At 43.5% G+C, this 60,948-nt stretch overlaps 1 protein-coding gene across 1 annotated transcript; it reads left to right on the top strand.

Annotated features, from left to right (window-relative positions):
- Positions 1-17,283: 17,283 nt before the first annotated feature.
- On the top strand, positions 17,284-53,491 carry LOC122740657 (plasmanylethanolamine desaturase-like). The gene is made up of 6 exons (XM_043983140.1): positions 17,284-17,640; positions 28,841-28,960; positions 47,972-48,063; positions 48,915-49,059; positions 51,163-51,375; positions 52,273-53,491. The coding sequence occupies exons 1-6, from the start codon at positions 17,418-17,420 to the stop codon at positions 52,392-52,394; spliced, it is 915 nt and encodes a 304-aa protein (XP_043839075.1). The 5' UTR covers positions 17,284-17,417; the 3' UTR covers positions 52,395-53,491.
- Positions 53,492-60,948: the final 7,457 nt, after the last annotated feature.

Genomic DNA, 60,948 nt, shown 5'->3' on the forward strand with positions numbered 1-60,948 from the left:
ATCTTTTTCACTTCTTTGCAGAGGTAGGGGACTAAGGGTATAGTGGTTTCCATGTCAAACATGGTTCATGTATTTGATTAGTCTTTATGAATTGCTTGTTTTTCCTTTAAAAAAAAAATCGGGGGGCAGCTAGGTGGCGCAGTGGATAAAGCACCGGCCTTGGATTCAGGAGTACCTGAGTTCAAATCCAGCCTCAGACACTTGACACTTACTAGCTGTGTGACCCTGGGCAAGTCACTTAACCCCCATTGCCCAGGGGGGCGGGGAAAAAAATCTTTGTTCCAATGCATGGCTTCTTATGGAAAGGAAGTGATCTAGTCAGAAATGAATGTGATATTCATTAAAATGGTTCCACAATCTAAATTAATTAATTAATTAATTATATACTGATGCCTCTTAAAGAAATTGTGTTTTCAACTGATAGCATATACTAGAAAATATTTTATTTTGCACCAAAAGGTGTTTTTGTTTGTTTGTTTTTGTTTTTGCGGGGCTATGGGGGTTAAGTGACTTGTCCAGGGTCACACAGCTAGTAAGGGTCAAGTGTTCAAGGCCGGATTTGAACTCAGGTCCTCCTGAATCCAGGGCCTGTGCTTTATCCACTGACTTTTATTTTTGTTTTTGTTTTTTTTTAATATAGAAACTTGTCTTCCCTTTATAGGAATTTTAAAAGTGAAAATACAGGGATTATAGAAACAGAATAAATTAAGTCTCTAAAGTTGAAGAATCTATGGATTCAATCATTCCAAGACATTTTATAATTTTTCATGCTGTTTCTGCTCTCAATTTATATTATTTATGCTGTTTTTCCTCTTGTGTTATTGACTTAAAGCCAATAGACATTTTCAATTCCAAATCCAATTTTTTTTTAGAAAGGATGGTTTCATTCCTCATTTTCATTCTCATCTTCTCTCTCCCCACCCTCTACCAAACTGAAATTGTTCCTCATAAGACATGTTTTTGGGGACAGCTAGGTGGCACAGTGGATAAAGCATCATCCCTGGATTCAAAAGGTTCTGAATTCAAATCTGGCCTCAGACACTTGACACTAGCTGTGTGACCCTGGGCAAGTCACTTAACCCTCATTGCCCCCCCCCAAAAAAAAGAACGAAAGAGAAAAGAAAAAGAAAAAAGAAATGACACATTTTAAAGAAATCCCAGGGAAATGGTAGATTATTAAAATCTCAGGATAAACTGGGGGAAAAAAAGAAATGAATATGACATAAAAAATATATACAAATAAATTTTTAAAAATCAAAATTGATCAATGAGTTCCCTGCATATCTGCATTTACTTCTTTAGGCAACTCCTCCTCCTTCTCTTTGGGATGATTTCCCCTTGTGACTTCACAATTTCAATCTTGAGAGCTTCTTATCACCCGTCCCCGGGTTGACTCCTCTGCTAGAATTTTAGGCCATCCCATCCTACATCCTTTCTTGGAACATTTGAAAACCCACTCTAACAAAATATAGATTGTGGTCAGCTTTTCTTTCCCTCTATTTCACAAAGTTTAGAATAAAACAGTCTCTTCCCTACAGTGTTTTCACCACTTCTGTTTTAATAACCATTTCTTTCTTGTTGGTGACAATCATAGAGGTTCCTCTCACTGATTTCTCTACCTATAGAAAGACGAAATTAGCATAAAGGTAAATCACAAAATTATTAACCACTCTACTTCTAGTAGAGAGAGCCCTAGCATTTGTCTAGATAATTAAGGTGCCCCATCATGACTGTCATGCTTCTGTGTCAGGCTTCTTCTCTGTTTGCCAGATTTCTCATCTGTTTCCTCTTTTGGTCCAAATAAGCTGGAGTGTATTACAATAATAATAATATCCCTTCTCTATCTCTATAAATCTGCACATAAATGTTCTCTACCATACTTTCTCCCTCTGAATCTTGGATTTCCTGATAATATCTTTACAATATTTAGTGCTATTCTGCCTCTAGTCCTTCCTGTTCTCTTCACTTCCCTCCCACATGCTACATTTTTATTTTCTTTTGTATAATTCCAGATCCATATAACAGTAAGGGGTCCTCCTATTCCACCATGTCTCAAAACCTGTGAGGTTAAATAAGCCCAATTCAGTTAGGGCTACTAGTTTACCTTGCTTATCACTCATGCTTAGTGAGTTCATCTGAGGCCAAGCTTCTGGTCCTTCCTTTCTTGGATTTTGTCTTCTATTAATTTCTTGATTACTATTAATGTCTTGACTACTCTTTTTCCTACATCATATTTAATCTCAGTGCTACTTAGCTTGGTAGATCTATGTAAGCAGTTTTCTCTCTTTCTTTTAATTTCCCACATCAAGTTCTTTTGATTAACTCTGGAAGACCCCAGGTAGATACATTTCTTAAGTGTTCATTAAGTACACTTCGTTTAAGAGGACCAGGTCCTGTCATTTCTATATTTTCTTTTGGGCCAGAAATACAAATCCTATTTATCAGACACTATCTCCATAGCTAGCCATTCACTTCCTAAATCTACCTCTTTTTTTTTGGGGGGGGCAGGGTAATAAGAGTTAAGTGACTTGCCCAGGGTCACACAGCTAGTAAGTGTCAAGTGTCTGAGGCTAGATTTTGTAAAGAATTAATTGTTATTTGAGGTTTTTATGACCCCATCTTTTGGCTAGAATTTTTTTAAAAACCTCAGCATGTTCACTGGCCTGGAGCTCTGCAAACTGCACGGTGCTCCACCCACTGGTTGTAGCCATCGCCATGGTGCTGGCATCTCACGTCATCACTACTCACCGACGCCTACATGGGCCTGGCAAAGTTATAATGATTGGAAGCCCAGTGAGGGCAGTCATGTGACTGTCAGAGCGGCCAGCCAATCAGTTGGGGGCTGTGTGTGGTCATCCTGGGGTCTGCTGGGAAGAAGGGAGGTTTTTTGCCATTCTAGCTGGTAGCTGGAAGGCGACAGGACGCTGCTGTGTGCTCTCAGCTGATTCCTGGGCGGTGGTATTGTTCAGGTTATATAATTTCTCTTTCCCCATTTTATTTCCTTTCCCTACTGATCCTGTTTGTGCTTTTTTAAGTTCGTTCTTGTCAAATAAATCCTGCTCTGTTTTGAGGGAGGCTGTTGGTCTCCTTCCTTGCCCCAGTATTGCAGCAAGCCGCCTAGCTAACACTCCCCAATTAAAAATTGGTCCCTACAATTTGAACTCAGGTCCTCTTGAATCCAAGGCCCATGGTTTATCCACTGTGCCACCTAGCTGCCCCCTAAATCTATCTTTTTTCCCCAATGCCTTTGTCTGTCATTAACAATATATCACAATTTTTTTGAATGCTTCTAGATTCCTTCTGGCAGAATCAGTTATAGTTACATGAATTAACAGAAGTAGGCAGTAATTATTAGTCTTGGGATGCTGTCCACTACACCTTTGCTTAATTGTGTTTTGGTTTTTTGGGTTTTGTTTTGGTTTTTTGCAGGGAAATGGGGGTTAAGTGACTTGCCAAGGATCACACAGCTAGTAAGTATCAAGTGTCTGAGGCCAGATTTGAACTCAGGTCCTCCTGAATCCAGGGCCGGTGCTTTATCCACTGCACCACCTAGCTGCCCCGCTTAATTGTGTTTTGGAAAGGAATGATGCCAAAAATCATACTAGTAAGTGGCAGAGCTGGCACTTAGATGCAGGTCCTCTGAGAATACCAGGTTATCCTTATTGGCTGTTTCTATACACCCACCAAAGTGATATTCCTGAAGCACAGATCTGACCATGTTACTTTACTCCCCTCATCAAAAGACCCAGTAGCTCCCTATTGCTTCCAAGATCAAATACAAACTCCTCTGTTTGGCTTCTAGACTTACCCCCACATTACTTTCCATCTCCAATCTAGATTCTAGCCAAACTGGGTTATTTGCTGTGCTTCAAACACAACTTTTCATTTTCTTTCACTAAACCTTTGCATAGGCAGTCCTGTATACCTAAGATGTATTTCCTCCTCTCCTTAAATTAATAGAATTCCTAGATTCCTTCAAAGCTATGATCAAGGACTTTCTTTTTTTATGAGGTCTTTCCTCATCTCTCCATCTGCTGAGATGCCCTATACCCCAGTTACCTCGGAATTACTTTGTAAGTAAATTGCACTATTGTTTGGCCCATGTAAGTAACACATATTCGCATGGGTCTGGCTAGATATGATTCTCTGGGTGGCAAGAATGGCTCTCTCTAGAATATCATTCCCCCTACCTTCTCCAAAGGAGACTTTAATTCCTACCAGGAGGGGGAGCAGGACGTTGGGACCAGAGGCTGCCTGTTGCTACTCTCCTCAGAGAGATGAAGTACTAGGATAGAATTATTCTATCGACTCCTTTAAATATTATTAGTCTATAGGAGACTGCTTTTAGGTTCAAGCTTCTGATTGTTGTTCCATAATGGAAAAGGAAGGTCCAAGCTTTATATCCAAGATTTAATGCCTTTGCCACCAGATGCCAGTTCCTCTATGAACACACATAGCAAATTGTAAATAAACCTATTTATTTAAGTTGATAGCAAACAGAAATCAGAGAAAACAAACATAGAAGAATATATACCAAATAATAGAGAGCGAATGAGCTGTCTCATTGGGAGCAAGATAGCTTAACTGAATTAGGAGGTGAGGGTGGGAGAGAGAGAGAGAGAGAATCTCACCTAAGTGGAAATTTCCTGAAGTCTCTAGAGTAATAAGCTGGGGATAGAGACATGACAGAGATTACTACTTCCCCTTATGGCTTCTTCCTGGAGTTTTTCCCTCCTTTCAGTGAACTGAAGAGGATGAAATCATGGGTCTTCTCTCTTGAATCTCAAAGCTAGCAGAGCCTGAAGAAACTATATCTCTCTTCCCTCTCACTCTCATCAGCTCTGCCCTGCTCCTCACACAGGTATGGGCCATTGAATAGTCAATCTTCACCATGGAGGAGAGAGTCTCATGCAATTGGCCCTTTGAGCCAAAGGTTACATTCTTCCCTTGGGCCAAAATTATTTGCAGTCCCCAGCAAAGATGAGCTGGCACATGCTCAAAACTGTAACTATGCAATATAAACATGTATGTCAGCACTTTAAAACAAAAAATGACTTTCCCAATATCTTCAGTAACCAACAATGATGCCATTGAAAGTAAAAGAAAATAGGGGCAGCTAGGTGGCACAGTGGATAGAGCACCAGCCCTGGATTCAGGAGGACCTGAGTTCAAATCTGACCTCAGACACTTAACACTTACTAGCTGTGTGACCCTGGGCAAGTCACTTAACCCCAAATGCCTCACCAAAAAAAAAAAAAAAGAAAGAAAGAAAGTAAAAGAAAAGAAGTGCACATTAACAGACAAGCAGTAGACCAGGCATTATACAGAACATAACCTGAGAGGATACTACAGTGACAACATGCCTAACTCTATAGTGGGCATAGCACATGAATATTTCTAAAGTATATGCACATCTGTAGTATATAGCAATCGATCAAAAGCAACAGGCACAGCCAACAAAACAAAGTCAGCTAGCTGCAACAATAACAATATCAATAGGTCTCTATATAAAATACAACTTAACCATAAATATTAGCATATACACAAAACAATTAAAAGACATCGCTATAGTATGAACATAAGGCAAAATATAGTCAAATGAACATAATAGCAAAATAAGAAACAACCGTAGTCAAACATTATACCACATTTCAGTAGGAAATTTCTAGTAGTGTCACTTAGATACATATGTAATGATATCTTCAGGTTTACCTTAACATGATTTAGTCTAGTAACTGGTCTAATAGGCCTATACAGTTGTTTCAGTTGTTTCTGACTCTTCATGACCCCATTTGGAATTTTTTTGGCAAAGATGTTAGAGGGACAGGTAGGGAGTATAGTAGATAGAGTGGCTGGCCCTGGAGTCAGGAGGACCTGAGTTCAAATTCAGCCTCAGACACTTGACACCAGCTATATCACCCTGGGTAAGTCACAACCCCAATTGCCTCTACCCCACACACAGATTAGTATCTGTGGTTTTCCATTTCCTTCTCCAATTCACTTTACAGATGAGGAAACTGAGGCAAAGAGGGGTAAGTGACTTACCTAGAGTCACACATCTAGTAAGTATGAGGCCAGATTTGAACTCAGGAAGATGAATCTTCCTGACTTCAGGCCCAGCACTAGTTCTTTTATCATTAACTGATCTTTCTGCTCCTATGGCTGATCTAGTAGTTGGTATTAGCTGACCATCAGGATCATTATAGACTTGTTTATCTACACAAGGGCAGGCAGCTATGTCAGGTTGGCTATCAGAATGTTCCTGCTCTCTAGGTTGAATCTGTAATCTAGAAGTCTCTGCAGCAGTTTTGGGCAGGAAAGGAGTTACCTCTGCATTCAGTGCTCCTGCCCTATTTTTTTTTTTTGCGGGGCAATTGGGGTTAAGTGACTTGCCCAGGGTCACACAGCTAGTAAGTGTCAGGTGTCTGAGGCCAGATTTGAACTCAGGACCTCCTGAATCCAGGGCCAGTGCTATATCCACTGCACCACCTAGCCGCCCACTCCTGCCCTGTATTAATATACACAATCTCCTTCCCTGTATGCATCACTTTCAATTACCATATCTGGGACAAAAAGTCTTTGTACAATCAGTGAGAGTCTATTTTTCTCAACCTTTGCCTAGGTGACTGTCCAACAATTTACTCCACCTGCTCATTAGAGCACTATTCATACCTCCCCCAAGCTTTGTCTGTCTAGGCTGAGCAAACTTATTACTATCGAGTCTGTCTTCCTTCTAGCTCAAATCAAATCAACAAAGTTATGAAGCATTTCATAACTGTACACGATTCTCAATCCGGTCTCTCTGAAACTACCTAGCTTTGGGGCAGCTAGGTGGCACAGTGGATAGAGCACTGCCCCTGGATTCAGGAGGTCCTGAGTTCAAATCCGACCTCAGACACTTGACACTTACTAGCTGTGTGACCCTGGGCAAGTCACTTAACCCCAATTGTCTCACCAAAAAAAGAAAAGAAAAGAAAAAAAAAGAAACTACCTAGCTTTGTTCAAAGCTCCACTCAACTGCTACCTCCTATTGGAAGTCTATCCCAATGTACTTCCCTCCTAGTGGCTCCCCTGACAGTATCTTGTATTTACTTTGTATTTACTTTGTATAACCTTAGCTGTCTGTGTTGTTTCCTCTGATAGAACATAACCTCCTAAAGGCAGAGACTTGTTCATTTTTGACTTTGTATCTCCAGTGCCTAGCCAATTTCCTAAAGTGTCTGATACATAGTAGGCACTTGATAAATGTTTATTGATTGCTGAAGATGTAAAGATAAGCAACAAGCCAATCCCTGCCTTCAAGAAGTGAATAATCTACTGGTGGGGGAAAATAATATTTTACACAAGAAAGTGGGATCCAAAGTGGGGGGGGGGGGAGAGGGTTGTGGGAAGAGAGAAGGAAAAGCCCTGGGATAGTGCTCTAGGACAATCTAAGAGAGAAAAGATCATCTCCATGTGGAAGGGCTCAGAGAAGACTACATGAAAGAGATGGCATCGAAGCTGGGTCATGAAAGATTTTAAGGGATGGAGAGGCAGAGAGATCATGGGATTGAAAGTGAAGAAGGTCCTTAGAGATCCAACCATCTTATTTTGAGATCCAGAATGTTTAAATGACTTGCCCAGGATCAATTAGTAATTAGCAGAGCTGGAAATCAAATTCAGCTCTCTTGGACCATAAGAGAGTGTCCTTTAACAGTAGGCATGGATTGGAGGAAAGGAGGGTTGCATAAATGAAGGGAGACAAAAGAAGGCAGTGTCAACAAGATCATGCAACAGAGTGTAGTCCAATTTGGTTGGAACATAGAGTACATGATGGAAAGAGATATGAAATCAGTCTAGTTTGGAGGCAGACAGTCTTGAACCTCAGAATAAAGAGTTGATATTTTCACCAATGAGGTATACCTCATCTAGGATCTTAGATTTAGAGCTTGATGGGACCTCAGAAGCCATTGAGTCCAATCCTCTCATTTTACAGATTGGGAAACTGGGATCCAGGGAAGTGACTTGTCCAAAGTCAGAAAGGTAGAAGTGTTAGGACAAAATTCAAACCTAGAGCCTCTAACTCCAAATCCAGAGCTCCTTTTTTTATTCTACTTCCCTTGAGAGGGACATCCCTCCTATCCGCCTTTGTTGTTGTTCAGTCATTTCAGTTGGGCCCAGTGCTCCATGAGCCCATTTGGGGTTTATCTTGGCAAAGATACTGGAACAGTTTGCTATTTCCTTCTTCAGCTCATTTTATAGATGAGCAACTGAAGCAAACAAGATTGTCACTTGCTAAATCTTGTGGATTAAGGGTCACATAGCTAATAAGTGTCAGAGGGCAGATTTGAACTCAGGAAGATTAGTTCAGGTTAGGCACTCTATCCACAGTGCTACCTAGCCCCCTACTCATTTTAAAGGCCTTCCCTAGAATTTCCATCTCCACTATTCTCTTTCATTGAGTTTGGTGGCCTAAAAAGCTGTCAAAACAAATGAGAGATATTGTTGTCTCCCTTAGGAGAGGTCAAGCAGTCAGTTCCTTAAAAGCACTTAGTCACAGTATACCATGTCTATAAAATTTTGATCCCTGGACTAAGGGCTAAGGAGATCTTACAATTAGGGCAGCTAGGTGGCACAGTGAATAGAGAACTGGCCCTGGAGTCAGGAGTACCTGAGTTCAAATCCAGCCTCATACCCTTGACACTTACTAGCTGTGTGACCCTGGGCAAGTCACTTGACCCCAATTGCCTCACCAAAAAAAAAAAGAAAGAAAAGAAAAGAAAAAAGAAAGAAAGGAGATCTTGCAATTAAAAAACAAAACAAAAAACCTAGCAAAGATCGCCCTTCTCTTGAGAAATTCGATTTAGAATGAGCTGGTCCTTGGGGTAAAGATCCTCTGGAAAGAGAAATAAACTGCCTGATTTACAAGTTCTCCCCACAAAAGGTTTTAGTCACTCCCTTTGTCTTCTATAAGCTTCCCATCATCTGCAGGATCAAATATAAAATCTTCTGTTTGTATTTCAAAGTCCTTCATAACCTCACCTCTTCCTACCTTTCCAGGCTTCTTCTACCTTTCTTTCCCTTCCCATGCTCTACTTTGCAATGACACTGGACTCCTTGCTGTTCTGCCTCCATACACCTCCCCCTCCAAGTGTTTTCACTGTATGCCCACCTGCCCTGGAATTGAATTTCTCCTCATCTCTGCCTTGGGGCTTCTCTGGCTTCCTTCAAGCCTCAGCTAAAGGCTTACCTTCTGCAAGAAGCCTTTCCTGGTACTCCTTAGTGACCTCCCTCTGAGACTACCTACAATAGATTCATATATGTATATATATATATATATATATATATCTTTATTTGTACACAATTGTTTGCATGTTGTCTCCCCCATTAAATTGTGAGGTCCTTGAGGGTAGGGGCTATTTTTTCCTATATTTCTATTTTTTCTATATTTCTATGTTTTTATCTTTCTTTACATTCTATATCTTTATATTTGTATTCCTTTCTTTGTATCTCTTTATATTTATCAGACACTGTGCTTGCCTGGCACATAGTACCCACTTAATAAATGATAATTGAATGACAGGCTAACTTAAGATGGTATATACAATAAGCTGAAAAGTGAAAAATAAAATTAGCTTTTTTTTGTCTACATTTGATTTTTTTTTAAATGTGTGATTCCCCCCCCCCCAACACTGGTTTCACCAGTTATTCTGACCAAGGAAAGAATAAGATTGTCTGAAATGCAATCTGAAGCAAAGGGCCCCTTGGAATCCTTTGGATCATTGAAGCCTTTATTGAGCTCCTACCATGTGCAAGGAAAGGCCTGTGCTGAGGCTAAGAGAGCCAAGGAGATTTAGCTTTATAAAGCATGAAATTTGGCATCAGAAGATCTGAGTTGGAATCTCAGTTCTACTCCCTGTGTGGCTTTTGAGCAGATTCCTATCTGAGCCTGTTTTCTTATCTGTAAAATGAGGAAGCTGGACTAGATGATCTTTAAGGTTCTATGAAGATATAAATGCTATCAACTTAAGTCCCTTTGTTCTTATGCAAAGGATTAGTTGGAGATTCTACTTGACACACTTCAGCCAACACTGATTAAGGACCAACTACTCAGAGTGTTGGGACTAAGGGAAAAACCACTCTGATTACTGCCCACAAGTTGTTTACAATCTAGCAGGGAGAATGAGGTATGTTTACTTCACTTTAATGCAATATGGGATTTAAATGCATAGAAAAGGTTCAGGCAAACGTCTTTAAAATTATAGGATCAAGGGTAGCTAGGTGGCACAGTGGATAGAGCACTGGCCCTGGAGTCAGGAGGACCTGAGTTCAAATCCAGCCTCAGACATTTAACACTTACTAGCTGTGTGATCCTGGGCAAGTCACTTAATCCCAATTGCCTCATCAAAAAAAAAAAAAAATTAAGGGGCAGCTAGATGGCACAATGGTTAAAGCACCAGCCCTGGATTCAGGAGTCCCTGAGTTTGGATCCGGCCTCAGACACTTGACACTTACTAGCTGTGTGACCCTGGGCAAGTCACTTAACCCCCATTACCTGCAAAAAAAAAAAAAATTTTTTTTTTAATTAAGATGTAAAATTATGGGATCATACCTTTAGAGTTGAAAAATAAATTTAGAGCCCATATAGATCAGGGGTTCTTAATCTGTTTTGTATCATGGGCCCCTTCTGGTGAGCCTATGGGCCCCTTCTCAGAATAATGCTTTTAAATGATCAAAGGAAATGCCAACTTTCAGTTAGAGGTTAGGGAAAATAAAGAATTCCGTCCTCTCCCCCCCCCACCCCCGCCATCCTATCAATTGATTTAAAACCTACCTCGTGTCTCCTCTCAGCTTTGTCTTTCTAAGTTGAATACTATTATTTTTGTTTTGTTTTGTTTTGTTTTTGTGGGGCAATAGCTAGTAAGTGTCAAGTGTCTGAGGCTGGATTTGAACTCAGGTCCTCCTGAATCCAAGGCCAGTGCTTTATCCACTGCACCACCTAGCTGTCCCTGAATACTATTATTATTTTTTTTTAAGTGAGGCAATTGGGGTTAAGTGACTTGCCCAGGGTCACACAGCCAGTGTTAAGTGTCTGAGGCCGGATTTGAACTCAGGTACTCCTGACTCCAGGGCCGGTGCTCTATCCACTGCGCCACCTAGCTGCCCCTTATTATTTTAAAATAGTATTTTATTTTTTCCAATTACATGTAAAGACAATTTTAACATTCCTTTTTAAAAAAATTTGAGTTACAAATTTTCTCCCTCCCTCTTTCCCTTCTTCCTAAAATGGTAAGCAATTTAATATAGATTATATATGTGCAGTCATGTAAAACATATTTCCATACTAGTCATGTTGTGAAAGAAGAAACAGACCAAAAGAAAAAAGCCACAAAAAAAAAAAAAGTGAAAATGCTTCAATATGAATTCAGGCTCCACCAGTTCTTTCTCTGGGTGTGGATAGCAATTTCCATTATGAATCCTTTGGAATTGTCTTGGATCATTGTATGGGAGGAAAATGACTCCTCAATAACTTTTTTTGATGGGGGGTGCTTCTCTATAATCTAAACCTGGCCTTCAGATTTGAATTGACTGGCCCCAGCCGGAGTTTTACCTAGAACCCCAGCTTTCTTAACCACCCAGCCTACAGACTTGAACTGCTTTATCCCCACCAGGGTTTTGCCTCGATACTCCCCCCCCAACCCCCCCCCCCACCCCGGCTTTCTTAACCACCCAGGAAGTACTCAACAGCCCTATCTCCCCACTAGGATCCATGCACACAGACTTATGTGGCTTGAAATTCTCCCCCATCCAATAAATTCTTACTCCTTGAGCATGCTTAATCCTTCCACGTTTATGACATCTCCACCCACTGAAGTTCCTTTTTGGGGCTTCCGGGGGTCCATTCCACTTGACCACCGATAATAGTTCAGCAAGACGTCCTGTTGAAAGAGCTGAACCCAGAAGCCAGAAGTTCGTTTCAAATCATAATAAATCTTGGCAGGACCTCCAAATTGTGTGGAAAATGACTCCTTAATAATGTTCTGGAACTCAGCAGTGGTGATGTGTAAAAGGCTCTTTAATTGTCATTCTCATGAGAATGGGCCACCCTGTGTGCAGCTGGTGGGTGACCAAAAAATGGAGGCTCACAGGACTATTTTATCTCCTAATCTCTAATGCAAATGGACTCTCCCCCTTTTCATCATCGGTCCAATTACTCAAGGGTTATAATTTACACGCAAAAACTAGCTAATCAGAGGTGATACAGGGACAATTCTTCAATTCCTCCATTATATGGATACAGCTTAGGAGCAGACCTAATCTGGACCAACTCAAGGTTTCCCTGAATGATGTGATTTGTTTGCCAGAGGTGGGGGACAGAGAAGGAGACCTTTTCCCTAAACAGGTCTGAATTGAGAGGTGACCAGTCCCCATTTCCTCACATTGTATTGCTGAGAAGAGCTAAGTCATTCACAGTTGATCATCATACAATATTGCTGTTATTGTGTACAATGTCCTCCTGCTCACTTCACTTTGCATCAGTTTATTGAACACTTATTTTTAAGTTTGTCTTCCTAGCTCAAGTCAATTGGACGTTAGCTGCACTCTCTTTGAAACTAGCTAGCTTTCTTCAAAGCTCAGCTCATGTGCCACATCCTACATAAAGTCTACCCTGCCATCTGTGAAGGTAACTCTAAGATACCAGGTGAAGAACCCCTGATGTAGACCAATATCTTGATTTTACAGATGAGGAAGCTGAAACTTGATGAGGTTAAGTGACTTGTCCAACATTACACAACTAATAATTAGTGGTATGGTTTGAACCTAGGACTCCCAGAATTCAAGTCCATTATGCCATGCTGCCTCTATAGGGAAGAGACAGACAGAGTTCACTTCCAACTGGGGAAAATCAAGGAAGGCTTTTAGCATTTGACTTGAGATGAGTAGACCCCATCTCCATTCCTGCTAGCCATTGTCCCATATCTCATCTCTCCTTTGTGGCTAAACTCCTTAAGAAAACCATCTACAGGAGGTACTTCCAATGCCTCTCTTCTCACTTTCTTCTAAACCCTCTGCAATTTGGCTTTCAACCTCATCATTCAACAGACATTGACCTCTCCAAACTTACCAGTGATCTCTCTTTTTTTTGGGGGGGGGGGGGGCAATGAGGGTTAAGTGACTTGCCCAGGGTCACACAGCTAGTAAGGATTTTAACTCAGGTTCTCCTGAATCCAGGGCTGGTGCTTTACCCACTGCACCAGCTAGCTGCTCCACCAATGATCTCTTAATTAACAGATCTAATGAACTTTTCTCAATTCTCATCCTTCTTGACATCTCAGTAACATGTGATACTGTTAATCACCTTCTTCTCTTAGATTTGTTTAATTTCTGGATTTTTGTGACACTGCTCTTTCTTAGTTCCCTTCCCATCCTTCTGGCTGTGCCTCATCAGTCTCCTTTGTTGCTTCTTCATTCATGCTGCGACCAATAATCATGAGTATTTCCCAAGGCTCTGTACTGGATTCTCGTCTCCCTCTATACTGTCTACAATTGGTAAATTTATCAGCCCCATGAATTCAATTATCATCTTTATGAAGATGTTTCTTATCACAAAAGAAACTTTCTATGGTCTGCATGTTTCTTTCTCTGCTCATTTTGCCCACCTACTTCTTGACTTTTAACTCCTTCTTAAATTGGAGCACCACTTCCAAAATGCACTGTCCCAAGCTTCAGGGAGTTCAAGGTGGTATGATTTAAGGAGGGGCAGGTTCTTCACTCACCTGGCCTGTGCTCTTGTCTGTAAATAACCCCAAGCCTACTTGCTATCCAACCAGGCAACAAAATTTTGTTTGCTGTGATTGAAAGCTCAGGTGAGCCCACACCCCTCCCCAACCTGGGCCACCACTCAAGATTGCTTCCTGGTTCTCAGCTGGGGTAGAACAACTGAATTCTGCTTCAGGTCCAGCACAGACCCCTGTAATCTCCCCCCTGGCCAACCTCTCGACCCTCTCACCAGACTATGAGCTTAGTTCCAGAAGACTCCAGTGCTGCAGCTGATTCAGAGGCTCCAGTGGTCTCTTTCTCTGGCATGGCCTGCCTGGGGCTAGATCTGTGTCTGAAGATGTCTATTAGGTCTATATATCCATAGTCTCTCTCCTGAGCTAATGCCTAGCATCTCCAACTGCCTGTTGGGACATATCTACTGGATGTCCCCTAGGCTCATTATGTTTCTCCCCAAACTCTCTCTGCTTCTTGTTATACTGTCTCATTACTCCCTATTAATATTTGGGGCACTAGTATTCTCTCAGTCACCCAGGCTTACAACATTGGTATCGTTATCAACTCTTCATTCTCATATATCCCACATATTCAATCCATTGCCGAGTCTTGTTTCTACTGTCACATCTCTCATATACTTTCCCTTCTCGCTATTCATATAGCCACAGTTCTTATTCAGGCCCTAGTCACCTCTCACCCAGACCATTACAATAGCCTTCTAACTGGTCTTCCTGCTTCAAATCTCTCTTCACTTCAACTCATTCTCTGCTCAGCTGCCAAGGTGATTTTTCTGCAGTGTCGATCTGATCATGTTATCCCTGGCTGAGTGAGCTCCATTGGCTCCCTATTTCTCCTGGACAAAATATAAATACCTTTTTGTTATATTAGGTCAGCCTACCCATAAGCAATTAATATTTTTCCAATGGTTTAGATCTGATTTTATTTGTGTGAAAAGTGCTTTGTAAATGTGTTCATATAGTTCCTGGGTTTGTCTTGGCAGGTAGACTCCCAAATATTTTATATCTACAGTTATTTTAAATGGAATTTCTCTTTCTATCTCTTGCTGCTGGATCTTGTTGGTCATATATAGAAATGCTGATGATTTATGTGGGTTTATTTTATATCCTGAAACTTTGACAAAGTTGTTAATTGTTTCAAGTAGTTTTTTAGTTGATTCTCTAGGATTCATTATATCATCTGCAAAGAGTGATAGTTTTGTTTCCTCATTTTGTATTCTAATTCCTTCAATTTCTTTTTCTTCTCTTATTTCTAAAGCTAACATTTCTAGTACAATATTGTATAATTATATATGTCAGCCTAAATTGTTGATCTGTTGTCTCCCTCATTAGTATTTGAACTCCTTGAAGGCAGGTACTATTTTACTTTTCTTTGTTTGTTTAGCCTTTAGCACAAAGTAAACACAATCCATTTTTTTGTTGACAGCCTGAACAAGTGTAAATGGAGGTGGCTATTTTAGGGCAGAGAGAATAGCTTGAACAAAGGGATAGCATCAGGTGTTAATGAAATGACAATGCCATTTGGCTGAAATACAGGACAGGAAGAAATAAAGCTACAGAAAAACCAGAGGATGGTTTTCCATTTTTCTTAGTAGGGAGGGTGGGTACAAATAGTAAAGGGATTTGACTTTAGTAGGCAGAGAAGGCAGAAAGGCATGGATTTTGTGACATAGGCTAAGTTCACTGGGAGAGGACCTTTAATGGGGAGTATAGAAAAGAGAAGGAACTGGTTAATCCCAAGTGCTAAGTGTCAGTTTTAGGTGTTACTAACCCAAATATTAGAGTTCCAGGGAGACAAGAGAAGGGTACTTCATACAACCATGCCCTTCAAATATCATTCTGTCTCCAGGCTTAAGAGGAAGAGCATGCACCAAGTGACAGTGTTCAGAGCCAAGAGCTTTCCAAAAAGACGCCAAGAATGGTGACCCTTCAGAGGTCAAGGCTTTTATCCTCTTTTGATAGAAGTGGGAATTTTGGGGAGGGGGAGAAGCCCTGGGACTTGAACAATGTAGCCCATCCAATATTTCCTGAAGAGAGCACATTGCATTCATCCCTCTCATATATATATATATATACATACATACATATATATATATATATGTATGTATGTGTATATATGTATGTATATATGTGTATATATGTATATATGCATACACACACATATATAATATTAATAACAATTACTGCCAGAATGGGTACAATAGCCATTAATATATAAGTAGAAATAATTTTAGAAAATACAACTTTGCAACAAATAATTTTTAAAACACAAGTCTGATGTAGCTAAGAAAGAATGAGATTGGGGATCAGGATTCCGGAGATCTGGGCTCTAGAGGACTCTCCTTGACACTATCAACCATACTGTCAGTAAGGTTTTCTTGGTAAGCAAAGATACTTGAGTGATTTGCCATTTTTTTCTCAGGTGGATTAAGGCAAACAAAGGTTAAGTGACTTGCCCAAAAGCACACAGCTAATTGTGTCTGAGGCCAGATATGAACTCAGGTCTTCCTGACTCCAGGCCCAACATAGCTACCCATAGCTCCCTCTAGGCCAGTACCTGCCACTCATTTCCTGGGTGACCTTAGGCAAGTCATTTTCTGTATTAGGGCCTGGGCTTTATAGATGGTCTCTACATTCTCTTCTAGCCTAGAAAGTGTTTGATAATATGAATGGACTAGAAATCAAATCAGTGACCTGTCCAACCTTAAGCCCAGAGGCAGGGAAGGAAATTGACCCTGTAGGGACTCAGACAGGAAAATAGTTGGTGGCTCAGTGGATAGAGTGCTGGGCTTGGAATGAGGAAGAATGAGGAAATTCAAATCGGGTTTAGACATCCACTAGCTAGTATGACCCTGGGCAAGTCACTTAACCATTGTTTGCCTTAATCTCCCGGAATAGTAAACCAGTCCAGTATCTTTGTCAGTATTAGTGTGCTATGGTCCACCGGGGCACGACCGAACAACAGCAAGAGCAGCCCTAGCTGTTGCACTAGATCAAGGATTTTCAACTCTGACATTCATAGGATTTATTCTTTCAGATCATCTAATCCAACCCCTCCACAATACATATGAGGAGACTGTTGTCCTAGGTCACAAGGTAGCAAGTGGCAGCCAGCATTCGAATCCACATCTCCTCAGACTGGAAATCTAATCGTCATAGCAATTCTACGACTCTAGGATTGCTTTTGCTTCTCCCTCCAACGAGGCCGCTGTCCACATTGGGGGCCCTCAAAACTGAGACCCGCTAGAAAGGCTGCAGGGCTGGAGTATGGGGGAGCTCACTTAGTTAGGGGTGGGGGTGGGGTGGGGGGGGTACAGAGAAGGCGCCAGATGTGCCTCAGGGCGGCCCCCAGATGTGTCCCTCCCCCCTCCCTCACCTGAACGCGTCGGATTGGCCAGGCTTCCGATCGCGCCCCTAGCTCGCTCGCCATTGGTTAGGACCGCCCCTGGAGCGGGCTCTAATTGGCTGTGACGCTCAGGAGTCCGGGCGAGGCCCAGTTGCGGCGCCGCCGCCGCTGCCGCCGCCGCTTCGTTCTCTGCTAGTTCATTGGGAGACGCGATCGCTCCATGCGGTTCTTCGGGCCGGAGCTGCTGCGCCGCTAGAGAGCCGGGGAGGGGGCGCGGGGGCGAGGCCAGGACCGGGGTCATGGCGAGCGGCGGGGCCGGCGGGGAGGAGGGAGGCGGGGAGCGCCAGTGTCCGGAGCCCGATGAGCCTTCCGAGCCGGGACGTGGCCCCGAGGGGGAGGAGGCGGCGGCGGTGGCAGTAGAGGCGGCAGCAGCGGCAGCGGCAGCAGCAGCGGACGGCGGGGGCCGGCGCTGGGGAGCGCAGCACGCAGGGGCCCGCGAGCTGGCCCAGCTCTACTCCCCAGGTAGGACGGACAGACTGACGGGCCCTTTCCGGGCCGGCGCCTCTATGCAGCCCCTGTCAAGACTCCCAGACCTGGTCCTTCCCTCCCCCTCCTTCCCCCGTCCGCATCCCCATCCCCGGGAAGCGATCCTTCACCCCAGCCTGCCCCTCTCCTGAGGAAGGGACGGCCACATCCAGCCTAGAACCTTCCCACCGCAGTGTTCGCTCTTAGACCCTTTCAGGGACCACTTGAAAGACCCTTCTCGTTCCTGGCTTCCCCCGACAGTACCCCTTAATTAAGGTTTTTCTTGGAGGTAAAAAGGAGGGCGAGAAAATGATTGATGTCCTGGGCCTTCTGAAATCTGGTGGGACCTAGCATGAAATAGCTACAGGCCCTTTCCAACCTTGGGATCCCCCAGCTCCAAAGAGGGTTTGGGTGTTTTGTGACTTGCACCATGAGAATCCAGTGCTTGTCTGCAGCATGAGAGATGTATGTGGGGGAGACACTGTCTTTCTTTCCAGTCTCTAGGGGGGCCTTTCTTGGCCTGAAAGTTCACCCAGCTTTACTCAAATTCCGATCATCCCTCCCTCCCCTATACCCAGTTTAGACAAGGGAGACCTCCCCCCCACCCTCTTCCCATGGGTCGTCCACCGCTTGGGCCTCCCTCTGACTCTTGTGGTCTATTTATATTGGGGGAATCATAGATTTTACCTTTCTGTCAAAGGGCAACATCACCACCCCCAAATGCCCCATATTCCTTAGGTCCTTTTACCTTTCTCTCTCCCTCAAGGTCTTCATTCCCACCCAGAGATTTCCAAAGCTTTGTCATCTTTATGTTGGGAACTCTTCCTACCTCCTCCTTGGGACTACAGCCCTGTGTCCTGAGGAACTCCCATCCTTTCCATTCTTTGGTCGTTGCTCTGGGCCTAACTCTTTTCCCTACTCAAAGCAGTTAGGGTTCTCAACCTTTCCCCCAGCAAATCTCCAATGATGGGATTGTGATACTTAAATGAGGGGAGAAGGAAGTTGGCCTGGTACAAAGAGAAAAGCTTCTATTGGCATTTCAAAAGCATTCCTTCCTCTGTAATTGAGGAGGAGGTTGGGCCCGTGCCTTAATTAAGGCATCATGACATTTGGTCAGGTGGCCAAACTCTGTTCCTTCCCTATCATGCTCAAAGCTGAAACCTTCAGAGTTGCTGCAGCAGTGAGACAATTCTTTGTTTGCAAAATGCCTTGTCATTTTATTTTCCTCATTGGTCCATCATCTAAATTAATTGTGCACCCACCATACATACATAGAGGTTTGTGCTAGCGGTTGTGTAAAGCAAGGGCTCAGCACACATTGGTATCATTGACGCAGGCACAGCTCCTCTTATTCAGCTTAGGAACCCTGAGGTATATCTGGACTCCCCCAAGTTCATAGAGTCACTCAGAGGTAGACTAATGCTGGTATCCCCCACCTCATTGTGGTTGTGATGAAAATAAGTGCTTTGCAAACTGTAAATCTCCAGATATGCTAGGTGTTTTCTCTGAGCTCTGTGAGGCAAAAGCTGTATCTTATCTCCTTCAGTACTCTTCACAATGTTCTGGGCATTATAGTGCTTAGAATGAATGAATGAATGGTTGAATAAATGAGATGGGAGTCCCCAGCTTTCTTCTGGTCTGCTTATCATTAACCTTTAGCTTTGAATAGTGGAAAGAACACAGAATCTGAAGTCAGGAGACCCAGGCAGGTCCTAGGCCCAGCTTGGCTATTAACTAAATGAATGACCTTGGGCTAAGGCCTTTGTTCTTTCTGAACCCCAGTTTTCTTTATTAAAACGAAGAATCTGTACTAATTATTGCCTGAAGTCCCTTCTATCACTAGCTATTCTAGGGTTGTATGACTATTGAGCTCTGACCTTCAGCCACCATTCTCCAGCCTAATTACAATATCTCCTTCCTCCTACCTTTCTCCACCCTTGTTGGAATGCACACCTCCCTCTATCTACCCAGGGCAACACACCAAACTGCACTTGGGCCATCTGCTGACAGACCACTGTTCTCCACTTTAAATCCCACCTGAATTCTCACCTTTCTCTGACTTCCTTAAGGGAAGCACCAACTTGCCTTCCTCCTTTTTCACCCCAGTCCCTTATTATTGTATAATTTTTGCTTTGACTACTACCCAAGTAGCTGGGCATCTGATTTCACCAAGCAGGGTCCCTTAGTAAGGGCCCAATTCACAAAAAATGGCTCTGGGATGTTTGCATAGCCGGCATCACCAGATCTGATGTCCTAAACTCCAGGGACCAAGGTAGACTGGAGAGAAACCAGAGCAAGCCAGGATGGGGCAGAACTAGAAAGGGACAGGTGTTAGCAAGTTCTTTCCCCTAGCTTCTCCTGGTCTCTGGTTAGTCTGTTTTCTCTGAATTCTCTTAAGTAAGGTCTCCATCCTGATTACAACTTTTTGTCTGACCTTGAGAATACTTTTTGGTCAGGCAGCCCTTGGGCCTGCAGGTATTCCTATGGGCCAGAGTAGGAGATGAACTTTGTTTTTGTTTGTTTTTTTGAGGCAATTGGGGTTAAGTGACTTGCCCAGGGTCACACAGCTAGTAATTATTAAGTATCTGAGGCCGGATTTGAACTCAGGTCCTCCTGAATCCAGGGCCGGTGCTCTATCCACTGCGTCACCTAGCTGCCCCAGGAGATGAACTTTGAAATCATATCTTCCCATTTCCTCTCACACACTTATTTTTGGCAGGTGCTAGAATAAGGGATATCTCTGATCCAGGAAACTGAAAAGCCTTAGGAAACACTTGGTAATTTATCTTCCTGACACGGGGGGGGGGGGGGGGGGGGGGGGGGGGGGAGGGTGAGCAAACTGGATTACTCCTTATCCCCTCTCTGAGACCTTTTTTTGCCACCAGCTTTTGTGTTTGACGCTTCCCCTCTCTGGGCTTTCTTGTCCTCTATAAAATGAAGGGGTTGAACCAGAGGATCTGCTAAGAATTGCTTCAGCAGGAATATTTTGTGACAGTCTGGGGTATAGAATGGGCAGGTAGCCTGTCCAGGATGGCCATGGCCATGCTAAGCCTGGAACCTGGGACTCCCTTCTATTTTTGTGGGGTGTGTGTATGTGTGTGTGTTGCAGATCAGTGAGGGTTAAGTGACTTGCCCAGGGTTATACCTAGTGTCAAGTGTCTGAGGTTGGATTTGAACTCAGGTCCTCCTGAATCCAGGGCCTGTGCTTTATCCACTGCCCCACCCCTTTCTGCACCACCACCCTGTAAAGCCAGGGTATTGGCTGGCTAGCTGGTCCCCTGCTCCAACTCTTCAGGCAGCTAACATGCTGGGAGAATTGGCTCCTCTGATACATAGTATGCTAAGCACTCCAGGACCCCACCATGGGAGTCATGGATTCGTGTGTCGGGACCATAGTAGAAGGTTATTACAGCTGTGGAGATCTTCTCTTGTAATCTTGGCCCTCTAAAGGCTCGACTCAGATATTACCTCCTACAGGAAGCCTTCCCTAAACCTCTTTCCCCAACCCTCTTCCCTCTCCCCCCTCCCAGTTAAGTGTTTCCTTCCTCCTTGGTTGTTGTTCAGTCAGCTTCAGTCTTGCTCCACTCTTCATGACCCATTTGGGGTTTTCTGGGCAAAGATACTAGAGAGGTTTGCCATTTCCTTCTCCAGCTCATTTTACAGATGAGGAACTGAGGCAAACAGGGTAAAGTGACTTGACCAGGGTCACACAGCTAGAAAAAAGTATCTGAGGCCATATTTGAATACAGGTCTTCCTGACTGCAGGCACAGCCCTCTATCCACTCTGCCACATAGCTGCTCATAGTTAACCTTGTGCTATATTTGTTTGAGGTCAGAGACTAATTCATTTTGGTCTATATCCTCAGCAGTTTTGAGGATATAGCACTTTGCACATCAGTGTGTCGAAGCCCCTTGCTTTTCAGAGGATGAAATTCATTCAGCAGCATATTAAGAGGCTACCTATATATGCTAGGCTTTTGGCGAGGGGAAAGGAAGAAGGTGTGTTGCAAAAGGCTAATTCTAGCCTGACCCCCTTTTTCTTAGGATCTTGAAAAGCTTAGGTCATTTCTGCCATGGAGAGGGAGGGGGATTGGTCCTGGGCCTAAACTTTAAACTCAGACTTCTGTGTAAGTCCCAAGACTGCTCTCCTTCTCAGTCGTTCAGACATTGCCTAACCCTTGGGGGAGGCAGGGGGAAGTTGGAGGATGTTCAGAGTGGTGACTGTGTACTTTATTTTTCTTCCCTAATAGGAGAGTTTTCATAAGGCTAGGAGGGACAGCTTTTGATGACCTGCCTGGCTGGTGTTTGCTAGGTTAGAATTTGTTTTGTGTTGTTTACACAGGTTTGACCCCGAGGCTCCCAGGCACTTGACCTTCCCTCTCCCCTCCAAAGGTTGAAACCTCCATTACAGTCGGGCCTAGATCTGCAGGAGCTTTTAAGAGTGTTTGTCCTTAGCAGGGATGAGAAAGCTAGGCCTCAGCCTCCTGGGAGTGAGTACCTTGCTTGGCTTCCCAGGTTCACCTTACTTTCCATCTTCCGGCAGTAGGAAGTTTCCCTATGACTGGACCTTAGGCCAGCCCAACCCTCAGCTTCATAGGGATTTGAAACACTGACAGGAAGGAGCTTCCAGAGGAAATATGTTGGTGACTCAGCCGAGTTTCTCCACTCCTTAGGAATGGGAGGGTTAGATATTTTTTGTTCAGTCACCAGAACCACTGGGACAAAAGTGAGGCCTCTTGTTCCGGGTGCTACTTCTGTTGGCCACTGAAGGACTTTGTGCTACAAGTAGATGTTGGACCACGTGATCTTGGAGGTCCCTTCTGACCCTGAAATTATGTGAGACAGCATGTTCTAGCAAAGGAGGACTGGTCTGGAGTCAGAAGCTAGGTTTAATTTCCAGCTCTACCTGCATTCTTGGGCGAGTGACCTCACCCCCTGGGCCTCAGTTTTCTCATCTGTTAAATGAGGCAGTTGTATGGATGGTGTCTTATATCTCTTCTATCTCTAAATCAGATGATTTTCTGAATGACAAGTGGCTTGGAGCCAGGAAGGAGAGGATATATTTTGATAGATCCACAGCTCCTCCACTGCTTCTTCCTGCCACCTCTCTGGCTCAGTATCTGTCTTTGTAAACTCAGCAGGAGGACTAAGAGAAATCAGCCCATGTGCTCATTTTCCCCACATCCTACCCTTTGGTTCCAGATCTCCTTTCTGATTGTTAGATTTGAATCAAGGATTTAAGTTGCAAACAGGAACCAGAAAGAGGAAAGAGCACGTTGGCATGGCTCAGAGCTACCTTCTTGAATGCCAAATGGCCTAGCCACCCCATGGGAAATATTGGAAGTCGAGGATTGGGGTAGGAGTGGGCAAGTGAGAATCCCTGCATGTTGGCTTCTGGCATTTCCAAATCCATTTTTTGATTGTTGTTAATTTTCTTGTCATGTGGATCCCATTAGGTTGAGGGAAAGCTAACTAGGAGTCAGTCTTCTGTCTCTAGAAGCATAGAATGGCAGGGCTGGACAGACTTAGAACATAGAGCTAAGAGAAGAGGCATGGCATTCCAGCTGGTGAGTAACAGCTAGTGTTAGAATCCAAGCCTCCAGACTCCCAGGCCAACACTATTGCATTACCCACAGCTATTTTGTCTTGTTTTTAGAGGTGTTCTCCACCCCCCCCCAAAAAAGAAGATTCTCATTCCTTTGTCTTCTGGGCAGAGATTTGGGGTATGAATAGGTTATTGTTCTAGTTGTTGTTATTCAGTTGTGTCTCTTTGCGACCATTTGGGGTTTTCTTGGCAAAGATACTGGCATGGGTTGCCATTTCCTTCTTCAGCTCATTTTACAGGTGAGAAAACTGAGGCAAACAGGATTGAGAGATTTGCCCAGGGTTACACAATCAGTAAGTGACTGAGGACATATTTGCACTCAGGAAAATGAGTCTTCCTGACTCCAGGCCTGGCACTCCATACACTGGACCACCGAGCTGACCCTTTGTTATAGTACAAGAATAAAATTTTAGAAGAGCAGGCTGCAAATTTAGACGTCATTGAAGCTAACCGTTCATTTTACAATTGAGGAAGTTGAGTCACAGATAGGACACGTCACCTATCCAAGGTTAGTGAATATGGGGCAGAACTTGGTGTAGGATCTGGGTCTCCTGACTGCCAACTGAGCTTCTTATCTCTTTTTTCTACCAAACAACTCCAAGAGTAGGAAGCCAGATTGGTGGAGAAGACTCCCCTATCAGGAGGGTATAGTTCAAGCTCAAGAGTAGCCAGAGATTTCTTTAGGTGGTTTTCCTCTAGGAGTCCATGTCCCATATTATCAACCTGAATCTTGCCCGACCTCTGCAGAATCCCACCAATAAATCCCTTGTCTTCCTCTGATGACACTAATAAGCTGCCTCCTTCAAACCAGTCCTCATCACTCACTATGTGTGAGTTGCCCTCTTAGAAAGCAATAGAAAAAATAAGAGTGGATTTTAAATCATAGGATCTAGCTCTGTCAGTTATTAACTGCATGAAGGGTACGTGGGGTGTTCAAGAGGACTAGCACCTCTGGGTGAGGGCTTGCCAATGGGCAGATGAGAACAGTTTGTTCCATTGGCCATGAAGCCTGCCGAAACAGATGCTGTGGAGGGGGTTAGAGGTTGGTAAAACCTAGAAGATTCCAAGGCTTGCATCCCAGGCCATCACCAATGGTCCTGACTTTTGTCTTGTCACTGGACTTTGATGCCTCTGGAAGAGTGAGGCCGATGAGTATGTAACTCTGCCTCACTTAGATCCAGTTCACTCAGGAGTCAAGCCATCCCCCTGTGAAGTGTCATTGGTCCTCTTTGAAACAAAGGACGAATAGCAATGACAGCTGTGCATACATAACTTTAGGTCTCAGTTTCCTCATCTCTAATGAGGAGATGGAACTAGAGCCTTTTTAAGGTCTAAGGTTTATGATCCTTTGTGCCATAGTACTCAGTGTTCTGGTTGTTCCAGGTTCCTGGAGTAGTTTTCTGGTTCCCGAGCCTGTCTAGCGCCATCTCAAACCACTCATTGCTTACTGTTTCTGAGCTGCCTTCTCAGAGTGACCATGTCCTTCTGCAGTGAGCACTGATGGACTTTTTTTTAAATTATAAAAGTATTTTATTATTTTCCAGTTATAGGTAGAGATAGTTTTCAACATTTGTTTTTATAAGATTTCTAGTTTCAAATTTTTCTTCCCTCCTCCCCAAGACAGCAAGTAATCTGATACAGGTTATATATGTACAATAACATTAAACATATTTCTGTATTAGTCATGTTATAAGAGAAGAATCAGAGCAAAAAGGAAAAACCTCAAAAAAGAAAAGCAACAGCATCAAAAACAAAGAAATAGTATGGTTCAATCTGCATCCATATTCCACAGTTCTTTTTTTTCTGGATTTGGAGAGCCTTTTCCATCATGAGTCCTTTGGAACTATCTTATACTGTTGTATTGCTGAGAAGAATCAAGTCTATCACAGTTGATTGACACATAATGTTGATGATACTGTGTACAGTGTTCTCCTGGTTCTGCTTATCTCACTCATCATCAGTTCGTGCAGGTCTTTCCAGGTTTCTCTGAAATCCGCCTGCTCATCATTTCTTACAGCACAATAGAATTCTATTACATTCATATACCACAACTTGTTCAGCCATTCCCCAGTTGATGAGCATCCCCTCCATTTCTAATTCCTTACCACTACAAAAAGAGCAGCTATAAATATTTTTGTACATGTGGGTCCTTTTCCTTTTTTTATTATCTCTTTGGGAAAAAGACCCAATAGTGGTATTGCCGGGTCAAAGGGTATGCACAGCTTTATAGCCCTTTGGGTATAATTCCAAATTGCTCTCCAGAATTGATCTGAATTCTCTCCTTCACTGAGTATCCATCCCACTTTAGGTCTTAGTCTGATGGTACTGTCTTTAGTGAATGTTTGTTTCTTCCAGCCTCAACATAATTACCTGTCAAGGGGCAGCTAGATGGCACTGTGGATAGAGCACAGGCCCTGAAGTCAGAAGGACCTGAGTTCAAATCTTACTTCACACACTTACTAGCTGTGTGACTCTGGGCAAGTCACTTAACCCCAATTGCCTTAAAAACATCCAGGGCATTTCCAGGCATCCTTATATATATGTTGTCATGGGATCCCAATGGTTTGGGAGGAGAGAGAGGTTGGTGAACTTGCAAAACCCTCCCTCACTTAAATCCAATTCAGTGCAAGTGATGACATCACCCTGGTGCCATGGTCCTCTTCAAGAACAAAAGACCGGCAACAACAAATTACCTGTGAAATAGAAAGGGATTGGGGGCAGCTAGGTGGCACAGTGGATAGAGCACCGGCCCTGGAGTCAGGAGGACCTGAGTTCAAATCTGGCCTCAGACACTTAATACTTACTAGCTGTGTGACCCTGGGCAAGTCATTTAACCCCCATTGCCTCACCAAAAAAAAAAAAAAAGTAAAGAAAGAAAGAAATAGAAAGGGCTAGGGTGTTATAAAGGTTAAAGAAAGAAATTCAATAAAATTCTCCAGAGTGACACATGAAAGACATGGAGAATGGTAGAAGGTAGAACTGGAGCTACAGAGCAGGAGTCCGAAGAGCTGGGCCCTGGCTAGGACTTTACCACTGATAATGCTTAGTGAGCTTTCGTAAGTCACTGCCTTTGGGAGCCTTGTTTTCTCATCTCTCGAATGAGTGGGTGGATAAGTGTGATCCCTAGGGCCCCTGGCAGCTCTCCTAGCCTTTCTTTTGAGGTCCTTTCCAGCTCTGAAAAGGCATTCAGTAGCTCTGACCAGCTAGGCTAAAGCTAAGAGGCCACTGAGTTGGGGCAAGGTAGGGCTGGGCATCAATTCAGTGAGGCTCCATGGAAGAAGGTCAGAATTGAGTTGGACCTTAGAGGAACAGTAGGATTCATGGAAGAGACCAGAAGGTGGTACTCTGTACAAGGACACAGAGACGGGACTATTTAGAAAACAGAAAATCGATCAGTCTGTAGCAGTTACATATGGGAAAATAATGGTAAAAGTCTTGTGGGCTACTAGATCCCTGGGTTTTGATTCATAGAACCTGGGTTCAAATCCCTGTGAAATAGGACAAGTCAATTCCTTTCTTTAGAACAAGAATCTTTTTCATTACTTAACTTCCAGGGCTGTTGTGGAATAAATGCTTGAGAAAATGAGGTATACTAGTATAGAGAAGATACTTTGGTAGCTCCTTATAGTATGTTCTTAAATTGAGTTGTTTGTATGAAGTCTCATTGTATATTGAGAAGAGCTCTGGGACTTTTGAGTCAAGAAACGGGGATTCAGATCCTTACCTTGATACCTGTGTGACCCAAGGCAAGTCATTTCCCTTCTTTGAGCCCCATTGGCTTCATCTGTTCAACAGACACCTATTTATTGTGTACCAGGGGAACTGGAGAATTGCAGAACTATTGTCAGAAAAAGTCCAGAAGGGAGGCTTTTTTTAAGGGGTGCATACATAATTTGAGGTCCTGGTAAGATGGCTAGGCAGGGACCATCCAGTAGGCATGTGGAAAATAGGGTAATAGAAGGCAGGGCCAGCAGTCAGCTCTCTGGATGTAGATTGGGAATCACTGACTCTGCTGGAGGCAGCAATAGTTAAATTAAATTGGAAGAGTTGTCTGAGGGAGACAAATCAAAGATATGTCAAGATAATGGAATGTGATAGATGAGATTTGGCAGGAGCCCACCTGAGTGGATTACTGGCTGACTTATAGTTGACTAGATTCTAAGCACATCTGGCTGGTACTTGAGAGTACTTAAGAAAGCATGGTTCTCAGAATTTAAAAAAACTTTGAACTTCCGGCCCAGTCAACCAACCAGCTTGAAGAACCTCCCATTTCTGGGAGGGGAGAGGAAGGAGGAAGGAAAACCTGCAGAGAGAGCTCTGTCTCTTTTGTTTCCTCGACTTCACCGTGGTGGAGGAGAGACTCAGAGGACTTCACAGGAAAATATTGAGGAAAGATAGGATGCCAGGGCTATAGGAATTCTGTTCTCAATCTTTCTCTTTCTATCTTTCAATAAACCCTTAAAAACCTAAACTCGTTTTATCAGTGATTTTAGTCAGTTTCCCCCAAAACTGGGGGAACAAATTAGAACCCACATTTAGATTTTTAAGTTATACAGTTAGAAGGGCCAAGGTAGATGATCTAGGTAGATGTGACCTGGATATGGTCATGGGGACCTAAAAGCATAGAGTTTATTTGTTTGTTTGTTTTTTGGTGGGGCAATGAGGGTTAAGTGACTTGCCCAGGGTCACACAGCTAGTAAGTGTCAAGTCTCTGAGGCTACATTTGAACTCAGGTCCTCCTGAATCCAGGACTGGTGCTTTATCCACTGTGCCACCTAGCTTCCCCAAGCATAGGCTTTATTGCTGGAAGGACCTTTGAGATGTCAAGTCCAGTGCTCTTGTTTTGCATTTGGATAAAGTAAAGCCCAGGAAAGGGAAATGACTTGCCCAGGGTCACATGAGTACCAAGTAGCAGAGGCAGGGTTTACACCCAGGGCCTCTTCCTCCAAATTCAGTGTTCTTTTCACCATCCTACACTGATTCTTCGTGTAAGCCAGATTGTAAAGGGTTAAGGTATAAGGCAAGAAAGTAGAAGCAGTGAGTATGGACTTCATGGCTGGACTGTCAGTGTCCTTTATATTGAGAAGAAATAATGATTACATGTGTCCTTATCTCTTTAAAATTTACAGAAATGCTTTCTTTATCACAGTCCTCTGATGTCAGGAGTGACTTGTTAGTATCCCCATTTTTCAAATGCAAGAAACTGATGCTCAGAAGGTATGACTTGCCCAAGGTTGCACAGCTGGCAGATATCACAACCAGGTTCAAACAGCTGGCTAAACAAAACCAATGTCCTTTTCCCCCCCACCTCACCAGGGTGGGAAGGGCAGTAATTTCTTCTGTCTTTGACCTCTCCATGAGAACACCCAGTTCTGTTCCAGCCTCCAGGAGCTGCAGTGCACCCTGCCCAGCTCCTAGCAGACAAAGCCTGCCAGAAGTCTTCCCTCAGACATAGGGATAACCAAAATCTCGAGGTGGGAGATGGTGCTGGCCAAGCTCCCATCCATCAGTCATCCCCAGCTCAGATCTGTGTCCCAGCCCTGATAGTTCAGTACCCAACTCAACAGCCTCCTCCTCCTGTGCTTCCTACAGGCAAGCGGCTCCAGGAATGGTTCTGCGTGATCCTCTGCTTCTCCCTCATCACCTTCAATCTGTGCCATCTCCTGCGGCTTGCCAGCCTGGAGCACACACACCTGGTGCTGCTGGGAATATGTGAGTGGAAGAAGAAATTGGGGGTTTGTGTGACCTGAGCAGGGAGAGAGGGGAGGTGTGTGTGTGGGGGGGGGGCAGAGTATCTGTATGGTTTGATGTATACTCAGTGTCTACCTATAAAACAGCATCATGTGATGCTGACCCCAAGAAAGGTGCCCAGGGAGGGGGTGGAAAAGCATGTTCATGGAAAGAGGCAGGGTGGTATGCTAGAAAGAACACTGGACTGGATCCTGACCGTGACTCTTACCCCTGCTACTTACTGTGTGGCCCCAGACAAATCTGTGTGCACCTTTGGGCCTTCTCTTTAAAAAAACAAAAACAGAGAGATTGCACTCTTTGATCTCTTAAGGATCCTTCTAGTTCTAGTAATGATTTATATGGTTTGCAAAACACTTTCCTAAATTGTGTAATGTGATCTTGCAAAGGTTCATGGCCCTGGGCCATCACAGGATCCAAGAACCCAAGAACTTTATCTAGATAAGAGAGATCAAGAAACCATTCGGGTAGCTTCTCTCTAGCTATTTGATTAGTTTTAGTCTCAGATTATTTCTGAATTTAGACTTTTTTCTCTTATAAATCAAGATGCCCTTGTAAAATTCAAGATGTCTCAACTGGGAGTGAGGAAAAGAAGTAGGATTTTGGTAGTCTGAGGCATCTAGCACCTGACGTAGAGAGTAGTCAAGCTAGAATTTCGTTCTGGGAATTGGAGGTAAGGGAAATTCTTAGTTTTGATATGTATTTGTTGATTGGAAAAGAGGCGTCGGTGTATTACAGAAGAAAGCACTGGATTCAGAGTCTAAGGATCTGAGTTCAGATTTCTGCCACTTTGCAACTTCAGGCCAACCACCTCACTTCAGTGCCCGGGAAGGTTCCTTTCAGCTTTCAGTCCTGTGAGCAGAAGATCTAGCCTGCAACTGGGCATAAAGTGAATCAGTAAAAAGGACCATTGGAAGGCTTTTGCATCTGTCCTCATATGTGGTAGAGGGTCCAGATGAGGGTTGTGAGAGTGGGTTGAAAAGAAGGGAGAAATTACAGAAGCATTAGCAGAACTTGATTGGGACTTAAGGAGGCTGGGAGCCAGGACACCAAGTTAATAGAAAAAACAAACCCAAACTAGAATTTGATGTTAAAGCTTCTCTCTTTCCCAATTCAAGTTCATCTCTAACTTGGTGTCCTTGGACCTGTCACTTTTTTTCTCAGCTTCAGTCTGTCAAGTGAGGAAATTGGACTAGGTGAATTCAAAGATCTCATACAGTTCTCAGATTGATGAGCTCCTTCCCAAAGGGGAGAGAACAGGAACTCACTGGCTAACTACATCTGCCCAACCTCGATCTCCGGCAAGCATGCCTTCCTCCCATCTCCCACTGAGGCCCTTTTAATGTATCCTTTTTACACTTCTGGGGCTTACTATCTCTAGACCTTTATGCTGAACCACTTCCTGCCTCCCTCTCTTCTTTTGAGGGGCCTTATAGGATGCTGGTGTGGTTACACTCGCTTTATTAAACTGATCGGTCAGCTTGGGTGCTGTGTTGAAACAGACTAGGCGAGGATGAGATGTTTGGTGTGGGGCTGGGAGAAAGTTGTTTTCTCTTTAACTCTGCACTGGTCGGGTTGAGTTTATGACCTGGAGACTTAGATAACTAGATCAAGGTTCTGTCTCTCTTGTTCTGTAGTCCCTGTAAAACAGGAATTGTGGTTGTTGGAATACTGCAAAGAGACCTCTCATTCTGATAAACCACTTGGGTAGAGGCTGAGGGGCAGGAATTTCCAACCTGAGTTAGATGCTAGCCCAGCCGAGTGTAGTGAAAAAGAGCATTGGATTTAGAACACCAAGTTTTCAAGTCCTGGCCCTGCTATTTACTTATTCCTATATTATGTTAAGCAAGCCAGTTAATTTCTCTGAGCCTTAGTTTCCTTTTCTGTCAAGTGAGAGGAGATTCGATTAGAGTTCCTTCTAACATCTAGTAATTGTTTTTTAATTATCTCCTATTTATTTTCTATATAGTTTGCTTTGTTTTTTCTTGACAATTTTTTCAATTTAACATTCATTTTTAAAAAAATGTTCCAAATTCTCCCTCCCTCCTGCCCCCCTTCCTTACCCATTGAGATGGCAAGCAATAGGATTTAAATTATACATGGGAAGTCATGCAAAACATATTTCCATATTAGCCGTGTTACAGAAAAATAATAAAGCAAGAAACAAAGTGGAAAAAAGTATGCTTCAATCTATACTCAGAATTCATCAGTTTTCTTCCTAGAAGTGGGTAACATTTTTCTTAATGGGTCCTTTGAATTGCCTTTCATCACTGTCTTGATCAGAATAGCCAAGTTTTTCGCAGTTGACTATTGTTACAATGTTGTTCTTATTATGTACAGTGTTCTCCTGGTTCTGATCACTTCACTTAGCATTAATTCATGTAAGGCTTCCCAGGTTTTTCTGACACCATCCCCCTTGTCATTTCTTACAGCACAATAATATTCCATCACAATTATGTCCCTTAGCTTGTTCAGACGTTCCCCAATTGATGGGTGCCCCCCTCAATTTCCTGTTCTTTGTCCACCACAAAAAGATCTGTATAAATCTTTTCATACATGTGGGTCCTTTTCCTTTTATTTGATCTCTTTGTGATACAGAGCTAGTAATGATATTGCTGGGTCAGAGGGCATGCAGTTTTATAGCCCTTTGGGCATAGTTCCAAATTGTTCTCCAGAATGGTATAGAACTTGTTTTGTATCTATTTATTTGCTGTTATCTTCTCCCATTAGATTGTAAGCTTTTCAAGGGCAGAAACTATCTTTGCTTCTTTCTTATCCCCAAGTGCTTAGCATAATGCCCAGTTCATAGTAGGTGCTTTATAAATGTTTATTGAATTGAATATTCTAGCTCTAATTTTAATGATCCTATGACCATCCATCACTGTCTCTGGTCATTGTGGGTTTGGCATTCTTACGCATTAAGGATTCCAAAGAAGCAGCTGGGAATGAGGGGAGGTTCTTCCAGCCCTTACATGTCTAAACACCTTTGCAGAGCTGCCCTAGTTGACAGCAGAGAATGGACAGTAGCTGCCTTATTCCTGAACTATCTTTATTAGGGCAGAAGTCAAAGACAAGTCAGGAAGAACTAGTCTTAGAGTCAGAAGACCAATTCAAGTCACAGCCCAGACACTTAATAGCTATGTGACCCAGAGCACACACTTCACTTCTACTTAGTGTTCTGATCTATATTTGTACTGCCTACCTCATAAGAAGGGTGTGTGGGTGTGTGGGTGTGTGGGTGGAGGGAGGAAAGGAGGGAGAGGTTAAACAATAACAGCTTGGTTCAGTGGAGAGAGTGCTGGAATTGGTGTCAGAAGATCTGGCCTTAAACCCATCTCTGCTGCTTGTTTCCTTTGTGTCCTTGGCAAATCACTTAAACCTCTTTGGCATCAGTTTCTACATCTGTAAAATTGAGGGGGTTGAACCAGATGGCCTCTAAGGTCCATTCCAGCCCCTAGGTTTCTGATCCTATATAGTTATTCATGTTACTGGAATTGAGCTGTCTGTATGGGAGCCTTCTAGAGATGTGGTTGTTTTCCCAGCCAACAACAAAAAAGCAAGTTCTGAGATGATAGAATCCTAGAATGTCAGAAGCAGAAGGGCCTTAGAAAGAGCTCATCTAGCTCCTCTTCTTCATTGAGCAGAGGGAGAAAAGAGGCCCAGAGAGAAAGGAAATGATTTTCCCTAAGTCACTTACAGTGTGTTAGTGGTAGAGTCAAGACAAGAGGCTTCTGATTACAAGCTCGGCATTATTTTTTCTCTTTAGCATGCTGAGAGGTGTTGATTCAGGTAGATCTTGGCAACCCTGGTAATATTTAAACCTCCTGGCTTACAGCTCTGGAGTCAGCTATTTGCTCGGCCTCAGAAGGTCCACAGCTTCATTCAGCAGAGGGTACCCAATGAGCCTCCCTTATGGAGCAGTTGTTGGGATTGCATCTCCCCCTCCCCCTCTTGTTTTGTGGCCAATGAGCTCTGGCCTTCCGATCCCATTAAAAAGCTTCTTCTCTGCCTAAGCTGATACCACATAATCCGACTAATTTAAGCTACTGGGGCCTATGCCTGGGCTTTAGGAGGGAGGATGATGGAAGAGGGAGGGTGAGAGAAGAAAAGGCCCATGTCATTTGGAAGTCCCATTAACCTTTCAAGGCTCACGACTGCCCTGTTCCAGTCTACTCCAGCCTGGACTGTCTGGTTGACTTAATGGTCCCTGTTTTTAAGTGGCCTATCATTAATTTCTAGACAGTGTTGACACAGAATCTCAGGGCAGCTATTCTGATTGATTAGGGCCTGTTCAAACAGTATTATCAGTGAATTGTCAAGCGTTATCAGAGTAGCTTCCAGGATTTGGCTGAATGGGGGGGGGGGCAAGAAGAGGGAGGTAGGTCTCTACACTCCCCAGAGAAGAGTCACAGGGACTTGGCTCTTCTGCCCCAATATTGCACTCTGGAGCCAGGCACCTCAGCATCTGGGCACTCTGCCAAGCAGAGGTGATACTGAGGCCTCCTCAGAAGCTAAGGAATGATGACGATCTTGACCTGAGGTCACTGGGCCCTGCCCTGGAGGATGATCAACACAGAGTTGCCAAGGACCTTTAAAGCCAAAGGATCTACCCCTGCCCCTTAGAGACTCAGAGATTCTTTTCCTAGGGAGTCATTCTTTCAGGACCTGCTGGGGGCTGGGGAGGTGGGGGGGCAGGGTTATATATTTCTCAAAGAGTAAAAAAACCTTATCATTGATGAGGGTAACTCTAGTTCTATTTTATACAACCACTCCCATGCTTATGGCGCTTTCAGATTTATGTTACATAATTCTTCCCAACAAACTAATGAGGGGGGTGGTATAGAGTTATCCCAATTTTACAAAAGGGAAACTGAAACCGCCAAAGGTTACCTTACTTACCCAAAGTCACACAGCTCATCAGTTGACAAGCCAGGGTTCACACTCAGTTCTCCTCTCCCAAGTCCAGCGCCCTTTTGCCTGTACAATGCTATGTCTGTGTAGTTTTTTTTTGTTTTTTTTTTTTTGCTGGGCAATGGGGGTTAAGTGACTTGCCCAGGGTCACACAGCTAGTAAGTCAAGTGTCTGAGGCCAGATTTGAACTCAGGTCCTCCTGAATCCAAGGCAATCTGATCACATTTCTGTATTGCTTTAAAGTTTACAAAATCCTTTCCGCACAACGGCCCAGTGAGGTAAATACTATAAATGTCATTGTCCCCATAGAAAAGGTAGAGAAACCAAGGCCCAGAGTTGAATTGATTTGCCCAAGACCAGGACTTCAAATCGTCACTGGCCATACCAGAGCTCTTGAACTTTCTCCCGTGCCCCTAATGCTGCTCCTCTTGGCAAGGAACACTCACATCTCCTCCACCAGTGGCAGATACATATTTTACACTGTCCAGAGTATCCAGCTGCCAGACGGGCTGTAGATGAGGTGGCAGGGCAAGAAGGTGCCCCGATGTGGCTGGCATGGTGGCCCAAAGAGCCACAGACCTGGATTCTGGTCCTGGCCCTGCCACTTACCCTGCGTGAGATCAGGCATGTCTCTTCCCTGTTTGGAGACTGTTTCCTCATTTGTAAAGTGAGGGGGGTGGACTACATGAGCCGCAGATGGGGAGATGGAATCAGATTGACTTGGAGAAGGAACCCTTGCAGCTAGCTAGAGAATTCTATTGACGATCTGTTCTCTGCCTTGTCTGTCACTAATGGAAAAGCGGGGGCCTGGGCAAGCATGGCCTTGGTAATAAAAAGTGCTTCACAATCACATAGTGGTTTCCAGTTATAAAACGCTCCTGTGTATTATCTCATTTAATTCTCACCACTGCCCCATGAGGCACGGAAGGGTTAGGCTGACTTGCTGAAGGTTACACTGGAAGTGATGGAGCTGGGACTTGAACCCACTGTCATCTGACTTCTAGTCCTAGGGGTTTTTTTCCTTCTATACCCCAGAGCTTTGGCTGAGGGTGGGGGGAGGGGCGCTGAGTCCTGCAAGTAGACAGCAGCTTGTAGTCTCACTAGGCTGCCTTTCCCAACCCCCTCTCCTTCCCCTTCTATCCCCACCCCACACATAGCTGCCCTCCAAAGTCCCTGAATTGTTCTGATTGCACAGTATAGCTTTGTGCTACAAAGATGCTTTTTAGTGGGCCAGGAAAAGCGAGAGGGCAGTACCTGAGGAGTGGTACGGCCTGAGCCCAGTGGAGACTCAGCAGCTGATCCTTGCGGGTCTGGGTTAGGAAATTTGCTGTGGGTAGCAGCAGGCCCTGACTGAGGACTGGCTAGGTCCAGAGGCACCCAGCTTCCTCTCCTTCTTGCAGCCCTGCCTACCTCTTTTGGAATGAGAAAGAAGTGAGGGCCTACTCTCCAGGCCCCAGGAAAGGAAGTCCTTTCTGATTGGAGTGTTCCAGGAAGCCTGAGATGCCATTAATGAGTACGATTTAAATAGTCAGATAAGTTCTACACTGGGCAGCCTCATGCAGAAGCAAGGCCTGGCCCCTGGCCATCTCCCAGAGGGCTTGGCACAGGGAGAGGCCTATCTGCTAAGGTCTGCCCTGCCCTGGCCTCCCTCTCAGCTTTGGGCCAAAGCCCTGCAGCACCTTCACCAGTTTATCTACTGTATTGAAGGGACAGCCCCAGGTCTCCTTATAAGGCTTAAGTCACTAGTCTGGTCCAACTAGGTCAGAAGCCCTTTCCTATGCTCATAGCTCTTTCAGGGGATCACACAGAATTTAAAGTTAGATGGACTAGAAGTCATCTAGTGTCATCCCCTTATCTTACAGAAGAGGAAGCCGAGATCCAGAGTTGTGTTGCCCAAGACAACACTACAAGTTAATGTTAATGTCAGAGCCAGAACTCAAAAAACCCCATGTTCTCTGACTCCATATTGAGCAGTTAGGAAAGTTGAATGAACCAGTACATCTTTATATACTGACTGCATGTTCAGCCCTGTCCTACATCCCATGGAGGGGACACAGAAGAGAGGATGCAGTGATTGTTCTCTTGAAGCTCACAGTTCAGTTGGGGGAAAAGATTAATTCTCTGAAAACATTTATCCACCCACAGTGGTGTTGTCATTTAGAACTCAATGATAAATGAATGAGAGGTAGTAAAAAACAAAAAGCACACTGGTCAGGAGACTTGGGTTTGAGTCCCAGCTGTACCTCCAACTAGCTGTGTGACCCTGGGCCAGTCAATACCCCATAGAATCTATTTCTGTCTCTGCCAGTGAAAGGATTGGATGAGGTCACTTTTAAGATCCCTTCTCGATCAGCTATACTGTTAAGCAGTAGAGTGGAGTGGGATCAGGTCTGGGTTGTAAGATCAGCTCTCACTTCATCAGCTGTGTGACCCTGGATAGGTCAAATCATTTAATGACACCACACTTTTGTTTCCTCATCAGTTAAATGATAACTGATCATTTTCATTACCTACCTCATGTTGTTATAAAGAAAGTACAGGATGGGCCAAAAGTCACAAAAGGGTTTCAATATTTACTGACTCCTTTATTTTTTTGTTTTTAATTTATAATACTATAACAATAGACAGTATACATAGGGAATGAATTTACAGTATGTGTGAAAAATCAAACCTCATAAATTGTGAAAAATAGAAAAACATTTTCAAAAAGGTTATTAAAACATTGTGACTTTTGGCCCACCCTGTATGTACTTTGTCAGTTTGACAACATTTTTTAAATGTAAGTTATCATTTTTACTGTTTTAAATGGTTGGGGAGCCTTGAAAGATTTTATTTGAACATTAGGCATAATTGGACTGTGTTTTAGGAAAATGAATCAAACATCATACTCAAGATGGGACTGAGGAGAGAGGGGGATTATGGACAGTCCTGGTCTGTCTCTGGCATCAAGGTCATTTTTCTCCCTCCACACCTGAAGTCTTCCGTGTTCTACATTCATATCCCAATCTGTACCGTGTGTTTGGCAGCTAGAGGACTTTGATTCTCCCTGCCCCCCTTTCCTGGGGCTCAGAATAAGGGGACCAGCCCCAAAGCCTCCTCTACTCTACAAAGCTGTAGTTGGTTCCTTCCTGTTGGGGGCATGAAGAAGACAAGCTCTGCCCATTGAAAGCCTCTCTCTCCTTGCCCCCTCATGTTAATAAGGGGCCCCTTTGGGCTGCATCGAGGAGAAATGGGCTGCCCAAAATCCACCCTGAGTTAGTGGCAAGAGTTGAGAGCCCACGTTTCTTTCTTTCATCCTCTGAGCTTTCTTCTTCCCACCTTACCCTCACCCCCAACAAGGTGCCCTGTAGGAGAGTGCTGGAAAGTGTGGAAAGGCCAGGCCTTAGGGATCACAGGGGAACCTCTGAGCTTCTGCTAGCCACTCCTCCTTGGTTGTGGCTGCCTGCACTGACTGCATTCTAGTTACTGCCCCCAGCTGGGGACAATGAAAGGTCTGTCTGCCTGGCCTCCCTTCCCCCATTAAAGGGACCGTGGGCATTTTGTAGCCTGAGCCAAGCAAATGGCTTGACTTGACATGTGTTTTTTTGTTTTGTTTTGTTTATTTTTAGTTGGTTTTGTTGACTGAAGGAAAATGTTTGGTTAGTTACATGACCGGAAGAGACACTCCTGGATCAAGGAACTGAGAATAGTAAAAATGATAATAGCTAATATTTATATAAGCACTTTAAAGTTTTTAGAAAGCTTTACAAATACTCTGATCTTTAACAAAAAACCCTGTGAGGTAGGTGCTATTATTGGTCCCATTTTACAGATGAGATAACTAAGGTAGACAGAGGTTAAGTGACTTGACAGCAGTTACATAGCCTGTCAGTATTCTGTTTGTTCATCCCGATTGATGCAAATCTAGAAGACCTAGACTTCTTAGAGCTGTGACTTTACCCTTTGGACATGTTTCTGAAGTGTAAGTCCTCCTGTGGGACTGTGAAGGAGGGGGGAGGATAATTCTGTAACAACTATCCTTGCTATATATGCTTAGTAAATACCCTTTATAAAAACTGAGAAAAATATGGCTTGGGTAGAGTCTTTCTTTTAATATTTTTAATCTTATTTCTCTCTTTCCTACAGAACTCCTCTAAATTTCACAGTTTAACAGTTTAAAATCAAGGACAGAAACTATATTGTAACTTGCTATAAATGTATCAACCCCTCTGGAGCTACTTCCCCAGCTCTCACTCCCACTGGCAGGCCTGGTCCCCAGAGGATAACTGACTCCTCTCCTCTTGCTTCTAGCGGGCTGGGGGTGTTCAAGTATTATCACATAGGAGTCCCTGGGGAAGAACTACTGGAAGGCAATAAATAGGACAAGACCTGGCAACAGATGGGATATATGGGATGAATGCAAGAGAGGAGTCAAGGAAGACTTAGGGTTACAGACCCAGGTGACTGAGAGGGAACTGCCTTTTCCTTTCTAATAGTCATTTCCTTTTGTGGGGTACTTTAGGATTCCCCATAAGGTCTAGAAAAGGCTGGTGGTCATGTCCCCATTTAGCAGATGACAAAAGTGAGACACAGAGGTTAAATGAATTGCTTGGTACCATTAAGCAGAATCATTTTCCCCCACCAGGGATCGGTTTATTTATCTGTATGTTGAGCAGGTTGGTCTAGATTTTTCCAAGCATCTTTCAATTTTAAATATTCTTGAGCTTAATTTAAATCCTTTGAGATGATTTTCCTCGCCTACCGGATCCTCTCCTTGCCATAATTTTTTTTTTGGGGGGGGGGGCAGGGCAGTGAGGGTTAAGTGACCTGCTGAGGGTCACACAGCTAGTAAGTGTCAAGTGTCTGAGGTTGGATTTGAACTCAGGTCCTCCTGAATCAAGGGCCAGTGCTTTATCCACTGCGCCATCTAGCTGCCCACCTTGCCATAATATTAACAAATGTCTCAATGACTTATAATGGCCAGCTTCCTCCTTTAGTATTCTAACCTTTAGCTCCCAAGGAGTAAAGAGGGAACTTTCACAGCCAGTCTCAGGGTCCCTCCTGAGTTGTAGTTTTAGAGCCTGTCCCAGACACAGAAACAGGCCACCATAAACACCTTTGTGCCTAAGACCTCTCAGTCTGGCATTCGGTGATCCTGGTCCTCAACAGAGCTGAGAGCCTGCCTTCACAATGATCAGTTAATCAGCAAGTGTTTATTAAACGTGTACTATGTGCCCAGGCACTGTTCTATGTACTGGGGATAGAAGTACAAAGGACGAATCAATCGCTGCTGAAAGGAGCATACGTTCTTAATGGAGGAGACATATATTCATATGCACATATGTGTGTGTGTGTGTGTGTGTGTGTATACACACACAAATATATACAACATAAGTATAAAGTTTACCGATATATACATAAATATACACAAAGGAGATAAATAGAAGGTAGTTGGAGAGGGGATCAGGAAAGGCTACATGCAGTAGATGGTACTGAACTGCCTTTTAAAGAAAGAGAGGGACTCTTGAGTTGCAGGAAGGCTGGGGAGTTGAGGTTTCTAATACTGAAGGCACTCCAGTCCTCCCTCAGACAAGGATCAAACCCTTGCCAGTGGTCTTTCTTGACTCTCTAGTCCCAGCGGTGGTAGAGCTGAGCATTCAAGATCCCTAGGGACATTAGGGACAGGAAGCAGAAGTGGAAAGTAGGGAGAGAAGGATTAAGGGAGGGAGAGAGTTAGGGGAGCTCATACTTCTATCACATTTTAAAGTTTTCAGAATGCCTTCCTCCTAACAGCCCTGGGAAGAAGGTAGTGATTATATTATCATCCCCATTTTACAGATGAGGAAACTTACTCAAGGTCACACAGCTGGGACTTAAATTAGTCTCCTTCTCAGTCTAGTGTCTTTTCTGTTACAATTCTCTACCTTGACCTGGAAATCCCTTAGAGGAAGAAGAGAAAAGATTTTCTATGCCATTGTGTGTTTATTTTATTTTACTTTATATATATATATTTTTTAATTTCATTAACTATTTCCCAATTACATGTAAAGCATTTTTAACATTTATTTTGTTTGTTTTTAAATGCCATTGTTTAGAAAGCCAGCCTCCTTAGAAGGATTAGAAAGTTGGCAGCCCAAAGTTATCCTGAAATTTTTCCAGACTGTCATCAGCTCAGGTCCCAGTTATCTCAGAAGCCCATTCTTAGCAGTTAAGCTTAGCTAAGACTTTTTCATATATATTTTGTTTTTCCCCCCAATTGCATGTTAAAATAGGTTTTTTGATTTTTTTTAAAAAGTTTTTGAGTTCCAAATTCTATCTCTTCCTCCCTTCTACCTTCCCTGAGATGGTAAGCAATCCAATATAGTTTATACATATACAATCATGTAAAACATTTCCATATTAGTTATTTTGTACAAGAAGACTCTTAAAAAAAAGAATGAAAGGGGAAAATAGCACGCATCAGTCTGTATTTAATATACTTCATCTTGAGTCCTTTGGGATTGTCTTGGATCATTATGTTGCTGAGAATAGCTTAAGTCAGTCACAGTTCTGTATTGTACAGTATTGCTGTTACTTTGTACAATGTTCTCCTGGTTCTGTTGACTTCACCTTCGATCAGTTCATGTAAGTTTTTTCAGGTTTTTAAAAAAATCACCCTGCTTATCATTTCTGATAGCACAATAATATTCCATTACAATCACATACCACAACTTGTTTAGCTATTCCCCAATTGATGGGCATCCTCTCAGTTTCCAGTTCTTTAGCTAAGACTTTACACACACACACACACACACACACACACACACACACACTTATTCAAAAGTATTTTTGAGTTCCAAATTTTCCTCCCTCTAGAAGGCAAGGCAGTTTAATATTGATTATACATGTGAGGTCATGCAAAACGTTTCTATATTAACCATATTGCAAAAGAAGACAGAAAAAAAACAAGAAAAATAAAGTTTAAAAAGGTATATTTCAGTCTGCATTAAAGTAGATAGCATTTTTCATCATGGGGCCTTTGGAAATGGCTTGGATCATTGTCTTGCTCAGAGTAGCTGAGCTAAGATGAGGAAATTCTCTGTTCACATGAGTGGTCACTGACCTGGAATCATGGAGAGGGGCCTGGGCAAAACACTCAACATCTCTTAGTGTTTTTAGTTCTTCAGTGTTCTCATCTTTTAAAGAGGTATCATAATGCCTGACCCATAGGATTCATATGTGGCGTAAATAAGATACATAAAGCAATTTGCAGACATTAATATTCAATAAGAATATTGGTTATTTTTATTTTATAAATAAGGAAAATTTTCATGGGTAAATTGGGGCTTGGGTCTCAGAAGATTGCTCTGGGCACAACATACATTATCTGTTCAGTCCAACAAACATTTCAAAGAAATATCCACTCTTAAGAAATCAGAGAATCCAAGAATAATCAGGAACTTAGAGGTCTTCTCATTCAACATCTGTCTGAACACATCTAGTGAGGACTCCAGGAACTTCTTTTCCATGGTTGGACAGCTCTAATTATTTGAAAACTTGTCATATTATTGAGCCAAATTATGACTCCTTGTACTCTTCCTCCTCCTCTCCCCACTCCTTCCAAAGGGCTGCTTTCTAGCCTCCAGGGCTTCTCAGAACAAATCTGCTTCTTTCTGTCCTGGGGCATTTACTTTTATCTTACTTTGACCAGGTGGCTTAGAATAGATTTTTATTTTATGACAGTCAGAATTTCCTGTGATCCAAAGGGCAAAGGAGAAACGTGCTAGATGTAAGCAGGTTTCATCACTAGTGATGATTCACAGGTATAGTGATTAAAAACAAAAACAACCACCATCCAGGCTGTGTGTGATCAGAAAAGGAGGTGGGCAGGTCATATTGCAAAACCTAGGTATATCAGATGAATAGCCCACACACTTTGTATGGTATTTACAAAATGTTTTTGTTTCTTAAGTAGAATTGTAGGATATAGCGCCTGAAGGGAACTTAGAAGCCATCTAAGGCCTTTATTTTACAGATGACAGAAATGAGTCCCAGAGAGGAAATCATTTTCCTACAGTCACACAGCTCATAATATCAGTTCTTTAAGGTTTGCAAAGCTCCAGCTATCCTGACAAACAGGAATTGTCTTGTGTGAGCATTACTGATCCCATTTTACAGATATGAGCAAACGGAGGCTTTTAAACTGCACCTATCTCCCCCATAACTATGACTCATACACAGTGTAACTAATGTACTCACACACATCTTACCCCAGCGTGTCTTATTGTAAGATAAGTAACTATCAAAAACCTTTAAGTTAAAGAAAAGTTGCCCATCTGCATGAGGGATGATAGCTTTCTCACCAGGAATTACCTATATCAATGTTTTTGGTTTTGTTTTGTTTTGTTTTTGCGGGACAGTGGGGGTTAAGTGACTTGCCCAGGGTCACACAGCTAGTAAGTGTCAAGTGTCTGAGGCCGGATTTGAACTCAGGTACTCCTGAATCCAGGGCCGTGCTTTATCCACTGTGCCACCTAGCCACCCCTACCTATATCAATGAATGAAATTAGAGGTTCAGATTTTTTAAAGGATTTTTTTTTTTTTAGAAAGACATTCATGAATGACAAGCAGGGTGATTTCAGAAAGGCCTGGAAAGATTTGTATGAACTGATGTATAGTGATATGAGCATAACCAAAAGAACGTTGTGCACAGAGACAGCAATGATGCTTGATGAAGAATTGTGAATGACTTAACTATTCTCAGCAATATATTGATCTAAGACAGTCCTAAAGGACTAATAGTGAAGCATACTATCCACCTCCAAAGAAAGAACGGATATTGATTGAACATAGACTGAAGCATGCATCCAATTTTTTCACTCTTTCATTTTTTCTTTTCGAGTTTTCTTATACAAAATTACTAATATGGTAATGTTTTACATAATTGCATATATATAACCCACATCTGATTGCTTACCTCCTAAGGAAGGGAGGGGAGGAGGGGTAAAATAATGAAGAACAAACAACAATATGGATTAGGGATGTTCAAGGAAAAATTACATTTTTGGTGTCGTAGAATCTGGATCTGTAGTTGGAAGGAACTTTAGATGCCGTCTAGTCTACTTCCAAAATTATACAGATGATGAAACTGAGGCCCAGTAACTTCTCCAAACTCATATGGGTCTTACATATAAGAGGCAGGAATTAGACCCAAGGACAGTGTTTTGGGATGATGGTGATGGTGATATTATTATTATTATCATTATTAATTCTAATCTACTCCATTTATTTTGGTGAAAAGGCCTGCTAGGCTTCATCTGCCTATCATAATAGTGCTATTTCAGAATGCTGATAAGCCATCTACTCTCTTATATTTTTCAAGTAGTATAAAGGTCATAACCTAATGAGGCCTTATTAAGTTAAATTTTTTACAGACAATTTTGTTTCTAGAGTGGTTATCTTTTGTTAAGGGCTAAAATTCTAGCTAAACTGTCTAAAATATTTAATGAGTGGTTGCCAATAAATTATAAGCTTTAGCCAGAGTTAGACTTTTAAGCATTTATTAAGGAGAATAAAAATTTGGTAAAGAGAGAGAGAAAGGCCTAGATTCCTATCTATTAAGGGGAGAGCACATTTCTAGCTCCGCTCTCCACCAGAGTCCAGAGGAAAGAGCATGAGAGCGAGCGCCAGTCTCTTCCTTCCTCCTCCCACTAGCCCACGTCACTTCCTGACGCCAAAGAAGAGACTCCTGGTCTTGCCCTCAAAGACCTTCGCTTCATGGGCGGAACTCTTCTACAGTAAGTCTCCAGCAGGTGGCGTCACTCCAATCGTTATACTTTTAAAGAAGGATCACCTAACACTATTTCCTAACTGGCTAGAGTTTAATAATTTGGAGATTATTATCAACATAATGTGGGTTACTTTTTTCATTTAAATATTTTTCAATGAAGAAAAATCTATTTTCTTTCATTTATCTCCTCCATTGGGAAAAAGAAAAAGAAAAAGCAAACAAACCTTGTAATATGCATAATCAAGGAAAACACATTCTTTTGGTGAATTCTTATGAAAACCGATATTATTAAAATTCTTAGCAGAAAAAAGAAAAAGATATCATGAACAAGAATACTCCAGAATGGGGCCTCTTATGGTCATTATCTTACAGAAGTAGAATGGGTCATAAAATGAGATCAAGGATCAATGGGAAGTACTTAAGAAAGCTTGTTTGATTAATTGATCCATCTGGGCTGACAGATGTCCTAAGAACAGGTTTCAGTATTGGAAGGACTATACAGGAAAGCCAGCCACAACTCTGAGTGCCTGGGAGTCCCTTACATGCAGCCATATTCTCTAAGGAAGACAGCACATTCATAAGAATGCAGAATCAAACTGAGAATGCCCAACTCTGAGGCTAACATATTTCAGTACAGCATACCCCACCTACTGTGAGTGCTGAATAACTACTTTCAAGTAGACTATAAAAGTGATTGCTGATTCAGGGTGGAGTTCAGCTCGATGGGGTCCGTCCCAGCACTTTTCCCTTTGGGGGGGGGGGGCAATGAGGGTTAAGTGACTTGCCCAAGGTCACACAGCTAGTGTCATGTGTCTGAGGTCGAATTTGAACTCAGGTTCTCCTGAACCCAGAGCCGATGCTTTATCCACTGTACCACCTAGCTGCACCCCCTCCCGGCACTTTTTAACTCTCTGACTCTGTGGTACCAGGGAGTTTTCCAAGACAAGACAAATGTCCAAAGATTGTCCTTTCTGGCCTTCGTGTCTGGGTCTTTGGGGTTTAGTGAGAGAATCTGAACTAGGCAATAGCAGGAACAGACAAAACAGAATACGGGGGACACTGTGTACATAGCTAGGAATATCTTCGGCATGGTCTCTCCGCCTGGTGTTGCTCAACCAGGGGCATTAGTTGTCAAACTAATGTTATCAGACGGATGTACTAGGGTGAGGGGGCAACAGAGCTAGAGGTTGGTGACTTTTCATGGTCTCTTCTCTCCTAAAAGCAGACCCTTCCTTGGATCATATACTTGGAAGAAGAAAGGACCTAATGGGGGAAATTGGACATTTTCTATAATATTCTTCCCTTATTCCCATATAACCTGTATGAAATATGTGTGAAGCATATATGAAAATAACCCCCCTTCCTATGCAATGGAGAACAGAATCTCACCACTGAAAGGGACCTTGGAGCAAGGGTTCTTAAATATTTTTATATCATGGACCCCCTTGCCACTCTGTTGAAGTCTGTGGACTCCTCAGAAGAATGTTTGTTGCTTGCATTCATCATTGAAAATTCAGTTAGAGGTTAATGAAAGTGAAAGTGCATTTTTTTTCCCCCAGTCTAAATTTATTATTTAGCCTAGCCTCCTCACTTCCCAGGCGAGAAAACTAAAGATATGATACCACAGGAAGTTAGTAGCAAAAGATTCAAGTTTTTCCACTACAACTGGGTGAATGGGAATGCAGTACCCCAATACCAGGCCCCTCTCAAAAGCATATGTTTAGATCCTGGGCCCCACCCTCTGGACTAGTTTACTTCCTGGCTCTAGGCCCACACCCTTGGTAGTTAACTATTCAAGCAAGAAGGCACAAGAAGACACACCCCAAGGTCTCGATTCCATACCCACCCTGGGATACCTACAGACTCCTGGGCCCCAGGTTACACAGTGCCACAAGCTAACTCACTGACTGTGACTCTCCAAACTCTTCTCTTTCTCTCCTCCCCTTTTCACCCTGCAGCCCAAGAAGGCTATGAAACCAGAGCCCTCTGTTCCCGCCCACTGGGCACAGTGCACAGAGGGCAGCCCCCAGGCGGCTTCAGTGATCAGTACCAGAGGCAGGATTTCCTGGGCACAGCCCCCAAGTAGCAGCTGACTCCAAGTTCTGCTTAGGTAGAGGACAGCCACAGCTCGGTGCAGGGAGGGCATTGTATTGAAGGGTAGGCCCACAGGCCATGGGCTACCCCTAAAGCCCAGTGTGCCCATTTAAGGAGGGTGTAAAATGAGTCATCCCTATGTGCTAAGGAAGTGCTGCTGAAATGAAGGAGTACAATTCTGTTTGTATATGTGAGCAGTTGAGAGGTAGCTTCTCTGTGCTGTCTCAGGGTTTGACCTCCATGAACTCAAATGGCTAAAAAGGGTACACAATAATAATGTTGGGGCAGCTAGATGGCGCAATGGATAGAGCACTGGCCCTGGAATCAGAAGGACCTGAGTTCAAATCCGGCCTCAGACACTTAACACTTACTAGCTGTGTGATCCTGGGCAAGTCACTTAACCCTAATTGCCCTGGGAAAAAAAAAACCAACAACAACAACACAATAATAATGTTAAGAGGGATAGCTCACATTTATATCTTGCTTTAAATGGCTTTTCTCTTTTAATCCTCACTACAGCCATATGAAAGAGGTACTATAAATAGTACTATACCCTATTTGCAGATGAGGAAACTGAGGCACAGTGGAAAGAGGTTACTTGTTCTAGGTTGCACAACTTAGAAGCAAAGCACCCCAAGCCAGGTCCTAGGGCTCTTACCAGAGCCCACGACTGCCTCCCCAACAAAAGAGGCTCTCTGACAGCCATAGAATTTGGATGGTGCTGCTCTGATGCTCTTAACTGGTCTTGCTGTGGCCCTCTCCCCCTCCTCCCATGGTCCCCTACCTTTCCTGCATTGTCTGCTCTTCCAGGGAGGGGATTATCTTTTAGTCATCTTTGTCTTTCTCCCTGGGCACAGCACAGGACCATTCCTCCACACAATAGGTGATCAGGCACTGTTTGCTGAACAGTTGTCCTCAGCTGGCCTAGATAACCATCCCAGCTCCTCTAAACATACTTCCCCCAACCTGTGGAAGGGACCAACTCTATAAAAACTGGAGGGTTGAATGGTGAACAGTCCAAGGGTCAGAGTCTCTACTTTCCCTCCTGGACAGTGCTTCCTCAAGGCTTTCTCTCTGAAGCTCTTGTCCAGTCACCACTAAACTGTGGGAGTAGCTTGGCATTCTTGGGCTGCTGCCGGACTCAGCCATTGAGAGGAAGTCATAATAACGATTCAGTCATACTTTAGTTTTCAAAATGCTTTGCTCACCATAATCTTGTGATGTAGGGAGGGAACATGCTATCTGTCCCCATCTAACAAATGAACAAACTAAGGCTCATAGAGCTTAGGTGACTCACACAGCATTACACAGTGACTTGAACTAAGGACTTGTGACTCTTATATTGGTGCTCTTTCCAGACAAAGCCTCCTTTCAGGGAGCGTGGACCCAGATGGATCAGACCATGTACCCCCTTCTCCCCAAGTGGTACTTTAGTGATAGCAGAGGCACTGTGCAGAGTGGGAGGAGTGGTCTAAAGGGTTAAAGCATGCACTCCTTGCTGAACAGATGGTTCATCAGGGCTTCCTTGCTAATCGATTATGTCTCCATTTCAAAATAGCCCAGAGAGGGGTAGGTGCTGGTAAAGAAGGTCACACAGGAAGCCAGGACAAAATCAGAGACAGCTGTAGTACGATGTGGTTGTTGGAGAAACAGACGATCCCATCTGCTGTGCCTAAGGTTGACACAGGGCCTCAGTGTACTTTATATGAGCTTGTTTTGTTTTTTAGCATTAGCCGAAGAGCCATCCCCTATTAACAGTCTCCAAGTCCTTTCCCAGCCTCGGGGAGGAGGGAAGAGAGTAGGCCGCCTGTGTGGATAAGGACTTCTAGGAGGCACAGGGCTGTAGATTTAGAGCAGGAAGGACCCACAGAGATGATACAGGCCAATCCCCCCATATTTTGCAGGGGAAGAAACTGAGGCCCAGGAAGGTGCCATAATCTGCCAAGGGTCTCACAATCAATGACAGAGCCAGGATTCCCAGCCAGTTCCTCTGACTCTAAATCCAGTCTACTTTCCATTCTGTAATTGACTCCCTGTGGGGAGGGGGCTGGGTAGAATATATAGATGGGTCCCTGATCCCTGGGTAGGCAGGACTTAAGAGGGACTCCAGGAATAGAACTGGCATTTGGGGATAAAGGAAACAGCCCTAGAGTTCTGCACAGGAGTCCCTCCCTCCCCTCTTCTTCTTACCAGAGTACTCACTTCCCCCCTTTTTTTCTCAGTTGCAGGGGCCCTCATCGCTGACTTCCTGTCGGGGCTGGTGCACTGGGGGGCTGATACATGGGGCTCTGTGGAGCTGCCTGTGGTGGGAAAGGTTTGTACTCAAGCCTAACTGCTAGCTCTTAGACATGTCTCCTGGTGCCACTCTCCTCAGCTAATTTCCTAGGCAGAATAAAGCCTTCAGGGCTTGTGACCATGTCTCCTCTTTTGGCCGAAGTCCTGTGATATCTAGCCCAGGGCTGTGCCGCTTCACTAGCAGAACTCATCATTGAGAATTTTCTCCCTTTTTAGAGAGAGGGCAAATGTGCTGAGGCCTCCAGGGCTTTCCAATTGGCCAGGCTTCAGGGCAAGTCTGTTCTTCCCACCCAGTTAATGAAGTCAGGGAAAATGGCCCTTGTAACCAGAGGCAGTAGCTTGTGGCTCCTGGAGATTGAAATCTGGATCAGCTTTTTCACTTTCTTTCCTCTCTTAGAGGGCACTGACTAGAAAAGCCACAGATTTTATTGAATCCTCTTCTTTGCCCAGCCTTCTGGGAGATAGTAAGAAGTATGAGCCATGGTCCCTGCTTTAGGGAGACAAACTGCAGAGGAACCAACCCATTAGAGAAAAACACCAGCCATCTTAAGATTCAAATGACAAATGGTGTTTGATGGCTTAGGCATTCAGAGAAAAAAGAAAATGTGAGTTTAAATAATCAGGGAGGTGTTGGTGGGGAGGTTAATCTTGAATACTGGGCAGGATTTGAGTAATGGGAGCAAATTCTAGCACAGGAAAGGACATAACCAAGGGTGCAGATGGCCCAAATGAATGCTCCAGTGGTGTTGGGGGGAGGGTGGGGTAGTGAGGAATCCTATCTGATAGACTAACTGAAAATTAGCAATTACGGGGAGCTTCTTCCTGGTGCTGATGGGAGGTACTTAGAAGATGTCTTCTCTCTTTTCTCAGGCTTTCATCCGGCCCTTCCGGGAGCACCACATTGACCCCACAGCCATCACCCGGCATGACTTTATTGAAACCAATGGGGACAACTGCCTAGTGACGCTGCTGCCTCTGGTGAACATGGCCTACAAGTTCAACACTCTAAGCCCTGGTGAGGGGGGCAGGGAAGGGCACGGGTTTTAAATCAGTAACAGGGTAATGTGGAAAGACCACTTCACTGGGAATAGGAGAGGGAATGATAGGGAAGCAATCCTTGAAGGCTGGGAAACATCCATAATTGAAGTTCTGGCACCTAGAGCAATTTGCTAGGGGGCAGGGGAGCAGCACGGAGAGGAGGCAGAGACTCAAGGAGACCAGTAGGCTTAGAGGACATTCTAGGTGGCACCGGGATGGTGGTGAATGTGCTGCTTTGGGGAAAACTATGAGACAAAGCCACCATGGTGGAAGGAAAAGAGCACTGAACTTGAGGCTAAGAAAGACCTGGGCTCAGATCCCATCTCTGACGTTTTCTAGCTTTGCAGCCATGGACAAATCCTGTGGTATTCTGAGCCTGTTTCCACACAGGCAGAAGTGAGGATTATTATACCTCGACACCTAGCCTCCTAGCGTTCAAATGAGACAACGTATGGGGTTTGTGGGAGATTGTTGTCATCCTCTTTCCACCTCCCTCACACACATACACAGAATGTAAACTCCTTTAGATAAAAGGCTGTCTTTTTATCTATATCAGGCAGCACAGCGCCTTCCACTTAATACATGTTGATTGGATTGGACTTGATCTATGTTAGTAAACTCCTTTGTCCTTCCTGGGTTTTAGTCTCCTCCCCTATAAAATGAAGGGGTTGGACTAGATCTCTTTAAGATCCCTTCCAGCTCTAAATCCCATGATACCCCGTGGCAGCTAGGTGGCACAGTAGATAAAACACTGGTCCTGGATTCAGGAGGACCTGAGTTCAAATCTGGCCTCATACACTTGACACTTACTAGCTGTGTGACCCTGGGCAAGTCACTTAACCCTCCTTGCCCCACAAAAAGTTTTTTAAAAATTCATTGGTTCTCTCTTAGTTTTTGATGAAATGAGAAGCATCAAGAGGGCTTTAAGTTAGCTCTAAGACCTTCCAGCCTACAGAAGCTTTCTTCCATGGATGGCCAAGGAATGAATGATATTGGATCTCCTCTTCCTTTTAAATGAACATTTCAAACTGGGCCTTATTTAGGGGCATAATATAAAGGGTGGTGATATAACAAGACTCCTCAGCTAGATTCCTAAAACACTTTTGGCCATCACCAGCATGGCCATAGGTAGGGAGAGGAGAGGTAAGATCATAGGACTTAGAGCTGGAAATGACCTTTTAGTGATCATATTGTCCCATCCCTTCCCTCTGTGTAGTGTTTCATCGAGCAAACTACATGTGGTTCTTGAAGAAACAAATGGGGGAATGTGGTAAAAAATTATTTGTAGTAAAAAATTATTGGAATTTAGCTGACTCATTTGGGAGAAGCCATACCTGGCCCACCCTGAAGTTACATATGTTACTGAGGTCAGAAGGAGAACTCTCCATAGGCAGTTTTTGAAGGACCTCCCCTTTTGGGGGAGGGAGATTGAATGCTCGTTGAGAGGAGGCTAGTAGTCACTTGGAGAACACTCGTGCTGCCCGCTCTCTCTCTTCTTGGTTTCCTGGTGATGTGAGAAAGCTAGCAGACTTTCCAGGTGTGGTGAGTGAACACAAAAAACCCCTGCATTCCTTTGAATTAGCTTAATTGGAAATGATCTGGGGATTGTATAGACTTAGGTTAGAATTAGGAGGATTTATCTGTATTTCTTTTTTCCTATTTCCTTATCTTTGATTTTTTATTAATTTCACCTTTGTTGTTTAATTGATTCCCAAGTAATAAAATACGATCCTTCTGTGGAAAAGAAGCTGTAAGGCTCCCTTCTTATTGGCCTGGGAGAAATATCTAAAAGGGCAGTTCGGAGGGGAGGGAACTTTGAACCTAGAGGTCCCTCATTATTTTCAGGACCCCAATATTTTGGTGAGTCACCCAATTAATGCTCCATATATTAAATTTTGGCCCCTACAGTAGGAAAAAAAAAAAGCAGGCAGAGAGAGGTTAATTTGTGCCAATGACACCCAGACATAATTTGTGCCACATCATAATTTACAGAACTGAGATTGGAATCTTGGATTAGAGCATTGTCCCATTGCAGAACCTATGACTGTCATGGTATTTGTGCTTCTCTCCCCTCCCACAGATGAACTTTTTCAGCTCTATCCCTGGGAGTGTTTTGTCTTTTGCCTCATCATCTTTGGAACCTTCACCAACCAAATTCACAAATGGTCTCACACCTATGTCGGGCTTCCTCGATGGGTCACTTTCCTCCAGGACTGGCACATCATCCTTCCCAGAAAGCACCACCGAATCCACCATGTGTCCCCGCATGAGACCTACTTCTGTATCACCACAGGTGAGTTGTTGGGTTAGGCACTGGAACATTAACCAGAGCCCCTACCCTGAGGCAGCTCCTAGGTTAGTGAAGGAGAGAGGAGAGAAACAAGTGAAAAGATCATTGACAAGACTGAGCAGTCTGTGTTACTAGATGAGAAATACTTGCTCATGTCTGTAGGAAGTGCAAAAAAAGAGGAGATTGAGGGAGAAGGAGGAGAGATCAGGCAAGGCTTTCCAGAAATGGAAGGCGGGGGGGGGGGGTTCCATCTAGCTTTGAAGGATTTGAATAGGTTGGGAATGAAGATGGTACATGTGGCAGGAACAGTATAATCCAAGCTGCTGAGGTGGAAGAATCTCAGATACATTCAGAGACAAGGAGATCAGCTCGGCCCAGAGGGGAATTTCTGTACTAGTGTAGTGAGAGATAGGGCAGTTCTGGTAGGTCTGGGCCAGATTAATCAGTCCACTTATCTTTCAAAAACAAGAACTGAAAGGGTCCTTCAATTTCTGATTGTAAAATGAGAGCTTGCAACAGGATGCCTTCTGTTCTCTTCTGGCTGTGGCCTTTGATTTTGTGATACTCCCATGCTATACCACTACCCCTGGGACTGGGGAAAGCATTGAGTGCCAGGCTAAGGGGTTTGAGCTTCAGAAGTTTTGGGTGTTGCTTTTAGCAGAGACCACTAATTCCTCTCACATGAAATGACCTGGAAAGGAAACCTCCTTTAAGGGTAGGTGTTTGTATGAGCCAGTATTCTTTCCTGGTGTTCAGGTGGCTGCCAGAGCCCCACCTGGTCAATGGATTTGAATATACCCTGCTCTCTTCTACAAAAGAACAGATTGGATTTTCATTTAGAGATTGCTTGTCCTCCAGAGTAGCCCAAGACAATAATCCAAGCTTCCCTTTTTCATTCAGGTTGGCTCAATTACCCATTGGAGAAGATTGGATTCTGGAGACGGTTAGAGGATATTATCCAAGGACTAACTGGAGAAAAGCCCAGAGCAGATGATATGAAGTGGGCCCAGAAGATAAAGTAGTCCCCAGCTGTTTCCTATGAGCTCTAACGTTGTTGCCAACCTTTCCAAACAGCCTCTCTCTCTCTCTCTCTCTTCTAAACACACACACAGGGACACACACACACACAAGGACACACACCCCATCCGCCAAGTGCCAGACTTGAAATGAAATTACTTGGAGACCTGCTCAGTAGATGGGCAGCACTGATAGCTTCTCTCTCCTTTGAAACAAAGATGATACTTGACATGTAACAGATTAACATGGGGGGAGGGGCAGAATCCCTGGGGGTGCCCGTCATTGTTGAGAGTAAGGTGGCCCCCTCCTCAAAGAAGCACCCCATGGAAACTCAAGGGAATTTGTGGAGAAAGAAGGAAAAACCTGCTCTTGGGGTTGGTTGGCATAGTCACCATGTTTCTGCACTGCCTGGGAGAGCCTGGGGCCAAATGGAGATAGGAGGAAGAGCAGAAGGCAGAGGGTTATGGTGACTTTGACTGGTCCATTAGGGTTTTTAGTTAGTTTGAATGCAGTCCTCCCAAGGCTGCTCTGCATGAAAACAGCCCACGGAACCAAAGGAGCCCCGACAACAGCCAGCTCTTCATGCACTTAATGGTCTGTTCACCATAGTGTCTCCTTTGTGCCCTTGGGGTGGGGGTTACCTGCAGGGCTGACTGGCCTCTCTCCCATTGGGCTTGGGAAGCAAGGGGAGAATCTTCCCCAGGCCAGTCTGGTCTCTCCCTCTGCCGAGACTGAGGGAAATCTATCTGTAACCTGCACTAGCCCTACCCTGACTCCCAGCTCAGTTCAGGAACCCTGCACCTCTACCCAGCCCCCAGGAACAGACTTGAGCCGGACATTTCCCTTTTCATCGAAAGGCGATAATTCAGCTGGTGCTAGAAATGTTTCTTTGCACTGCAAGAGCCATGAGCTAAGGGAATGACTGGATGGGAGGGAAATGATAGCCCTTTTGGAGAAGGGTTGTCAAAAGAGGAGAGTTGTTTTTTTTAAGGTGCTTGCTTGTTTAATGTAAATAATATAAAGCCTTAATATCTTTTCTGTAACATGGAATAATATTTTATGGTGATGTTTTGAATGTATATAATATATTTATAACAAAGCAGCCGAGAATACTTTGTTCACCACTTTGTGTTTTGTGAGGGCCAAAATTTGATATATGGAGCATTATTTGGGTGATTCACCAGAATATTGGGGTCCCAGAAATAATGAAGGAACTTTTAGGTTCACCCTCCCCTCTGAACTGCCCTTTTTAGATATTTCTCCGAGGCCAATAAGAAAGGAGCCTTTAAGCTTTAGGTCACGAAAGGATCAGATTTTATTACTTGGGAATTAATTAAATAACAAAGGTAAAACTAATACAAATCAGAGATAAGGAAATAGGAAAATAGAAATACAGATAAATACTCTTAACTCTAAACTTAACCTATGCAATCCCCAGACTGTATCCAATTAAGCTAGTTCAAAGGAATTTAGGGTTTTCTGTAATAACTCATCAAAGCCCAGATAGTTTCTAGATTGGGTGGGTGGTGGTGTGAAAAGGTATTCTCTGCCCTTCCAGGGTTAAGCCCTCACTCAACCTGTTCTCTAGGGTATTGAAAAGGTTTGTGGGTTCTGTTGTCTACTCTCTAGGTATACTTGTTTCAGAAGGATGATCAGTTGAAGTAATCCCACTTTTTTAGATAATAAAGCTTATTAAAACAGATAAAAATAGATAAATTTCCTTCTCTGGACACACTTTTATTGATCAATTACTGTGTGCAAAACACTGGTCAGGAAGCTAGCATTCTCCAACTCCACCTGCTCAGCAGTCAGTATGGACTAAGGTTCATAGGTCATTCAACATAGGGTTTGAAGTGACTACAAAACTCAGCATGATACTACAGCTTAAAGTGGCAGCGTGAAATCCTAATTGAGTCTTGGAGAATAGATTTTGACTCAACATTCGAGACAGTTTTTTCACCATTAGAGCTGTGTCCGGCAAAGGAACACATTCCTCTAGAAATGGAGTTCTCCATCATGTCAAGTGTTCAGTTCAATAAAAGATTGTAAATCTGATGATTCATTGTCATATAAGAGGTAAGACTAGATGACTTCTCATAGTCCCTCCCAACTCTGAAATGCTATAAATGATTAAAATGTAAAAGCAACAGAGGGACTAGTCCCATTATCTACTGCCCTGTTCAGATCACATCTGCAGGGTTGTGTTTAAATCTAGGCCCTACATTTACACTTAGGAATGTTGACATATCTGGAGCATATTTAGAGTATGACAGTTGAGATGGAAGAGAGATTAGCAATACCAGGCCATATCAGGCAAGAAACCAGGGATGGAAGAAAGAAGATTTAGGGAAGGTGTGTGTGATCAGAGTCTTTGAATATCAGGGCAGTCATGAAAAGGAAGAAATACACTTAAACATGCATAGTGTTAAATTATTCGTGGAAGTTACAAAGATAAAGTTTGATTAAGCTTATGTAAGAACTTACTTCTTTCCAATTCCAAATTTATAATCCTATTATTTTTTTGGGGGGGGGTGAGGCAATTGGGGTTAAGTGACTTTCCCAGGGTCACATAACTAGTAAATGTCAAGTATCTGAGGCCGGATTTGAACTCAGGTCCTCCTGATCCAGGGCCAGTGCTCTATCCACTGCACCACCTTGCTGCCCCTTCCTATTAATTACTAATTAGGAATTGTCCAGGTAATGGAATGGGTTGCCTCAGTAGGTAGTGAGTTTTCTAACACTGGAGGTATTCAAGGTGAATCTGGATAACCATTTATTGGATATTTTTAGCTGGGATTCATGCATCCTATGAGGGTGTTTGCTGTGGCTTTGATGGCTCCTAATGTCCTTTACAATTATGCTAGTGATGTCATCGGTTTGAGCAAGAAAGTGAGAGTCTAGCCTGATGTTAATTGCTATGGGGTAAGGGCAGTATGTATGAAAGAAAGCCCCTGACCTCTTAAAGTCAGTACATATAAACAGCAACTTTTTGTAGTTGGGATAGAGGGGCTCATATTTAAAGCAGAAGAAAGCAGGCACTGAAAGCTTTTGAGAGCAGATGAGAAAGCTCGGAGATATCAGAAGTCATCCAGTCCAATCCTCAACTAGGAATTCCCTCCATAGCGTCCTGTGATGAAAGCAGTACTAATCTCTCTCTGGCTCAATCATCTGGTGTCCAAGATGGGCTGGAGGAAAGGAAGGGTGGCCAAGTAGCTGATAGGAAATGATTTCCCGATCCCAATCCCTCACAATAGTGTGGACCCTACAGTTTCTCTGGCCCATCCCTACAAAGAAAAAGAGCATGGTTGCTAAATTTAGGACCAATCAGGAGGAGGGAGGAGGAAACAGGATTTTTTTAAAGTGGTAAATGGTGGTAAGGAAACAAAGTTCCTGCTCTACTATGCTTAAACAAAACAAAATCAGTATGAGGACTGACAGTATGAAGTCACATTTGTATAGTTTTGGGTTTTTTTCTTAGTGGGGCAATGAGGGTCAGGTCACTTGCCCAGGGTCACACAGCTAGTAAGTATCAAGTGTCTGGGGCTGGATTTGAACTCAGGTCCTCCTGAATCCAGGACCAGTACTTTATCCACTGCACCACCTAGCTGCCCCTTGTATAGGGTTTCAAGGTTCACAAAAAGCTTTCTTCAATGCAACCGCATGAGATCATTGAGCTAGAATCGATTCCATAGACCATCTATCTATTCAGCTTCCTTTTACAAGTCTGGCTAGTGAGGTTAAGTGACTTGTTCAGGGTCACATAAGCAGTAAGGGCAGAAACAGGAGGAGAACATGGGTCCTCTGACCCCAGATTTCCTGATGTGATAAAATAATGTCATCACCATCTTACAGGGACCAGAAGAGTGAACGGACTTGCTAGCAGTCACAAAGCTAGTCCAGCCACAGAGTGAGGACTTTCACCCAGGTCTTCTAACTAATAATAAAAATCTCATAATCTTTCTCTTAGAGCACCTCAGTAATCACCAAAGGGCTTTCAGGAGAAAAGTGGGTCAAGTTGGCAAATAGGAGATGGCTGCCTGAAGAAAAAACGAGGGACCCAGAAACATTTTTAAAGGGTTTACCCAGCTAGTTAAGTGACACGAGGTGAGACACAAAAACCCCTGGGGTCGTAGTCACTCTATTCACCATGGCATTTCATGGTGAAATTGCAGGCATTCTCTTTGCACTTTCTCTAGTGCCATCTTGGAAACCAGAATAACAAAAGCCTTATTCCCTCCTCAGGCACCAGCTCTGAGGGAAACAAAACCATGGAGAGAGGTCTCAGCTAGCCCTAAACTTTGGGGAGAGGGCATCCTCTGGCTCAGTCGAGGACCAGAATAGAATGAGCTTTCCCAAAAAGTACCCAGCCCCATCCTTCATAATTATAAACCCCCTCAGATGAGGAAACTGGCTCAGGAGAGTTCCGGAGAGAGGATTCCAAAGCATGTTTGGTTTACCCCAAATCCATTCTTGCCCCTACTATGTGCTACTAACATAAATGTCCAGGTCACTGGGGCTGCTTAGTGCATTGCAATGGAACCTGATTTCAAAAGCTACCTCTGCTACTTAATCCCTTCTCCTTAGGCATCAGCTCCCTTCTCTGGGAGGGAAAAACTGTTTCCTCATCTATAAATAGTTCACATTTCAATAACTCTTTCAAAGCACTTTCCTCACGACTCTCCTTGTGAGGGAGGAAGGTAAATACATGTTTAAAATAAGATTCTCATTGTCTTTTGTTTATAACAAAGTTATTTTTTAAAGAGGAAGAAGAGGACAAATATTCAGCAAAACCATTAACATTAAAAAAAAAACACCCTGATAGCATGCGCAATGTTTCATATCATAATGGACTATCCACCTTTACAACTGGGGGGAAGGGGGAGCTGGGTGTCTTTTTAATGTCTCTAATTTGGGGCCAGGCTTGTTCTTTATACTTTTGGATTGTGGTAAATAAATGGAGAAAAAGGGTGGAGATTTGGCAGGTATTAAAAATGGGTATTAATAAGAGTTTAGTAAAACAATGACCACTGCTTTACTGTGTTTTTTTGTTTGTTTGTTTTTTGTGGGGTTTTTTTGGTGAGGCAATTGGGGTTAAGTGACTTGCCCAGGGTCACACAGCTAGTAAGTGTTAAGTGTCTGAGGCCGGATTTGAACTCAGGTACTCCTGACTCCAGGGCCAGTGCTCTATCCACTGCGCCACCTAGCTGCCCAGACCACTGCTTTACTAAATGCTGTTTAAGGGTCAATGTTCTTCAGCTCTGAATCTCGTCCTATAACTAACTCTTCCTGTGATTGTGCACTATGGATTTGGATCTAGGATGAAGAATGAGGGCTTGGAACAAGCCCAGAGCTTCAAGGATCCCTTTGGGGATTCCATTGGCCCACTTGCTGTCAGAGGGTAGACTCTGACATAACCTAATGAAAACCTGCAGAGAACAGCTCACTGTTACTTCTTTGGCAACAGTGGGCCATGCGTGTTTGGATGAAAGGTGGTTTGTGAGCAAAATAACCCAGGAAAGATGTTTCTTCTTAATTTCCTGATCATGGTACATCTAGGTTATTCAAGTCAAGGATAAGCAGGTGGGTTTGTGTCCACTCTATAGTGATAGCCATTTCCCATCAACTCATGCGTTTCCATCCCCTGACTCTTCTAATTAATTTTGTGACCTTGAACCAGTCACCACTTTTCAGGGCTTCAGTTACCTCTTCTATAAAATGGGATTCATAAAAATGTGCTATGGGGGCAGCTAGGTGGTACAGTGGATAAAGCACTGGCCTTGAATTCAGAAGGACCTGAGTTCAAATCCGACCTCAGACACTTGACACGTACTAGCTGTGTGACCCTGGGCAAGTCACTTAATCCTCGTTGCCCCACAAAAAAACAAACCAAAAAAAAAAAAAATGTGCTATGTCTTTGATGGGATTCAATTAAAAGCATTTATTAAAAATCTACGTGGGGCAGCTAGATGGCGCAGTGGATAGAGCACCGGCCCTGGATTCAGGAGTACCTGAGTTCAAATCCGGCCTCAGACACTTAACACTTACTAGCTGTGTGACCCTGGGCAAGTTACTTAACCCCAATTGCCCCTCAAACAAACAAAAAAACCCAAAAATCTACGTGACAGTTCCTCTGTTTGTCATTGGAGACACAAAGTAAAAACGACATTCCTACCTTCAAGAAGCTTAGTGTACCAGTCTTCTAGGTGGATTCATAAAAGTCAAACAAAAGGTTTGGGGAATTTGGCTTCTATTTAAAATGTGTGGTTGTACTGCCATCTAGTGGGAAGAAGCATGTCATGGTGTTTCTATCTGAGTGACACGGGGGAGGGTTGGGATAGTCACTAGATACCTCATAACTTCCAGCCCTCCATCAGGAACAGTTTTCCTAGTGTTTAATTACTATTTCTTATCTCAGCAAGAATACGGGTTGTGAAAGGGTTCAGGAGTAAAAGTTCTATCCTGGCTTCCTCTTTGTCCCTCAACACCTCCCATTCCATTAAATTACTAAGACCTATTCATTCTTGTGCAATGTCTCTCTCCCAAATCTAAAGCTCATCCCTCCAGTCCTAGCATTCCCTCCGTCTCATTAGGACTACAATAATAAGAATGCACATTCCTTCAGTGCTTTAATGTTCATAAAGTGTTTTCTTCACAGCCACTGCTGAATGCCTAGGTATTCTCTTTTTTTTCCTTTTTTGGTGGGCAATGGGGGTTAAGTGACTTGCCCAGGGTCACACAGCTAGTAAGTGTCAAGTGTCTGAGGCCAGATTTAAACTCAGGTACTCCTGAATCCAGGGTCAGTGCTTTATCCACTGTGCCACCTAGATGCCTCTAGGTATTCTCTTTTTACAGATAAAGTTTTTAAAAGTAAGCTGAGGGGTAGCTAGGTGGAGCAGTAGATAAAGCACGGGCCTTGGATTCAGGAGGACCTGAGTTCAAATCCGGCATCAGATACTTGACATTTGCTAGCTGTGTGACCCTGGGCAAGTCACTTAACCCCCATTGCCCTCCCCCCCCCCCAAAAAAAGTGAGCTGAGTAATTTGCTTAGGGTCATATAGCTAGTAAGTCTCAAAGTCAAGATTCAGCCAAGGTCTTGTAGCTCCAAGACTAGTGTTCTTTATTATATCCATTTTCTAAATAATGATTGAAACAACCTCACTGGTCTTCCTCCTTTTGGTTTCTTCCTCTTCTAATCCGCCAATCTATCTTACCCATGCTTCAAGAGTCATTTTAGAGGGGCAGCTAGGTGGTGAAGTGGATAGAGCACCGGCCCTGGATTCAGGAGGACCTGAGTTCAAATCCGACCTCAGGCACTTTACACTTACTAGCTGTGTGACCCTGGGCAAGTCACTTAACCCTTATTGCCCCACAAAAATTAAAAAATTTAAAATTAAAGAGTCATTTTTCAGAACAGCAGATCATGCTTTTTCCTTGCTCAAAGTAGATCATCATTGCCCACAAATAGGCATAATATAAATGTAAATAATGATGGCTCGTATGGTGTTTTGTGGTTTATAAAGTATCTACCTTAATGGTTATACCAAGTCAAGTTTCTATTGTGCTCTATAATTGACAAATTTTTGCTTTACCTAAAACTGTCCTGTGTGATAAGTTGCGAAAGTAGGATACTCTCCATTTTACAGAGGAAGAAACTAAGGCTCTGAGATCTAGAGTGATTTGATTTAGGTCATAGAGCTGGTAAGTCTCAAAGCTGGCACCAAAGCTATTGGCTCCAATACTTGCTTTCCAGGGGGCAGCTAGGTGGCACAGTGGATAAGGCACTGGCCCTGGATTCAGGAGGACCTGAGTTCAAGTCTGGTCTCAGACACTTGACACTTACTAACTGTGTGACCCTGGGCAAGTCACTTAACCCTCATTGCCCTGCAAAAACAAACAAACAAACGAAAAAAGACTTGTTTTCCAAGTTCCTCAGCCTGGCGGGTATTCACAACCCTCCACGATCTACCTTTCCTGCCTTATCTCCCACTGGTTCTCTTTATTAACTTTCTGCTTGACTTAAACCGTATTCACCATTCCCCAAATATTCTCTGAGCTTTCCCACCCCAGTGGCTTTGTGCAGAACATCTTCTCCCTCCTCTCCTATGGAAATCATAACCTGCCTTCAAGGCCTAGCTTAAAATGCATGTTTTCAGGAAAGACTTCCCTTACCCAACCAGCAAAAAGTAACCCATGAACTCTTGTAGCTCTTAGCCATCAGTAAACAGGGCATTTATTAAGTGGTTACTATATGCAAGGTGCTGGAGATACAAATAAAAAGATAGTTCCTTCCCTCAATGAGCTTATATTTGATGGGGAGACAATCTGGTCTTATGTGGTATGTAAAACTTATTACAAGAGTTATAGGATCCATGATGAAGCATGTCATCCACTTTGTTGGGGGTTTTTTGTTGTTTTTTGGTGGGGTAATGAGGGTTAAGTGACTTGCCTAGGGTCACACAGCTAGTGAATGTCAAGTGTCTGAGACTGAATTTGAAGTCAGGTCCTCCTGAATCCAGGACCAGTGCTTTATCCACTGTGCCACCTAGCTGCCCCATGTC

Source organism: Dromiciops gliroides, chromosome 2 (assembly GCF_019393635.1).
Source record: "Dromiciops gliroides isolate mDroGli1 chromosome 2, mDroGli1.pri, whole genome shotgun sequence".
NCBI lineage: Eukaryota > Metazoa > Chordata > Mammalia > Microbiotheria > Microbiotheriidae > Dromiciops > Dromiciops gliroides.

Bases quoted from the DNA above. Each gene is read 5' to 3' on its own strand.
- LOC122740657 (XM_043983140.1), top strand. From the start codon at position 17,418: ATGGCGAGCGGCGGGGCCGGCGGGGAGGAGGGAGGCGGGGAGCGCCAG. The intron at 49,060-51,162 runs GTGAGGGGGGCA...CCCCTCCCACAG, and splicing joins GTTCAACACTCTAAGCCCTG to ATGAACTTTTTCAGCTCTAT. The intron at 51,376-52,272 runs GTGAGTTGTTGG...TTTTTCATTCAG, and splicing joins CTACTTCTGTATCACCACAG to GTTGGCTCAATTACCCATTG.